The sequence below is a fragment of the Atractosteus spatula genome, chromosome 3, assembly GCF_055471065.1.
Source record: "Atractosteus spatula isolate fAtrSpa1 chromosome 3, fAtrSpa1.hap1, whole genome shotgun sequence".
NCBI lineage: Eukaryota > Metazoa > Chordata > Actinopteri > Semionotiformes > Lepisosteidae > Atractosteus > Atractosteus spatula.
The window spans coordinates 74406927-74479015 of NC_142708.1; positions in this window are offsets into that span (position 1 = coordinate 74406927).

The following is a 72089-nucleotide window of genomic DNA, read 5'->3' on the forward strand; positions in this document are numbered from 1 at the left end:
ATAGAAATTTGTGAGCCTGCCATACTGGTTTGTCAGCAGCTGAGCCCCCAAGGCAGAAAGCTCCTAAGATGGCATTCAAGGACACTGGAGTAGAAGGAGTACCACCAGTGTGCATTAGACCAGCCGTTTTCCTAATGGGGTTGCGTGAGGTAGTGTGAGGCCACCATCTTGGCTTAAATCTCAGGCCCAATGGAGGCCTCATATTAATTAGAAGAAAAAACTACAAAATGAGCCACAGCTGGTCTGACTGAGTGATTAGCACTCGAGGAAGTGGAAATCCACGAGAGGGAAGGAAGCTGTCTGGATAGGGTCTGAGTGGAATTAGCCACTCCCCTGGGTTAATTAAGAGGCTCATAAGGACGGCTGTGAGGAAAAGGGATTCACACTGTGTCCAGGTTCTGTCTAGCCTCTCCTTCCTGATAGGAACGAGAGAGAGGGGAGCTCTCATCAGCAAACAGTTGGGCTGGTTTCCAGGCAGGTGGACTCCACAAGCTAGGGATCCTTGAGAAAATACAGCTTAGTCTGTATACTGAAGGGTATCACAGCTGCTGGACAGGTGGGCTTCATGGTGGCTTGTTTGCCGGCTTGATGGGGCTGAAGTGTGGTGCTGAGGAACGGGGATTTCCAGCTGAACCAGGGCGGCGTCAGCACCTGGAAGAGCGGAGCATCGCTTGGACAGGGAGAGGTGTACCCTCTCCCCACAGCTGAGATGGGGTGAAAGGGGCTGGGGTGAGTCCTGAGTACTCCCTGGGTCTTACCATCAGCAGACAGAAGGGTGGTCTCTGCATATGAATTGAGAGAGAAAAGAACAAACTGGCTGCTGCTGTGTCAGGAATGCAAGTACTGGTAACAGAGAAAGAGAGTCTTTATTATCCACGAGGGGGCAATTTGTTTTACAGCAGCAGTGTTGGTGTACAGACAGAACAAAAACACAACAACAGCAGCAGCAATAACAATATACTGTACATACATGTTTGCATAGAAAATCAAGTGTTAAAAATCAAGTGTCAAGTTAGGATATGGCTACAGCTATGAATGAGAACTTAAATCTACCTGTTGGGTAGTCGGTAACTGCGTTCAGATGGGAGAGTTGGAATTCAAGATGAGATGAGATTGGAATTAAAGAGAAATGTCCCTGGCCACACCGGATCAGCTGGGAAAACTAGTGAGCAGAAGAGTTAGTGGTTGTTAGCAAATATCTGGTGCTTGGAGATAATCTAATTGAAGTCTCAAGTGCCTGACTGTGCTTAAATGAATGGACGCTGCAGAGTCAATCAGGTTGAATACTGATTAAAGAAGACTGAGAGTGAAAAGTTGATGAGAGCATCTAGTAAGTGTGATGACATGTGCAGAGCTTAGTGACTGATGAAGACTATGTGAGAAGAGTTAGTGAGAAGATCTTCTTTGCGTGTAGTGCTGAAAATTGCTTGCATGTCTTCATGCTTGTAAATAGAGCAGCATTCCCCAGAATATTATTGTGAGGGGTTTAAATTTCTCCCTAAATTGAGAAAAAAAGTCATTTTTAAGGGAATATAAATCACTAGTCTTTTCTAATACTGTATTCCATTTCCCCCAAAATGAAGCCAGGTGTGCGGGTTGACAGAGGTGTATAATTTGAGCGGCTGACACACAATCAGATGCCAGGCAATTCTGGGTGATTTAATAACAGCTGAGTTTCTGTTCTCCAGGAGGCAGCAAGGAATATGCTCAGGAGCAGCAGATAACAGACTGTAAAGTATGGATGGTGCCAGTCAGTTAGCATTGGAAAAAACGGCACATCACTCTGTTTCTGATGAAGGGCACTTAAGGACATTGGAAATGTTCAGCCCCAATGGGGAATCTAGGCATTAACTACATTATTGTGCCTAATCCTTTGCTGAAGCTTTTCAACAGTGCTTGATTGCTTAACCGGAATTTCCTTTCTGTATTTAGAGAGCTCAGCACTTATTGCAATGTTAATTTACGTACTTGCTTATATAATTTATGCTTCCATCGCTTCTGTACTGTAACCACCCCCTTAAATGTATATGATCATCATGGAGCCCCACTTCTACCCGTGCTCGAGTATTAATTATCGATTAGTTAATTGAGTGTTTGCAGGGGGTCTAACAGACTCAACTAGCTGACTGAGCAAGTGAATAGGCTTTTATCGAAAACTGCATTGACTTTAATTTGAAGTGATAATTACAGCCTTCACCAGGGGGAACCATCTGTGAGCTGTCATGGCTGTTGAGTTAATAAGAACTCTGCAAATTAATATTTGAAATTCTATGTCTTTGTGAGATTTGAAACCTATCCCTTTACAATAACTTTGGAGCATGGCAGTCCTTATCTAGGTTTACACTGGACCTTCCTGAAGTCTCAGAAGCTGCTGTCCCTTAAGGCATAAGAATATGCTGTCTCTAAGGGAAATTAACCTGTCTTAATAGTACATATGATTGTCTGGCAGGAAATTGCTTCTGACTATAATTGCACCTCCCCCCCTGGCCTACTGCTTCCTCAGTCGCAGAGAGGATATTACTCTGGTTTAATTTACCTTACAGAATGTTTTGTTGTTTAAAAGGTTCTTTCAACTATTAGTTACAGAAATCGACAATATGGTTGGAAACATTCCAACCAGTTCACCTCGTTAATAGCTTGTGTTTCGTAGGGATGTAAAGTATATAAAGAACACAGTTCCCTCTCCTCACTCACACGGGGTCTTTAGAACATTAGGGTTGCTATTCTGATGATTTTGTGGTGCAAACTGCCCCATGGAGCAATGTCATTTGATACAGACCGAGATGGGGCCATGGGGAACACCTTCCAGTGGGGTCGACTAAAGATCTTAGGGGTACCTTGTGCACCCCCTGGCCACCCTGGCAACGTTAGTGCCTCCTTGCGGTCACTGACGAAACTCATTGCTTCCCAAACTACAGCCTTTCCAGTTTGCTCCACTAATGTACTTCAGTGCACCTTAGAGTTCTGTATACAGTATATGCATACTGAATGTGATGAAGTCACCTGTTGTGATTCCATTAAAACTACAGAAATTGCTCAACAAAAACACAGAAAATACACATATTATTTTCCCATTGCACAGTGCCTTATTTAATAATGTTAAGAATGTTGAGTTTTTTTGAAGAGGAAGGTCTGTTCAGTGTTTTTCCCCGCAAGCAGGATTCTCTGCAAAATCCCACTGCAGCCTTTTAAACCGTCTTTTACAATCCATGCAGAGGAACAAGGCTATTTACAAGCCTGAGGTGGAAGATTGTACTGTTGAAATGTACTGCAGTGCCCTCACGTTGACTTTGGTGCTTGCCTTTTTGAAGAACAAGACAATACAACATAATTTAGCCAAAAAGTTGCATAATGCCAAGCTTATTGTGAAACTGCAGTTTACATAACTGTGGTACATGTATTTTCGCTCTCTTTTAAGCACATTAACAACTCGGCTAAGTGTGCTTCCTGAAGGAGGCTGTTCTACTAAACTTTTGCCCAACTTAATCAAATGAAATCATTGTGGGATTCTATGTTATTGTTTTACCATTTTCATTTCACATATTTGTTTACAAAGATGGTAAGAAATCCTCTTCTGCCAGTCTTAATAAATCACTCCTCTCTTTGTTTTAGGTCGGTTTTCGTGATGATCAGGGCCCAAGCTGGTGAAGTCATGAAGACAGTAAGGAGTGTTGCAGCACATTACTGTCAGTAGCCGCTTATCAACAGCCAGCAGTCCATCTGAGGGGACACACAGGCACAGACACGGACACTCACACCGGGGCCGGCTTGCAGAAGCCCACCTAGTGTAACCTAGTTAACCTAGTGTACCAGGAGGCACCTGTGGGAATCCCTGTGAGAGCAGGGAGAACATGCAAACTCCACACAGATGAATCCTGGAATTGACCCCAGTGCTGCAAGGCGGCAATATGAACCACTGTGCCACCGTGGCACCGAGTATTTAATAGAACATTGTTGAAAAATATATATATAACTTGCTTACCTGCTATAAATGTTATCCATTACTGTGCAGTTAAGAAGCTATTCTCATACGGAGCTCCGAAATAAAAAAACTTACCTTCAATTAAACCATTTTGTCACTGTTTTGTCACTACTCTTTTAGAACGATAGGCACCAGCGAATTAACAAATTTTGTTTTAAGAACTCTGCGATTTTCATGGTGGTGTGTGAAGAGCCACAAACCGTGTAAGATAGTGTTTTTAGGGTGGTACAGTATGTGAAGGTGTGTCGTATGGACGCTGTCTATTATTGGCTTGAGTGTATTTTTTATTGGTTGTATTGACTATTGGTTGTGTATTTGTATTGTGGGTTTTAATGGTATGAGCTCACCGTACCAAATTCCATGCTACTAGTTGTTATGGGAATGGAGTACTGAGCTTGAACTTGAGCTATGTCCGGTGTCTCATCTGGAGATGTGTGTGTTTTATCCTGGCAGGGCATTCTTTATTACGTGAATCGTTTTGCACTTGGTTGTGAGAGTAATGGCTAAATCAACGCAGAATGTATTGAGATTGGTTTCGCTTTGTGACACCTCTGACAAAGATCTCTCATTTTGACGGAATAGTAATCTGTAAATCTTAGAATAAACAAAAGCCACATGATGGTAAAAAGATGGATGTGGCGCAAGTGGGTGAGAGCAGATTGATTTTTTTCAGGATTACAGCACTCGGATGCGTGGGCATGAGTCATTCCCTTGGCACCAAATACATATTCCAATATAATCAGCTGTCAAATCCAAGGGGAGGAGGGGGAGGTGGAATCTCTCATCTCTGCTTAAAGCACTGGGAGAGATTGAGAGTCGCCAGGCTGCAAGACGGGGAGTCGTCTTTTCTCTGCAAGCTGAAAATTCTTGCTGCGTACTTGGGTTCCAGGTTCTGCAGGGCTGTGTTTTAAAGCAAAGGTTTTTATGCATGCAAGATGTGACACGGCTCATTCAGTTCTTTTTCGCTCGGAAGACATTTGGTGAGATGGTCACCTTAAAAAAAGTGTTTTTTTTAGATTAAAATCTTGTCTGTGCCAGTTATTGGCAGAGGTGGAGGAAATGCATGCAGTGTTCTTGTTCATGCACTAAAGGCCACCCCATTGGCATATTTCTCATTTTGCTTTTGTTCATCAAAGGAAAGCTGCTTGCTTCAGCATACATTCACAAAAAAATGGGGGTTTTGCTGCATCTGCCGCATACCTGTAAATATAACCATCATTTGGAGCAAGCAATTAAAAATAATCAATCACAAAATGAATGGCTGTTGACAAATAATTTGCTTTTTTTCTCTCTCTATGTGCACAGCTTGTAAAATATGGTAATGAAAGCCAATTGGTTGTAGAAGGCCTAATTGCAATTCTATTGGAATTGATTAATGATTTTTTTTACAAAGCCCAAATAAATTACTACATGATGACAAACAGCTTTCTGAAGCAACCTGTTTCTTTCATGGTGCCGGGGGCAGCAGAAGCAAAGATACGTCTTCCCCGTTCATAGGAGTCCACAGAGGATCTGTACAAGGCAACACAGAACTGTGTTTACAAAGCAGGCAGGTCCTGTGATGTACTGGGTATTGGTTTAATATCTTAAAATGCAGACATGCTGCTGGGTATTTACGCTGGCTGTATGTTCTGCAGCAGTCATGTTGCACTAAATCTGGCATGACACCTTTGGACTGAGCGAGGGGTTTTACCCTAATTGTCATTTTATTGACACCCTGGAGCTTGTGTGATGTTCAAAACACTGGGCTCTATCCATCTGAAGAAGCAGAGTCGGAGTGGTTCTATCTCCTCTGTGAGCTTCCGTTTGTACTTCAAGGGTGAGACATACTGTCCGTGTGGATCTCAGCTCCTGTCGTTTTGGTTGTCTCGGGGCTGGTGTGGTGATGACTGGTCGGCTTGTAGCACTGATAAATCATTACGCCAAATGTGACCGTGATTTGCATGGTTTGTAGACGAGTACATCAAAAGGTAATAGCTCTATTAGTGGAACTAATGAAGACGTAGAAAATCCCATATAAAGATTGTTACACATCGCAGGTTTCATAGCAGAGTGTGTATATAGTAGAGCTGAATGTCTTTTTTTAGGTTGATGAAAAAGTGAATAAGTCTCTTTCTTCAAAAAAGCCTTATTCAGTTACAGGCATCACAGAGAAATGGTATTCCAGAGTCTTATTTGATTCAACGTTTACTGTGAAATTCCCATGAAATAGAATGAAGCTAGCCTATACAGTAGGAACCTGAGGAAATTCAGTGAAATTCCTTTTCTTTTCCTGTGGTGTGCTGTATAGAACCACATCACAGCCAAGGGGAGAATAGCTTTCACATTTTATGCAGAACTACACTGTGATTAATTAGGTTTTCAATTCTGTTTTAATTAGGCTTTTGGTTTCATTTGCTGCTCTTCCTAAATTTACCGAGAGAGTTTGAAATACTTGACTCAGCATAATATGAAAAAACATACATTTTTCATACATTGTAATAAAATAGCCACATTATAAATCTTAATTCCCCCTGAACATCACTTCTTCCAACCAAACACACTCATGAACATGTGTTGTTTATTTTCTCTTCTCATAAATGTGTTACTGTATGTGTTTCCTTAATCGTTTGAAACATATGCATTTCTTTATATGAGACTGATGATATTAATGTTATTTTCTTAGTAACCTTGGCTGGACTTTATCTGTATGTTGAAAGTCCTAAAAAAGCCCTAAAAATGTAATGGGTTACTGATCTTCATCTGTACTGGATCCTACTGAAGGGAAGCCCTGTATTTTCCAGGCACTGTCTCCGAGAGCTCAGATGAGGCGCAGGCGATTTCACATTGTGAGGCCCCCTCATTGTTTGGGAAGAGGGGTAAAAAATATTTGAATATAAAGAATGGCATTTTGAAACTCCTAAAGAAAGGTAGATTCAACACTGAAAGGGAGACTTTTTTTAAAAGGAATGCACTTTAGTCGAGAATCACAGTAGGTGGTAAAAGTTCCACATTCGACTCCAGTCGAGAAACAAAGCCAGAGGGTTGAAGTGGAGAACCACGCACCCTTGGCTGAGGTGAGGCCCCCCTGTGAGGTGAGGCCCTGCTGCCCCCCTCCCGTAGGGCCTGCTTCAAATACAAAGTCTTGACTCCAACTAGGGAAGCCGTCAAAGTCACTGCATGGCTTGCTTTGCCATGTGTCCCCAGTTTGGGGTCTAAACCAGAGCTGTCTCTCCTCCTAGTCCTGCAGGGCTGCAGTCCAGCAGGTTTCCCAAAGTCTCTTTAAAACATTATCAGCTTAAGGACTGTTAAACTGGATGCGTTTTGCCACTAATTAGCGGAATCGGCAGTTAAGAACTCCGTCAGATTGAAAAACTGCAGACACCCGGTGCAGGTGCTGAGCCTTGCTTGGTAATGCACCTTTCGTCCAGGTCTCTCCTCCTCTCCTGTCCTCCTCTTGAGCTGCAAGCCCATAGGACTGTGTGCGGATGCCCCCACCCCAGCACTGGCAGTTCTCATTAGAAATGCTGAGCCTGTCTCTGGTGCTGATTAGTGTGACTCTCGGTTTAAGAAGGTGCGCTGACCTGCACCCATGAAATATTCATAAGCTTTAGGAATACAGCATCTGCCTGAGCATGGAGTCTAGGAGGAATGGGCCTTAAGAGGTGCCATTCAAGTTGGGCAGGAAATGAATGCACCACTGGCAACGAGACCAGCACGTCACTGCAGAAGTGCTCCAGCAGTATCAAGTTTTATTTGAGATCCTCGTAATGGACAGGTAAAAGCTTTTCACTCTGGTTTTCTTCTCACTTGTTGCTAACAACAACAGCCTCTGGATTTCTTGATCAGACAGTATCTCAAACAAGAACAGCCCGAGGCAGTGATCTTTTGTCTTTAGGAGTCACTGTAAAGTGTGTACGTACCTCACATACTCCACTGTGTTTGAGGGAGTTCTGAATAATTCATGGATTTCAGTGCTGGCAAGGCACTATTCTCTTTGTCATGTCAACCTAGGGCCAGGCATTCCATGATTGGTTAATTAGACTGGTTCCCAAGCAATGTTACAGTAGCTTCACAAAAGTGAAAAACAAGAAAGCGTTTGTAAAACAGACTAGGTATTTCTTTTTTTGTGTATAGTAAAAATGCTGAGCCTTCCATTAATTCACATTTTAGTGCAGTCTACCTTTTAACTTGTTGCTGCTTGAATACCAAATCTTCCACATATCAAAGGTTAACAGCATATTAAAATTTTAAGGGATTCCACATTCTCATTATATTTTTTTTCCCTGCATGGTTCATCCTTTGGCAAAACATCTATCTTCCTCATTTCTGGGAAGAATAAAAACTGCTTTCAAATAGAGTCCAGAATACAGAAACAAGGATCATGAATTGAAAACTTTCATTCGAATAGTTTCTTAGTGCAGGCTGACTAGTTTAGAAATAATATGTGTTCTGACCCCCTTTACTTGCTAATTTAACTAAAAACATTCACAGATCTACTTATTGTTATTATATTATATTATTGTCAAGTATAATTTTTGCCGTTTGTCCGTGCCTGAGATACTGTATGTGATTTCTGCTGCACACTTTTGGGATATTTTATTTTCCAACGAAAACATGGCTGATGGATGATAACCTTGGAGACAGCAACTAGGTACAGGGGTGAGAGGCTATTGACAAATCCTGAGAGATCAATTGCTAATACAGAATTCCTCATTTTGTTCTGCTCTGTTCCTGGCAGGCATGGACCAATTTGTTTTCAGCAAATTAAATAAGACGTATATGATTTATTGCCCCACTTCACAAATCAATGGATATGATTCCCGATAAGTTGTTTGTTATCAATCATTTGCTAAAATGCTGTCTTTCTAAAACAAATCTTCCAAAAACTGATTGAGAGCTGGGGAAGCCAGGCTCCTGATATTAAAAAGGAGAGATCTCTCTGCATTGCCTTTGGTAGCCCCCTTCTTTGCCCTTCATGGGATGAAACTGATGGATCAGACAGGTTTTGGCACCTCATTCCCCTCAATCTAGTTTCAGAAATATATCATTCACTGAGGGGAAAGCCTAAAGGGAATGATGGTGGATCTGGGCAGGTTTCCTTCAAATGCTGGTCTGATCACAAGGATGTCAGGAGAAGCTGCTTCTCATTTATTTATTGCTGTTTGAGACATTCGTGATTGCTGCAGTTTCCTTCTTTTATGGAGCTTGGCTGGTGTTTTTTACGTGTTCCTAACAACTGTCGAATCCGCCTCTTGGCCCCAATGAAGTGTTATATACTGTAGATGTAGTGCTACTACAGGGTTTTTCGAAAGGCATGTTATGCTGTGGTTATTAAATGGTCACATTTGAAAGCCGCAGTAGAATTGTCAAGTGTCATCTTGCAGGTAGTCATGAAATTCTGAAATCTGGCCCTTAGTGTAGTATATAAAGAACGCTCCTGAAATCATAAGCCAGTAATGCTGGTTCTTAAATTGTGGTTTTGCATAAAGAACTATAAGCAAAATATTTAGGCTGTACAGTAGGTAGATATTAACTGGAGTATAAGAGAGACGTTTTGAAGGAAACAGTTGTTTGCAGTTGTTCATACTCTTTATCACTTGAGTTAATTTGTTCCCTATTGTTCCATCTGTATTGTTTTTCCCTAGATGGTTCAACCTTCTACCTTCATTCTTCACCGAATGAGACACAATGCAGATCAGTGCTGTCTGTGGGATCTCAGTATACAGGGATACAAGATCTGCCATTTTGCCCCTTTCTTGCTGCAACATCACTATATTTAGTATGCACTATTTCCATAGGAACATTTTTTTTTTAAAAAAGGTGGTTAAAAACTATAACTTTCAACAGGTAAACTGACAGAAAAGCTGAATGCATAGACTGATGGAAACGAATGGTTGTTCTTAAAATTAAGGATTGCTTTCTTGGGTCCTCAGATTTTCAATATTCTGAAAATGAATAATAGACCTAATGTTCACGTTAAGGTGATTTTGGATATTGAATTTCATGAATGGTTTGCAAAGAATATAATAGTCAGAGAGCAAAAAAGAACATTTGGACCAGTAATTTTGTCTGAGTGATACTGTAGCTTGAAGAGTTAGGTTTTAGTTGCATTTCAGACAGCATTAGAAGTTACTTCTCGATAGCTGTGTAGTTAAAAACTGGTACTGGCTTCTATTTCTGTTATTTATGCGTAAAAAGAACATTGAACATCACTTTCATGAAACGGCTGGATTACTTTCATGAAACTATTTAGCTAGATGAGCTAAACAGTCTTCCTCTTGTTTGTATCCTTTTTTCATCTTCTAACATTTAGCTGGCAAAGCTGTTGAAGTCTAGTTAAATAACCAGATGCAAACAGCTAAGGAATGCTGAGCTTATGTATATACTGTGTATGCATTTCACAGAGTGCAGTACAGTATAGAATATCATTGTTCAAATGGACTTTTGTCCTGTCTGGAATTTGTCCTATCTCCTTCCTTACCACTGTTATTGTCTTTTGCATTTGCAGTAACCTCCTGGAGATTTTAGATCTTTTGTGACATTGAATCGCCAGTAGGTGCAGACTGCGTCATGTTTTTTGGTGCCGCGGTGTTGATGAAACACTCTGAAGGGTTTTTTTATTAGCCTGCATCTCACCCCGGTCATCCATCATGTCCAGTTGGCTTGACAGGCCTGTAATCGTGGTTCAAACAGTGAGCTTCCCGTCTGTTAAAGCACAGACAGTGCTGTACAGTACCTCTGCAGTGCTCCGCTCTCAAGCAGCTTGAGAAGCAGTGCCTGCAAGGCCATTGCTGGTGGGGCCACAGGTGACCTGTTTCTGTTCCCTCTCTGCTGCCACTTCATAAAAATGATTGATCCTGTCAATGCTGTGGAGTGGATTTCTTCTTTCTGGCGTCCATCTTTTCTCTCCGGTCTTTGTGGAAATGGCTTCGATAGCCCTGGCCTTTCTGTGATAATGAACCTCACTGCCTCCTCTTTTCGCTTTATGCTAGAGAATGATATTGATGTTTGAGAAGGGAGGTTTCCTAGGCTGACAGCTGTAATGCTGAATTTGAGACCTCATCAGTCAATGAAAATATTTAGCGCTGATCGCAGCCTGCATTTATAGCACCGTCCAAAGCAAGAGAGAATAGGGGTGGAAAGAAGAGAGACAAAACAAATATTGTCCTAGTTTGTGAGTCATAATTTTAAAGAAGTGAAATTGCAGAAAATACACCCTGTGGATCAAAGGAGTTGTGCGTTCAAGTGTTGTGTTTAATTGAATTCTCGTCTTAAACTGAGCAGTTACAGTAGTTATTTTCTGCTGCAGAGGTGCGGAAGAGCACGCACCAGTGAGCTCAACTCCAGGCTGCTGGGAGCCAGTCTGACAGGCGCAGGCAGGTCTCCAGTTCGGATCAGATGGGCTCGGCTTTGCGCTGCGAGCTGCCTGAAGCACACGAGGGGAGATAGGAACCTGCAGGAGGCTGATAACTACGCCTCGCCGGGGACTTTCTTCACGCAGTGCTCTCTGTGACGTCATTAGGACGCTTAGCCCCAAATCAAGCCAGAGAAGTGAAAAAACACACAATACCGGCTCTATCTGCAAATTCTGATGAGGTGGTATTTCTTAGTGTTAGCCATGGTAAAAGTTGTAGTAGTGGTAGTATCAGCAGTAGCTACCTTAACTGTAGTTACAGTAGTATTTATAAAAGTACCTTAAGTAACAATATTAGAGATACTGTAGCAGTTCCTGCAGTAACATTAGAGTATTGATAGCAGTACCTTCAGTGCCAGTATTAGCTTAGCGATAGCTACAGTAATAGTAATAGTAGCTACAGAAATAGTACTTACAGGAGTAATATCAGTAGGTACAGTATAATAATTACAATTAATAAGCAATTGTTGTAGATGAAGTACTCCTGATAATAATCAGATGTATATACTGTATGTATAGTAAGATTAACCAGGTGTGATATACAGTACAAATGAACTTTTTTTTATGTGTATGTGCTTGTTTGAAAGACAGAATTACTTCTACTGAGGTATGATCTGCAAGTCCCCCCAGAGCTTGCTTGAGCTTTAAATGCCAAGTTTTTTAAATTTAAATATAGCTTTCATGGGACAGATTGAAAACCTGGAGTATGAGGGTGTCACTGGGAGTTGCGGGTTTACAGAAACCCTTTTGGAAGGAAACTGAACTTCTGACCGCATAATGACAGGGGAAGTGAATGTAGTTAAAGATTCCTGTAGCAATTGAATATGATCAAGTGCATAAGAGATAGAACAAATATTAACTTGCAGTGAGAGAGCGCCCTGGTTATTACAAAATCAATGGCTCAGCAGCTGTAACCCGGGCAGACATCAATCTGCTTTGCATTTGTCTTAACGGGAATTCAGATAAAGTCATTTGCAAGTAAATTGCTAGGAGATTCATTAAAGTCCTTATCTGTAGCCTGGCCTGACAGCCTTAAGATTTAAGTAGCCACAGACAGGGGCGATGCTCTAGGAAGATGAAGGTGTGTGCAGAAGGGGGAGTGCAGATTAATTTATCTTAATTATATACATCAGCAAGAACTGGATTCACGAGGCCCTGAAGCAATTAAAAGCATTCAGACTGGTGTTCAGAGATTGTGTTTCCCTAGGTGTTGCGCTGCCTGTCTATGTACAGTACTTACTCACAAAGCCTGCAGCACAGCAGTTGTGTCATGGAAGCTTTACTGATGGAGGTCTTTTCTTCTGGATTTACATTACACTGCTATATGCAGTAAAAGAAGCAAACTTTTCTTTTAATAACATAGTTTCTCGGCCCAGCAGGAATAAGCCCTTATTCCTGTAGCTTTTCTTTATGCTCCAAATAGATGGTTTGTTTGCAGATACTGTACTTTGTGATTCTGAGAGCTCTCCATTGTGAAGTACAGAAAACAAGCAGACCACATCTCTCACAATCAGTCTCTCTGACAGACAGGGCTGTGCTGCAGTGCTGACTGAAAGGGCGTCCCTTGTCTCCGTCCCAGCTGTGTCTTTACACACTGCCTCAACTTGTCTTGTTATGAAAGCGAACCTACAGTACACTTCATTCCTCCCACTTAAATCACTCCCCTTCAGAGCAGTGTCTTCTAGCGTACACCTACTGTACCTCAGTACTCCAACACAGCTCTCCTCACTCTCCTCTCTGAGGTTCTCAAAAAAAGTATTGCCTTAGATGGACTCAGGGATAGCGCAGCTTCCAGCTGGCGAGAAGAGAACTCATTCACCTGCCACATGCCCTGTCAGCTCAAGGGAAACTGCATGTTCGCTCCGAAATAAACCCCAACCAGGAACCGTTAATTCCACTGTTTCTGGCCTCCGGTTTGGAGCAAGAAATCTGGAGCACAGTTCCCTCACATGAGCTTGCTAACAAATTTGACTCGACTCATTTGAGAAAAGAATTAACCACGGCTACCCTCTGGAGATATTACTGATAAACAGTAAATACATGTCCTACATATCCTGCACTCCCACCCACTCCCTTAGATTCCATTAGGAAAAACGAGCAGCAGAGAGAGATGAAATCGAACAAATTCTTAAAGTGTTTCTTTTTAACACAGCACTTTCTTTCAGGGAAATGAATGAATTCAAAAGGTGGTAGCACCTGTTTTTAAGTATGATTTGGTTTGGAATTGTTCTGTACTTTAAAATACACGTAAGGCATTCTATACAATACATCCCGTCTCACGATAAAGCCTGATAGGTCACCCCGGATATCACCCACAGTTATATTGTATACTAGGGTGCTCAAGAAATCTGTATACGCAGTGGTGAACATTGTTATTTCTATTGATGACACTCATTCATTTATACTTTTTCATGTCTCTCACTTCACTTTCATGAAAGTCATAATTTCAAAGTTACAGAAAACCTTTTACTTCCTTTTAGCCTTTTACAGCCTAAAACCTAACATATCCTAACATTTAGTTGTGCATGTGCTCTATTGAGTGTCAAAGACGCTCGGTACTTCTTTACTCTCTCTACAAAGCACCTATGAAACAGGAGATTTCTAATGTTCTTTGGACCCCACAAATACAGCGAATGCCAGCAGAGTTTAATCTATTCTCTGGTGGGTTCATCAGTCCTTGGGCTTGTCCCCTCTGCAGATGCCTCTGTTTGGGCCTTTGTGCATTGCAACAACCTCCAGCTCTTCCAGTCCACCCACGTACAGTACAGTTCTCCGCTTCGGCCTCTAGCCACAAGCTTGCTTTGTTTGGACAGAGAGATGCCTCATCGGCTAACACCTCCAAATGTCTGCAAGTAACAGCTGCACTTCAAAACAAAGACAGCAAGAATGATGGGAAATATTAAGGACCATGGGAAGTGAGGCATTCCCAGTCTTTATTTTCACAGTTTTTATAACTCTAATTTGCTGCCGGCAGATAACAGTGCTGGTTTAACTCAAAATGCATCAGGAAATGTGAAAGATGACTTCAAAGAGCCTTTTTTAACCAAATATCCCAGTTGTTTGTTTTGGAGTTCAAAGGAATCTTAGCTGCTTTTTGAAGCAATCTGTCCAGAAGACTATAATTGTAAACGGGTTTGAGAGCCCTGCTGTGCCCCCCAAAGTAAGGGGCAAGCCCCCACAAACACAGCTGTGGAAGCCCCCCAAAACACAGTGTGATTCCATTTAATCTCTCATCCAGTCAGACTTCAGAGTGTCCGTTTTTTCAATGAGGCAAATAACAGAAGCTTAATGCCGTTTGCTGGGTGTCTGAAGTGGTGTGAGAAAGATGTGCTCCCTGCCTTTAACACCGATGTAAATCCTCTTAGCTCAGGGCGCCTCCGGCATCCGAATGGCCAGTGTGTTTGTTATTTGCAGAGTACTGCTCAATTGCTGTTAAAGTGTTAAAGTGCTGTTTAAGTGCTTGTTTACCTTTCTGCCTCTTTCTTACTTTAATCATCAATAGGATCGAGGATTATGACTATTGAAAATCTCATTACAGCTGATAGCTTGGGTGACTCCCCCCCCCCCCCTTGTCTGGAAAAGAGCAGTTACACTTATCTCTAACCACCACCACCTCTGTTGGGATTAATTTTGTCTGAGAGATTTCTTTTTGTCCTTCAAAAAGATGCCCCCTGGCGCTGTTAATGGGACCTCATAATCACCCCAGCTGCTCCATTCCCTCCCAAACAGCTGGAAGGGAAGGCCCCCTTGCCTCAGCCTCAGTCAGTAGTGATTGGGAGCCTCTCCAGCTCATTGGATGTCTTTTTCACTTGGGCTGTGCACGACAACGTCAGAGCGTCCATCACAGCTGCTACCGCCCAACAGGCACAACATTCTCGGGTCTCGGTCTGCACTTCACACAGCCCCGGCAGATTCTGTCCGACGTCTCCTTGCTCCCTCGACTTCTGCGCCAAGCGCCTCCTCTGAGCTCAGTTCCCCCTCACTTCCCGTGAGAACGGGGGCTGTGCCAAGTTAGGTGCAATTCACAACATTCACTGTTGTGGTTATCTTAGCACGCTTAGTTCCAAACCATCAGCTGTTAAACACAAAATGGAGTACACTGAAGGATGGGAAGTACAGTTTAATTTCATCCTAACTTATTATATTATATTAGACATCCCCATCCTAATGGTGATAAGAGTGGTAATTGTAGTGGGTTCCTTCCATCAAATACACAAAACCCATCCTGTAACCTCATCAGCTGATAGCACTGTGCTTGAATATTTATCCACATTTAAGAAACGGGGACTGATCTTCAGTCTTGAACATCATGAGCAGAGGATTGTAAAGCCATTGTTTTTGCATCTGGGTAGCATTGCCAGGATGGGTCTTAATCTGTATGGGTGGTTAGTAGAAAAGATGGTTCATGGCTGTGTGTTTTTCCCAGGTTTGGTTATGGTAATTGTCTACTTGCAGACATCATGTTAAAATATTTTCACAACTCGCCAGCTTGGATCTGGACTAGCTCCTGTGCAAATGATGCTGACTTTCCAACAGATCTCAAGCTGATTCGAAAATCTTACTGCTGACATTCAAGGATCTGCATAGCAAGGCTCCTCAGTCTCCAGCTGTCTCCAGCGTTATATCTAATCCCCTGTTAACTCCCCTCCATGTGACCTTGGCTCAGCTCATTCTGGTTTGTTGTGTGCTCCCTCAGGGCATGAAAAGTCTGTGGGTGACTGGACCTTTTGTAGATATTCCCCAGAGCTCTGGAGCACCTTGCCAGCAGAAGTCAGAGAGTCAGCCAGATATGGAGTTTTTTTGTGATTGCTTTATCTACTGTATCAACATGTTTTCCTGTCTTTTAAAAGAGCTCTAAGGTGTATAAAATTCCCCTTTCTTATAATTAGGTATTGGGAAATGAACAAAAGGAATCAAGGATTGGGAACATGTGGCTTGCTTGTCCCTAGTATTTGATTAATTTGGCTAACCCTACCAACAGACTTCAGATGATTTGGCCTTCATGCTGAGTAATGCATCTTTTTAAGGGGTAGAATATTGAATCTGTCCAAAGAGGACTTCATCCTACTTTGTTTAGTTAATTGAGTTTCTGCGGCAGTAAGTATTATGAATTTTCTTTAACCCGGGGTTAAAGATGGCCTGTGAGAATGCCTGCCTGAATTTCCCCTCCAGTACCAGCGCCTGAGCATTTCACGGAGAAATGCAGGTGCACTGTTAAACCCAGCCTTCTGTCACTGCTTTTGATGTTTCCAAAGGATAAGCCTCATACGAAAAATTCAGCAGGAAAAAAGACTGTTCTGTTAATTATTCCACTGAGCCCTTTTCTGTGGAGCTGCACGATCCCTTGCCTTGCCTTTATTAAAGTGTGTGTGTGGGAGGGAGGATCTTTTCCTCAGTTCAGCAGTCTGAAGTCCATCCGGAGCAATGTGAAACAGGCATATACTGTACATAAACAGTCCTCCCTGGCTTTTTATTTTTAACTATTTTTAATATTTATAACAGTAGAGTAGAACATAAAATGGCATTAAATCACAATTACGTGCAATGTGAACGGTGCATTATTATTTGAAGATACGGGCATACATCTGCAAATCAAAACTTTGTTTGTTATATACATGTATTTTTAGGACGTTAGACTCCATTTAAGGGCATTTTTTACCTTGAAGCATGTGTACAATGAACAAAACTTGAATGAACTGTGATTAACGGTACAAAATGAAACCAGAAGGGCATTTTTAATTCAAGTGAGGTGAACGTTAAGGAAAATGGTTATTCCATGTTCCATCTTGGGGTCTGATGTACAGCACAGTGCTGCATTTCAGCCTTTAATCTGTATACAGTAGATTACTTTCTGTGCGGAGGGGTTTGTAAGTGGAAGATTCAGTCAAATGTTTTTTAGGAACCCATTTTCAGCTTTTCTCTGGCATCCCCCTTAAATTGACCAAACTGAGCAATATTGTTGTTTTTTTCATATAATCAGAATTGATGTAAATGGCAGAGATGTCAGAGCTTACTTACACGCAAAGGTTTCACTGTGAAACAGCAGACTGCGATTACAGAAATTGCTAGCTGTTGTTCTTGGTTATTCTTATTGTTTTGTCTTTACAAATAATGCATTATCATTATGCCAGATATTGTCAGCCTAACGACCCATTTCACACAAGGCCTGTAGTTACACTGAAAGAGAAGCCAATTAGCTAACTTAATTGCAAAATTCAACGCTAGGTTGCTCCAGCTACACAGGTTTAATTGCCGATAAGTTTTTGAGTGCGGCTTTCTGCTAAATAAGAACTGACTCCAGGAGTAACATGTGACTTCTGCTGTGGAATTCCTTTTCACTTAATTTTTTAACCAGATATATGCACTTACTGTAGGTTGCAAACACCTTAAAGTAAACTTTATGCCCAGAGAAGGATCTTGAATTGGATAGGGAGCGGATTTACTCCCTAGTAAAGTCACTATCAGGATAACATACACAGCATTTTAACAACCCCCAAGAAACAACCCTCTGTCCCTCACTGTGCACAGAACACAAGAACCATGAGACGATGACTACTTCTTGACTCAAAGAGAAATAACAATAATAATAATGGTAAAGATATAATTGAGACCAAGTTTAGAATAAATAACTTTCAATTATCATTTAGAAAGACACTGTAATGGGAAAAACGCTGCTATTGCTATAATTAAACTAACAGGTTAAGAGGAAGGCCAGAGATTGCATAACTATAAAAAGAAGAAAAGAGTTTTAGCATTGTGCAAAGATCAGGAGAAAAGGACACTGCTCAATTTCTCAGTTATTATTTTTCCTTTATTGGTGTTAAAATACTGCTGGATTACTGCTCCTGGCCCTCAGATAGCCAGGCTGCTCCAATAACAGCCATGCTCCACAGCAGGGAATCGGACAAAGAATAAATCTGTGATACACCAGCTACTCTGAATTATTTAAATTCATTTTCAGAAGGTGCTGGGGCTGGGCAGTGGGGAGAGTTTATTTCATCTTCTACAAAAAGGAAAATTAGCTGGGCCACGCTGGACCGCTGTAGGCAATTCTTGTTCACTGTAATGCTGTTGCTGGCTTTAATTCCTGCAGGTCTTAATTGGACTGAATTCCAAAGGAATTCACCTGTTGATTATGTAGAGTAGCTATAAAACCTGCAGGACTGGGGTCCTTGGGGATGAGAGTTGTACAACAGAGCTCTAGGTGCTTCATTAGCAGGAGCAGCATCAACCTACAGTATAGACTCATGGGACAGCACAGAGGAATAGTTACAAGACAGAGGTAAGTTCAAGCCCCCAGTGTGCATGCAGGTGTTGTACTCCTGAGGAGTGATATTTCAATTTTTATTACAATAAGCCTCCTCTCTGGAAGAGCAGGGTCAATGCTGATCTCTGTGCCACGCCCTCATCTAACCGGATCCCAACGAGAATGCGCCCTCACGCTAATTGCACTCCGGCCCTGAGCACTTCTTCCAAACAACACCGTTCCCATCAATCAACCAACCACGACACTCCACCTGTCACCACACCTTCCTCCTCCACCACCTCGATCGCTACTTCGGAGCCCCTACTTCGCCATCTTCTCAAAGTATTCAAGCCTTTTCGGATAAGAATTTCTGAACCCACCTTTGACCACGTCTCTGGCCTAGCCCTTTCGGATTGGAAACTGATAGTCTTTTTCAAATACGAACTCCGGATCTCGCTCTGGACCGCGTCTCTCGCCTAGCCCTCTCTCGGATCAGAAACTACTGGATCTTTTATCCTTTGTCCCCTTACCTCTGAGGTTCCGCATAGGGTCCAACCTCCCGGTTGGTCTTCCGGATATTCTTGACACTCTGTTGTGGGGGTGCCAAGGTGAATCTGCGATTAGGCTAGCCACTGTGTGCCTTCAACCCACGCTGTGCTGCAGAAACCATGATGAGGTCCAGCCAACCAGATAAGCTAATGCAGCTGGTCGCCGTGTTTGGATTGAGTGTTCAGAAATCATTTTCAGGTGTATTCATTTACTGTAGTTATTCCTTTAGCTACCAGGTACTGCAGGTCAATTGAGATCAAACTCTCGTTTTACCATGATGACCTGGAAAGGCGTGTGCAGAGCAGGGCATGCCCTGGAGCACTGGAGAGAGGTATCTGGCTCAGCAGTAGAACAGCAGGGCCCCACCCTAGGATTGAAGCCACGAGCCTTCAGCCCAGAGCACGGAGACCTGCTCCAACACATGCTGCTGCCTTCTGCAGCAGTTCACTGACAGCACAAAGGCACCAGCAGTGGAGAACATACATCTAGATATTAATTGGCATTATTTCTTTACACTAAATGTGCACACACGCACCCAGAGAGCCGATAATTTCCGTCAATAGCGGCGTTGTTAGACAGCTGAGGGTTTGATTTACTAATGCTTGGAGAGCCAGGGTTACTCCCACACACAGGGGGGATTCCGCTCAGAACCAGCTTGAGTCATCGGGGGGATTTGCACCAGAATGAAAAATTAAAGGCGCAGGAGGTCTTTGCTTTGCAATCAAACAACTTCTTTGCCTCCCCTATCCCTTCGCAGTGGGGGCTGCTGGAGAGCAAAACTGAATCTGAAATATCCTCACCTCTGGAAAAAAAAAGTAAAACACAGAGAGAGAGACTTTCCAGTCTGCTGAATGTAGGAGGATTGAAAAAAAAAATGAAACTGATCGCTCTGCTCATTCCAAGGGCCACAGCGGGGACCTGATTGCAGGTTGTTTTGCTACATTCAGATAAGTGTTCTCTTGCCTGCGTGATAGAAACTAATACTGATTGTAGAAAGGATTTACCTACTGCGTCTGTTACACTCAGCCCAAAAATAAAATTAATGAGCATTGGAATGAAAGACCTACAGCCTGGATACTGCTGCAATCTGTTTTGCAATTTCAAATGTTGTCTTAAATAGACCAGTGTTGTCAGTTCGTGAGATCGATATTAGAATTTGGTGTTTAAAGTGTCGACAGGCTGCAAATTCCTAATGCTTTTCTCCTATGGTTGTTTGTGTCAACAAGCAAACACCATGAAACTTAAAGGCCACAGGTTTTTGGCCATAGCTTGTTTTTGATTGTGTGTTGTACTGTATCTCTGTGTGTGGTGTTTGCTGTGTTGTTGCTGTACACAAAACAGAGTTATGTGTGATTGACTTAATGTACAATTACCTAGGATCCTCTTACAGTTGTACAGTGCAAATTACTACCCTTGGAGTGTCAGGCAGACAGACTTTGAGATTTCTGAGACCTTTTCTGTGACAGCAGGCTTGAACCTTCTTTACACAACTTGCTTGACCTAAAAAAATAATAAAAGTAATAATATCTTTGCATGAAAATTCCACTGCTTGCAGGCGTGCCAGAAACTCCCTTAAGATCTAATTGCATTGTTGTTGTGGCTCGCATAAGAGAAATGAGGGAACGGCAGTTAATTTCACTTGTGCTTTGCATTTATCATTACCTTCATAAGGAAAAGCACAGTGCATTAATTCCTTCCAAAAAAACCTCTCCCTTCCTTGAATGCTTCCTTAATAGCAAGCTCTTTGCTTTAGCCTTGGTGCAGGGCTGTCTTTGCTTCTGAAGATAAATCTCCCACTGTGCTCTCCTCTCCCTGCTCCCCATGGCTCCTCAATGTGGGTCACATTAAACAGCCAGGGAGGGAGACTGCCGGAGACGAAACTATGAAAATGTACAGTCTGTTCGTTAGGGCCAAGCTAGAAATCTTGAATATGTTGGTGAGCCGTTGAAATTGAGCTGCTTCACATGTAGCGTCTGCTTAATCAGTTGTCTCTGGCCTTGTCACTGTGACATCCTTGTACCTTGTACGCAGGTTACAATTTCAAGCAAACCAAAGCTTTTGAAGTGTTTTAAACTGTTTTCTAATATGTTTTTAAAAATGAATTATTCTGATTCACATAGAGACTCTTTTTTTTTACCTTTCCCACTTTGACCTGTCAGAGGACTTGCCATTCGGTAGAGGCTAGAGACAGTATTTAACAAATGCATCAGATTGAATTGGGGCGGCACAGTGGTGCAGTGGTTAGCATCGCTGAATCTCAGTGCCGGGGCCCTGGGATCAATTCCTGGGGTGCTATCTGCATGGAGTTTGTATGTTCTTCCCAAGTTCATGTGGGTTTCCTCCAGGTACTCCAGTTTCCTCCCACAGTCCAAAGACATGCTGGTAGGCTAACTGGCTTCTGGGAAAATTGGCCCATTCAAAATTGGTGTGAATGTGTGTGTATCTGTGTCTGTGTGTTTGCCATGTGATGGGCTGGCGTCCCTTCCAGGGTGTATCCGGCCTTAAACCCATTGCTTGCCAGGATAGGCTCTGGTTCTCCTGCAACCCTGTTTTGGATAAAGTGATTAGAAACTTGAGTCTCAATTCTAAATCAAGTGGGTTTGAGAGAAAACTGAAAAGCAGCGTCTGCAAGCCTGCCTGCCTGCCGTGAAGAAATTGTGCAATTTAAAATGCTGTGGGGGCGTGGCACCTCTGCCCTCACACTTGAAGGGAGACGTTTGGGTTACTGTGTGCTGACCATGTGTCACTAAGTCAGATACTGTACATTGTCTTTGCAGTTTAATTCTTCGGGGAGCTCTGCTGGCCTGCGGGACTGCCGTTTGGATTTCTCCTGGAGTCCGGAGGATGCTGCAGTCCGGCGGCTCCCTCATTGTCTGGCATCTCTCTGAATGTGCTTTCCTAGCATGGAGGCCTTTTGATCCCTTCGTTCTTCAGACGCGGCCCTTTACAATACCCTGGGAAATGAATGAGCTGAACACACTCTCTCCAGGGCTTGTGTAGGGAGGCTGATTTCACACCTACCTGTCTGTATTTTTGTTTTTTTTATGCAGTCGTTTTTTCAGGATTAAATCCCTAGATGTTTACAGTATGTGCACAGTTTAAAACAGTCCGTTTTGGATTTTCTGGATCTAAAATACGAGAACTGCCTCTGTGATGTAGCATCCTTTTCCACTGCAGGCAGTTTGGGTGACATGGTATCTTCAACACATACTAAGCCCTCATTGCAAAAGTTGGCATTTTCTTTATTATTTATTGTGTTTATCATCAGCGACAGGATAATGTGAGGTCACCCAAGAAGGCAGAGCTACTGGAGCTGTCTCTAGTCTTTTAATAATTACAGATAAATCACACCTTCAAACAAGCAAAACCAATAAAGTTACTCTGCCCCAGAGCATGAATAAAGATGATGTATGGGTCACTGTGAACCTGCAGTTGGCTTGCAGAAAAGAAGCTCATATGTGTGTATAAATAAAAAGAAAGTGCTTTAGGAATGACAGACTGGGGAAGTAGACTTGGTAATATTGAGAAGCACCTGAAGAGATAAGGAAAGGGGAAGTGAGCTGGTCTTTCATCCTCCTCTTTCCCACTATCCATTCCAGTGTGCTAATGCATACATTAAAATAAATATAAGAAATATCACATCCAGGTGGAATTCTCTTTCAGCGCTCGGAAGGTAGCCGACAGTGGTCTTCAGTGGAGAGACAGGGCAGACGCGCTTTATGGTCTGAGTAGGTTTTTGACTTTTTCTTCCTTTTTTTTGTTCATTTGATTTTCAGCTTGTTTTAGAGCGTTGGTTGTGTAAGAGGTTATGCACGGAAAGTAGATGCGGAATAAGGCTGAGTGGGAACCTTCGAGAGGGGTAATTTCTAACAGGAGTCAAAAATGTTTTTTTTTCCATTTTTTAATGGAGGTGCATAGAGGGTTTTCACATTTTTCACTTTTTGCAGTTTTGTCTCAGTGGCTCATAGTTGTAAATATATATATATTTCCCTATATGTACAGTAAATAGGGAACTATAGACATTGCTAATACCTTTTATTTAGTGTGCTGCTTGCTTCTACTACAGTACATCTGCTGTAGTCCCGGCCACCACACTGGCCACTGTAGAGATCTCTGGAATTTCGCCTTGTAGACGTGCCCTTGTCACAAGTCTGTCTACCAGTGTACTGAGCCCAATGAGCATTCTTCACTAAAAGAAAAGCCTTATTGTGTTTGTTCATCTTAAACCATCCAATAATCTTATTCTCAATTTGGTTTTGTCATTATAAGCATTCTAAATAGCAGAGTGCCCCTGTTTCCATCAGATCTAGGACTTACGTTTTCTACAATCCTTTAAAATCCTTTACAATGCTTCACAGAAGCACCCCTGCGCTGGAGTCCTGTCACTGCACTGCGCTGATCGAGAGACGCAGCTTCTCGATGTTTTGGGGTGACTTTTACAGGAGAAGGGTGGAGAGCTGCTGTCCCAGAGCCTCCTGTGGGACCTGTGTCCCATCTAAGAGCAAGCAAGAAAATGCTGACGCACTGCAGTCCTGTGGCTTGGTGCTGAGGGCTCATTTGTTTAGGTCTTGCTGTAATTTCTGCTGGACTACTTTAGACAAAAATGCAAGGAATCAACTAATTAGCTGGCTATTAAAAAATAAGGAAAAATAGTGTGTGCACTGCTTAATAACCTCACCTGATGGCACTAATTTAAAAAAATTGTACACTGATTATTTAATCAATTTGAGATTAAGCTTCTTTGACGAGGTTTAATAATCTTCACAGTGTGGATATTCACGTTTTTGCTGCAGCTGCTGGGCCACTGCCATAGGACTTTATATAAACAGACAACACCTGTCAGCAAAACACTCCATTCGCTGAGCATGAAATCTTATTAACTGCCTTACAAAAAAGACCGAAGGGGATAATAATAAGATCTTTTACAGGGGAAAAAAAATCAAAAGGAAAGAAAAACAAAATATTCAGCCTGACAAGCATCATGAAGCCAGCCAGGCTGTGGGGAAGTGCCTGGCTCGGACTGTCTTCAGCAAGTGCCCAGGGCGCAGTAGGCACGGTTCAGCGCCAGCGGGAGTGTGCCTGTGTCCGCCCCTCGGAGATCCGGGAGCGGGTGTCTTTCTCTTCTTCTCCGGAGGCCGGGGCTCAGCAACAGGCAGCGTCTCAAAGCAGCCGGGCCCTTGGGGAAGGGCTGAGGGCAATGGGGTTGGGCTGCAGTTTGCACACCTGGTCTGGTCTTCCCTGCTGCTACCAGAGGCCCAGTATGATCTGTTGGTGGGTATACTGTACTGTATGCCACCGCTTCTGTCATCTTCAGCCTTTGCCCACCCCATTGGGCCCCCACAGCATTCCTGCTATCATTTCTGACTTCCTGTGTCCCTCCAGTTTGATCTTGCTGTCTTGCTGGTGTCATCTGGCCTTCTTACAGGAAGGTCCTTTGCCAGGCCATCTTTTTCGCCTCTGAAGCTCCGTTCCAGTACTTCCTCGGCTCCGTAAGGACCTGGGCCTGTTTGGGCCCTTTTCCATTCGTTGCCCTCCGGCCTCTCCCAGTTATTTCCAAGCACGCATCTTCCCATTCCTCTCTGCGTCCGCTGTCGATTCTGTGTCAGTCTGCTCTCCAGGTGTTACAGCGAGCAGCACATGTACATTAACTTTTATAGATAAAGAGTTTCTGGTGTCTCTGCAGGTTTCGACTGCTAAAATGTTTGTATATGTAAATGTTGAAGCATAAGTTCTTACTGTACACACTTCGGGAAGATACATGATTTTTATTTACTTTTTTTCTTTTCAGGCAAACAGAGAGATGTAAGATACAGATGAAATTACAAATTATTTAATGCAACTGCTGCTTCAGTTCCATCCTGTGGCCAGTTTATAGTGTTTAATTGACTTGCCTTTTTACTTTAAAAGATGCTGCAATGCTATATTTGGAGTTGTAATGAATCGGCATTTAAAATAATGAAACTACCTAGGACTAGTAACGTTTACAACCTCCAATTTACATAAAAAAGAGATTAAGTTTCAACATATGCGCTGAGCCACTTTGCTGTCATTGTCTGCAATTCAGAACGAGGCAGCAAATTTTCTGATGATGCAAAAAGCAGCCCTATTACATTGTAAAATGCTTTAGCCCAAGCAAATGTTGCAACTATATTAATAGTAAAAAAAATTATTAAAGCAACACATACAAGGCAACATGTTTTTTAGATACTTTTAAAGTATTGCAAAAAAGAGCAACCTGCCAACCAACTAAAACCCCTAATAATTAACATTGTTAGGAGACGGTTTTTCTCATTTGCTCACAGTGACTAGTGAGCAGGAAGGGCTGTTTTCAAAGCGGTTTCTCATCTGCCTGCGACAACAAGGTGAACATACTGTACAGGTCTTTTACAAAGTTTCACGATTTAACACGTAATTCGAAATTGGTTAAAACTGTGAGATGCCATCAATTAATTTAGTTTGGTACGGAGATTTACTAACCGGTCTGAGAAATGGGGACAGCAGTTCTCCTATAGTGGGAACATTTAGGCCTCATCAGGCCATCGAACGGGGCGCGACTGGCCAAGGCTGTGCTTTCTGTGCTTTCTACTCACACTGTGCCCGTGTTGAATTGCACACCACCTTGATTTCCAGGGGCACGCTGGCAGGAGCTGCCTGCCATGTGCTCTGCCTGTCCTTCCTGTGAAAGTGCAGCTGCTGTGAGGCGGAGCCGTCCTGTTCGCCTTTCTGGCAACTTGATCGAGCACCCCCAGGCAAGGCCAGAGCAGCTCCCGCTCTGCACTGCTCTGCTCTGCTGGCTTAGACGCGTCACGCAGATCAGTCTCTCCTTGCACTGCTGTGTTCTTTCAAGTTTGTGTACTTTGGATTATACAGTATACGATCGAAAAATATTTATAGAAACATTTCCTTGCAATTACTGCATCTTACGGCCTCTAATCCTCCAGAGTACATTGCCCATAGGTACAGTATGGCCTCATACTGTATAATGAACAGTGTGTCTGCAAAGTCACAATGTCACCCACGGGGTAAGATGTATGTTTTTTTTTACTAAATAGACAGCTGGTCTAAAATAGACAGGTTCTTTAAATCAAAAGTTGATTCTGTCTTTTCATAGAAAGCATTTCCCGAGAGTCGGTCTGATACCAATCTTTTATCACACGTACTGTACAAAATCCAATTCCTCTTTTCTGCAGCGGGATGTTTTGCCCCTGTTTCAGTAGCAGGGCATCGCGGAGCCAGCCTTTAACCTTGTGTTAAATTAAGTGCAGACTCTGGTACAGCGTATCCTGGCGCACGTTACAAAGTACAGGAACTGCAAAGGATCGCGTAGATGTTCACCTCTTGAGAGTCACTCGAGATGCTGCTGATCTCTTCATGAAAAATGAATCTCATTGTTCACGACGAAAGAAGGAAGTAGTTTGTGCAGCTCTGTCCGCGTTAAATCCATCAGCCCTGCACCGTACAGCATTTCACTCAGGCGGTGTCTGTCCTGCCCCACTTAATCATTATGGACATCCTTAGTTTTTTTTTTATTGTTATCACGTTTGGTCATCTATCCGGAGATAAATATTTTTAAGAGCCAGCAGAAGTCGCAATCTATAACGGGAGACGTGAATATTAATTAGCCATGGCCATTTCACTAGAAACGCTCTAAGGATACTTTTAATTCTGCTTTGCTTACAGTACATTAAGACAAGCCGCCACAGACAGCTGATTCACCATTACGAACGTGGTATAGATCAGTGGTTCCTAGCCCCGGCCCTGAGGGATCACTGTGTCTGCTGGGTTTCATTCCAGCTGAATTCTCAATCACTCACGATGCTAATTGCTGCCTTTAATTGATCTGCTTGCTTGTTTGGACTTCCAGTTTACTTGTTTCTCATCCTGTCCCGAGTTTCAATATCCCCTGCTGTCGCTGTTGTGTTTTAAACACCTGCAGCATAAATAACTTTAAGCAGCTCAACTCATTTACACGCACGTTTCTGCCCGAATAGCTCTTACCAGGTGATCTACTCGTGATGAACAAGGTCTCGGTCACTCCCAGCTCCGAAGATCATCATCTGTTTTTCTTCTGCAGAGGTGCAGCCGGTTACAGTTCGGGCAGCTCTGAATCTCACAAATTGGAATGGGGTTGATACAGTAACTATGACTTTCCCATTCAGCGTTTTTGAGAGCTTAATGCACCATATCAAACGATTTTAATCAGTTGGTGAGCTGGAGCCACAATTCTGGTATAGATTTATATATTTCCAGTGACGAATATGATTAAGGGTTAATGTTATCCTCATGAGAAAAAAATGTATTTACAAACAAGCAGCACTTGCTACGAAGTATGAAAGCACAATTTGAAGTCGATATAAACTGTTATAACACTATGACACAATTATTTAGTGTAATGAAACAGACGTGGATAATTAATATGCACGTATCCCACGAGCCACTGCAACTTCTGCGGCCATTGCAATTGGTCCTAAAATGTGACAGAATCCCTTTTTAGAACAGGGTGGACCCAGGAGAGCTCAGTTTTGCATCAGGTGCAATGACCTGTCTTCGGTAAACGGCATAAAAGGTACAGTAAGAAGCATCGTCTGTTAAACAGAACGGTTTCGACAACTGTTATGAAATATCTTATCCATGAGTGCTGTACAGTACATGCATATTCAATGAGGTCAGGTTTTCTGAGGGATATACTGTACATCACGATGCTTTTAATTATTCACTTCTTCTTTCAGATCTTCATTACTGGTGTCCGTTGCGACAGCCCACACAGCAGCAGCACACACAAGACAGCATATTCTGCCGGCAGCAGAAACTATGCACTTGGATGTACAGGTGGTCAGGGGGGTCTCGCTTTGCCTGAGCCCCTGCCCGCCCCCCCCTCGCCCCAGGGGGGAAAGGGCCGGTGTTTAACCCAGCCGCCTCCCTCCGTCACAAAGCGCCGGGCCAGGTCCTCCGCCGGATTGCCTGGCGTCTGAGACCCGCGATTACCAAACCGCTCACTGGGGAGGGACAAACGGTGCAGGGAAGGATTGCGAGGTGAAAGGGGCAGCGCGAAGCAATTTCATTTTTATTAAAACTGCTTCTGCAGCTTGCGCTTGGTGTGCACAGGGCCTCTTCCATTTAGAAACACGTCAGCACAGCAAGATTTTCGATTCGCTGTGAGGGTTTTATTTATTTTCTTGCCGTTTTAAAGACCGGCTGCACATGAAGTTTGCAGAAAGGTGGGGGAGAATACGGTTGCTCTTGCGGTTAGCAGGACTGGTGGTGTTTTGCTGTTTCACCTCTTTGGGGAAAAAAAAAAAACAGCCGTGCAGCTTGTGCAGGTGTGAAACAGTTCTAAAGGTAGCGGCAAATACGTCTGGAAAAAAAAAAACGGGACTAGAATTATTTGATGTTGTTTTGGACTTCTGGTCTCTTTCCCTCTTGAAACCCGCTGGTTTTCCCGCGAACCATCTGCTTTATGCATTTGTTTATCTCATTGTTGAACCTGAGACACCTCATCGTGTTTTCAGAACAACAGTGTCATTTACTAACGTACAGTACATGTAGTGTACTCTCAAAAAGCCGAGGGCCTTTGGAACAATACTTCCCTGTACATGCAGTGTCTGGATAAGTACTGCAGAACTTTGCAGAAGTAATGAAGAATTTTGGCCGTGCCTCTTTACTTGGAGCATGTCAGTAAAATTAAATAACTGTCAGCTGAAGAAACCTTCATTATTTAGCATTCTGCTCACATCTTCTCTCCTGATTAAGACTCAGTATCTCTCCCATATACACTATGTGGCACACAGTAGTTTGAAAAGGCATTTTAGTAATGTTCTGCAGAATATTCTCTATCTGGATTAAATGATTGAGGATCATGATGTTCCTGCCCTGCAGTGTCCATGGTTAAAAGCTGCCAGTTATGTTTTTTAGTTATATCTAGCTAAGCACAGGTGATGTCTAGGTAGTTTTTTGCATGAATCAGTCCTTAGACTCTAAAACTGAATTATTTTGTCTGGCAATTTTTAGTTGTTGTGCAAGTCTGTGGAGTTTTACTATACACAGATAATGAGTTAATTTTATTCTATCTCCTTAGGAGCACCTTGTGAACATGCACTCAGCTATTCATTGAGTTGCCTTCTTATAGATACCATGTATATTAAAGTTCTATCCTGTACATGCATGAACCTAATCAATAGCCTTTAAGGCAAATTTTTATTTTTAACAGATTTTGTGGAAATATTATTGGATGCATGTAAAGATGACTGACTCCATTTGATTATTTGGTAGCTGGTGAGCTTTTCAGGCCACTTCACAAAAACAATTAGAAGGGTGTTGCATACTGTTTTGTTTAATATTAGCCCTCAGCTGAGTTTAGCTAAATTAGAATGCAGATGGCCAGATAGAAACATGATTTTGTGGCTCCTCAGAAAAGTAATTTTGATCACTGTTATTCTGTACATAATGATTCAATGCCCCTTGACTTAAAGCAAGGTTGTTTATTTTACTTTATTTTTTGTTAGCCACCCTCACTAAATTCCACTCAATCTGTAAAATATTCTGCCACTGAGACTGAATCACTCCCCCGCACTTGGCTGTAGAGTTATGAACGGCGTGCAGCACCGAAGAAAACAGTCATGTTCCAAATGAATAGCGGGCCATGAATTCTAAGGAGTATAATGTCGCTGAATTACTTTATTCATTTGTGTAGTTTTCCAGGACGTGAATAGGCTCAGCCTACACTTGTTGAAGCCCCTTCAAAAAGCCTTTGCCTTTCAGTAGCTCCGCTTCAGACTCAAGGTCAGCAGCATTTCAAATGGCTTTTAAGAGACAGGGCTTTGCTGTATGTGTGTTGGTGAACACGTTTCGTTTTTAGATATGATTTCCACCCTCCCTGCAGGAAGATAACAATGATTGAGAAGTTTGTGATTTTTCTGACAGGTGCCCATCCACCCAGCATCATTAAGCTCTGATGTCTCTGGTGGTTGCAAAGGTACCTTATTACAAAGTTAGGCCTGTGAAACTATAAATCACCCTTAGAATTTGAATACCGTTCACTACACCGAGCATGAAAAAATATCATTGATTTATTTTTGCATGTATTGCTTGACAAAAGGGAGGCATGGTGGCACAGTGGTTAGCATTGCTGCCTCTCTATGATGGGACCTTGGGTTCAGTTCTAAATCTGGGGTGCTATCTACATGGAGTTTGTATGTTCTCACTGTGTTGTCGCTTTGTGGGTTTCCTCCAGGTGCTCCAGCCCCACAGTCCAACGACACCCTGGTAGGTTAATTGGCTTCTGGGAAAAATTGGCCCTGGTTTAAACGTGTGTCTGTGAAGGACTGGCATCCCATTCCCACTAGTATATCCTGCCTTGCGCCTGTTGCTTGCCACGACAGACTCTGACTCCCCTGAAACTCTGTGCTGGGTAGAGCAGTTAGAAACGCAGTTAGCAATTACTGTAGGATGGATGTTTTAGAAAAATAAAGTATACAGATTATAGGTAATGAACAAAATCCCACCAGATAGCATACTGTCATATCTGATTGAATACATTTGTGATTTTGTTGCTGTTAGAACAAAAAGTTTATTTGGATGTACTGTATATTTACAGGATATATACTGTACTGTAAAATGATAAATTACTGCATTGAAATGTATCCTATGGGAAGTACTATTAATTCAGTAAAATGTAAACGCGATGTTTAGAATGAGTGTGAAGGTGGGTTCTCATAGGACAAAGAGGGGGGTCTTTTATTTTGTTTATTATAGTGAGCATTTTTTGGAGGGACCGGTGGTGCAGTGGTTAGCATTGCTGCCTGGCAGCACTGGGTCTCTGGGATAAATTCCTGTCCTGGGTTGCTGTCTGCGTGGAGTTTGTACGCTCACCCCATGTCTGAGTGGGTTTCCCCTGGGTGCTCCAGTTTCTTCCCACAGTCCAAAGACATATTGGTAGGCTAATTGACTTCTGGGATGTCAGTGAGTATGTCCTGCAATGGACTGGCATCTCTTTCAAGGCTGACGACCTGGAATTGGATGATAGTGTGCATTTGCCCAGAAGAAGATGGAAATCATAGACATCAGACCTGCTATTCACATGCTTTAACAAAACAGTTATCATAAAGTCCTGCTGCTTTTCATGAGTCCCAAAAGAAATAGAACCATGTTTTTTTCATGAAGTGTGTGATGAGTATAATATGAAGAAAAATAACTTCTGCCATGTTGTAGTGATTCCGTATGTTTTGAATATACTTTTGTGTACCTGATGATTTCAGAAGCGTCACGTATCACCGCTGGGGCTTTCACACCAGGATGTTATAAATCTTCCTTTCTGTGCTTGCTGTTGACAGGTCTGCTTGTGCATTATATAGGCAGAGACCACATCAGGGCCCAGACATAATACAATGCATTGTGCTCTAAAGTATTATAATTTAAAAATATTTTGCCAGGAGCCATGGGGATAATCAAATCACCTCCTCTTCCAGTAGTTGACTAAACAGGTTTGTGGAAAAGGGTAATTGCATTCAAATGGTCTTCACATACAACTCCAGTGAGGCCAGTGCACATTTGTAGACATTTCCACTTTATTATTCAGAGCTGAAATCTCTCCTTCTGCTTTTGCAGCCTTGTTTCTCTGCAACACGTTTTGCATTTGAGAGATTGGCTTTCCCTCCTTTGGTTTGCTGAGAATACGGAGGCGGGGCTGCTGCTGACTTATTGTTTCCGCTCCAGGATGGGAGATACTCCATTTAGCCTGTGTGATGTAACTCAGTACCTTGTCCTAGAGACACTGACCGCCCCTATCTGATCTTCTGAGGTGAATCTGACAGCCCTATGAAGTATATGGAGAGCCAGCACAATGCACAACAAAAATACACAAATCAAATACAGTAAGAATTAATAAGAGTTGAAGTAGGCAGCTGCGTCAACTTGTTCCTTTGCAACAATTAATAAAATATGCAGTTTGACGTCTTATGAAGCTGAGGCTGTTGGAAAAGGATTCAGTGCTTGTCTCCGTACATACTTGCAGTGGCAGGTCGATTTTCCAGTGATATTAGAGTTCATCATTCTGGTTCACAATGTACAGTTGGGTTCTTCAAAGTGGGTCACAGAGTTAGGAGATGAACTATACCTGTTGGTCTTTCTCTAACATCTAGAGATCTGCAACTTGATGAAGATGTAGGCTTACAAAAACAACCTTGTCTTTACTTTCTGCTTTGGAAAAATGTAACCCTCAATAGGAATGAAAAACATACTGTATATTTGAAAAAAGAGCACGTAGCCTGTGAATTATTTTTATGCTTGTGAATTAATGATCATGAATGGGGGTGAAATGCCTAGCTAGCTACCTGTGCCTACAGTAGCTCATTCTAGAATTCTTTTTCCATTTGTCAGACAGAGCACGGTTGCTTGGAAACTGGTCAGCTGTCCATTGTGATGTCATATCTGCCATTCTTATGGTGGTGAGCTGGGGTCATGAACTCAGTTTTGTTTGGACCACTATTTGTTTTCACTTTAAGAGATTTGCAGACCTCGGATGTCTGCACACAACCATTTGTTCTCCCAAGCAGTATTCGGAAAAGTTTTTTTTTAACTGATGGGTTTTGCATACTCTATGCCACCCATACATTAATTCAGAAGTATCCCCTAAGGGATTTTTATTAATGATGTTATTGCCCTAGAGTCAGATAGGCAACTTTTTTAGTGTTTTTTTCTTTTTATGGTCTCGGATGGTTATCGTTCTTGTGTCCCATTCATATTTTACTTCGCACCCCTCTGTGTATAAAAGTCTAGAGCTTGCTGTCTGACATATAACAGCTGACCTAGATTCCAGCCATATACAATACATCACAGCCTCACAGCCCAATAGAAACTGACTGAAGAGTCTGCCACCCAGAATTATAAAGGGACTTGCACAGAGGAAAAAGAACATGATCATCCAAGCATCAGTTTAGCCTGACATAAATAATTCATTGTAAGCTGTGCTGTACCTCAAAAACGCAAACAGCCAGTCAGTCATTTGTAGACGTACAGTATAAAGCTGTCTTTACTGGCTGTTTTTGTTTTTCTGTAGCTATTGAAGAGTCAGTCTGGGAGATGTAATAAAATAATCCCTCTTTTACGGTTTCAAGGCAAAGATTTGTGGAAGTCTGACAAAATTATCTGGACTCACAGCTGCACTGAAGAGGTCAAATAAAAGATGAGCAATGAATGAAGCAGAGAGAGCTATATGCTGGTATTCTTTGCCCCAGTGCGTTCATTGTAGCAGAAGCTTGTGACAGTTCATTGTGCTGTCTTGTGTCTGTCAGGCTGTTAAGCTCCTCTGGTGTGTGGAGTATTTCTGAATCTTTTTTCACACTTTGTCTCGCAGTCCACAAGAGAAGCCACATGTCTCTTCTCATTCCTCATTTCTGCTGATGTCTTCACACACAGAGCGGAGTGTACCGTTGCCTAAATTTCAGCACTGTTTTTCCCAGATGTGCAGACTTAACAGCTCCACTAAGCCATTTGCAATAGCTCCTCCTGTTTGGCTGACGATAGACAATCTGTTCTTACAAGTCATCTGATGCAAGTGGTCCAGGGTTTGACAGGAGATCTAGTGTGAAATCAGACCAGAATAAGTTTTGTCAACCTGCTTGTTTAGTGCTAAGGAAAGATAAGGCAGCTCAGTCATAACTTTCCAAAGATTCTCGAACATAAACGGTAAAGTATGAAATACATGAACAGTTGGGGTTAGTTGCAGACTTTGGTTCTGCCACAGAGACTGAGATCACAGGAGACATGGGAAGACTACTGTACATATCCTCCAAAATGAACTCATCAGGCCATCTGTTGAGATTCACACTGCTAACCCCACCCCCCAGTAACTGCAGGAAAGCCTCACTCTTCATGAATGTCTTTCACATTTGGCAATGTGCTTAGAAACATCTTGCTTGAAAAATTCACACTTACTTTTTTTCCCCAAAGAAACTTTTTACTTTTTAATTTGAAAGGAAAACGTGTTACTCCCATGAGGCTTAACGATATAGGCAATCTGGATGTGGACTTGGCTTTGTTAATCAGTTGCCTGTTATGAACAAGCTATGTCAGGGTTATCCTGTGTAAGGTAATAGCTTAAAAAAAGCCTTAATTAGCGTTGACTGAGCTCAGCATGAATAAAACATGAGGTGCTGGCGAGTTTGACTTATTCCTGGTGACACTGAGCAAGTCTCCAAACGATTTCTTCACATGCTTACCAAACCTGATTAATAATGCTGAAAGGCAGCAAAACACATCTACTCATTCTGCAAGTGGTGGTGTGTAATTGATTCCTTTTTTTAAGAACCCGAATTGCATGTGTAAAAACATTTTTTGTGTGTTCTTATTGGTCGGTATATTTATGGATTAATTCTTTTATATAAAGGTTTTGGCAGCTATACTGTAAATGATATCCACCACATTTATAGATCATAGGTGAATAATAAGAATTCCTTACACTTATTGTTTATTACACTATTCTGTACAACTTCACTCAAAGGGCTTTACAGGTAATAAGAACTCACTTTCACCAATGTGTAGCCCCACCTGGATGATACAATGGCTGCCAGAGAGCACACAGTACACTCACTGTACATCATCTATCAGCTGGGAGGAGGACAGAGTGATGAAGTCGCTTCATAATTGGGGATTATTAGGAGGCCATGATTGGTAAAAACCATGAAAGAAAGTTGGCCAGGACACCAGAGTAACACCCCTACTCTTCGAGAAACACCCTGGGATTTTTAATGACCACGGCGAGTCAGCACCTCGGTTTTACATCTCATCTGAAGGACGGCGCCTCTTGACCACACAGACCACAGGGTGAGCGCCCCCTGCTGGCCCCACTAATGCCACTTCCAGCAGCAACGTTAGTTTTTCCCAAGAGGTCTCCCATCCAGGCCCACACCTGCTGAACTTCAGTGGGCTGTCAGTTATGCGTTGCAGGGTGATATGGCTGCTGTCTTAATTGGACATTAGTTAATTAATTGGCTTTAGGCCTCTTGTGTAGGAGGCTGCAGTGAGGACTGATACTGACATGTCAAACGAGGCAAATGGCAGCAGTGAAACTATTTTAGACCAAAAAGATTACTTCATATGACTTTTAGGTTAAATTTCACTGAAAACTGTATTGTTATTTTTCAATTGTATGCAATGAAATAGCAGGTGATGCATAAAATGTTCTTGTTGCATTGAGCTCGGAGTAAGGGAGTGACAGCTGAAGAGTTCAACTGCACTCCTCAAATCGAAGAAGCACAGGTGACTGCAGGTCACCTTGTATTGTTCTAGGTTTTGTTTGCTTTTCGGACAGATCCTGTGAGCGGCATTAGAAATGTCTTTCATTCGACTGCAGGTTTTGCAATTTAGATCAGAGGGAATGAAATGTATGCAGATGTTTATAACCATGTGTATTAACTCGGCACTGGAATCGGCATCTAAAAGCAACCGGCAATTCTTCCATTTGTGCAGAGATGCATTAAATATGAATTGAGCGGTGTTTATATACTACGTGTCATTTTCTTTAGGGGCAAACCAAACGTAATGCTTGAGTTGATATATTGCCGTCCATTTCAAGCATTCTTCTTTTAGAGAAAGGTACTATTATTATTATTATACAGAAATGTTCAAATGCTGCAGTTAGCCAGCAGATTCATTTTGATGATTTAAAATCTAATGCTTTCCCATTTTTATCGTAACTTAAGTCAGCATGTCTCCAATAAATACCCTTAGTGAGAGGAATAGGAGCACAATCTCATTTTTCCTTATATGCTGTAGAAGACCTGTGGCACACTGCACAGAATATGAAAATGAAATCCTGTATCACACTATTTTGTGTTTTAGCTGAACATTGATCATTTGCTACTTTATTCTCGGAGTGTGTCGTTTCATGCTAATGAAATAATGCTGTAAGGCACATACATGCGTGTATTTCTTTACTATCACATGGATACAAAACAAATACCAAGGTGTATCTCGTTTATTTTGACGTGTGTTCTTTTTCACTAAAGCTTTGCTTTAGATTATATATGTAGAGCTGAGGTAAAGGAGTCCTTGCTATTATTTCGATGTATCTTTTTGGTATTCAGGTATTTGATTTAAGACATTAACTCATGCACTGTGAGTTATTCCTTCTGTAGACTTTCAAGCACATCACCACACACACATGCTGTGAAAACAAATAAATGCAGGCAGATCATACAGTATTTATGCATTTATTTTTGGAGTAGCCATCATTAAAATTTGAACCGTTCGTTAGTCATAGGCTATAGAATAAAATGTGCATTGAAAACTTGAAGTCAGTACATATAATTTTATATAACATAAAACCTTGAGCTTTCCATGATGATGGGTTACAGAATTTGTTATAGCACTGTCTTCGTTTTACAAATAAAGCTGTACAAACGAAAGATACAAATGTAGGACTTACAAAACATGGTTGCAGTTCCCTTCTAAATCTCAAAAGCAAATCTTGCAGTATAATTATTTGTTACTTGCCTATAGCTGAATCTACATACTGTAACTACTTAAAACGAGTCATAGATAAACAATGGGTCTGATTAGCTTACAAGTAACACGAGCTACTCAGCAACAAAGACTAATTGCTCACTACTAATAAACAAGAAGTACTCATGCTGTATGTATGTACATACACATGAGTCAGCCCCAGGTGCTATAGTAGATGATAACAACTTTCTGAAAAAGAGGAGAGTATTTCTGTACTGTTAAAACAGGCTTAAAAGCAGACACATTAATTTCAAGTGAACAAATACTTGTGCATAAACAAAACGGGGTCATCTGGATCATGCGAGAAAACATTTTTCTTCAACTCAGAATGTAAATTGTTTTAATGCGTTGTTTACTGAGCAAATTACTACTTGTTATTTAGATAATTATCATTAACAGATAAGACGACGAAACAGGTACTGGGGAATTAATATCACATACAATTATTGACTTGAATGACTTGATATTACCAGATTAACCAATGAATCAAAATGAGAAATTGAATTCCTGTTTGATTATTACAGTGTTTTGTCAACATACCACTAATTTATCGACATGTAAATGAGTATCTATGATCAAGGGGATTTCATTACAGTATTTCAGCTGCTCTCACCTCAAGCAATAACTGTGGCAATTGATCTGTTGCTGTGAAATGCAGTTCAATTACTTTCTCCATGTGTTGTTTATTTTCTCAGTCTAGGTTATTATAATAATAAAATGGAGCGCTTTTGTATCATTCTGGATGTTAATTTTGAGGGTATAATTTTTAATCGAACCCTCTCTCCCCCTTATCTCCCTAGCAAGTTGACATATTTGCAGTTGGAAAACCCTGCCTCGTTTGAAGCTGTGTTATCAGAAGCCAGGCACGCACAGCGACAGAACAACTTGAAACAAAACTGCAAGGATTAGCAAAATGGGTTCCTTTATTCAGATGAGACAATATTTGTTCTCTTTCTCTTTCTCTCTCTCCTGTCCTCTCTTTCTGTGTTTAACTTGAAACTTGGGTAATTGCAAAAAGAGAAGCCTCTTTCCTAAAATATTTATGATTTTCTAAATCAGGTCTTGTTAATTATTCAGAATTTACATAAGACACAGCTCTGGAAGGCTTTGTGAGGATTCTGAAGTCTGCTTTGAGAGTACAGCCACCTCAATGTTAGAAATGTCCATGAGTCTTATTGTTATGTTGGCACAGAACTGCACTGTGTATGTGGGGAGAGTAGAATGATTACAAGTGCATAATCCTGTACTGTTTATTTATTCAGTTTTTAATACAAGGACTGTGTATTTTAAGGTTTTTTTTCTCTATTATCATTTAATCATAAGCTTTAAGTTTCATACCGCAGCAATGTGTGACATGCTCTTAAAATACATTATCCTTACCTGCAGACAGAATAAGATAGAGTGAGAGAAAATATCCATTACAGCTGGCATAGAAAATTTTAGAAACATACAGAAAGTCTTCAGAAAAGCTTGTCGCCATGAAAAGCACTCATCTTAGAGCCATGTTTAATGCGTCTTGGCCTTCTTTCCCGCTAGTATGGTACATTTTTCAAAACCTCTGGGAATTTTTTCTGTACTGTATTTCATTAGCTTAATTCAATGTCTTTAAATTGGCGGTATGCCATGCCATCTTGAAATGCCGGGTTGCACATTGTTTGCAAATATGAACCTCATATTGTGGTTAAGAGCATTGTCACTTGGTCCTTTTCCACTCGTTTATACAGTATAGGTTTGCGTGTGCAGTTAAATACTGTTACCACTTGAGGACTTAGTGATATGCATACTATATACTGTACGTGCACACAACACACGGTTTAAAGCAGTGCACCCCTTCAGTGCCTCATTCCTTTTAAAGCAGAATGCCTCAGAAAACCAAAGGAGGCAGTTTGTTTTCTGGGATCGTGCGGATCTGTCCTTCTTTGTGTCAAGGATCTCCTTCTTGTTTCTCACGTTATTGGATGTGAGTCACATACTGGATTGCTGCGAGCTAGGTCCCGAAGAGATGAGGTGGGGGGTGTCTTGTGCTCACTTATTAGTGCTCAAGAGCTCAGTAGTCTCTCTCGGAGGAGGACAGACGAGCAGGTGAAGGCGGATGCAGTGCAGCAGTAGCTTGAATGAATGGACAGAGTCATTGTGATAACAGGCAATTAGGTTTATTAGGTGGTGTGTAAATACGGAACAGTCGATTAAACTGAAAGATATATCCCTGTTCCAATGAGTCTTAGCCACTCATTTAGATCTGTGCCTGATGCGTAGTTGTTATTTTAGTATGTCTCAGCTTCAAAGTCACATTTGTTAATGAGCATGCTTAACAACAACAAATCTGTGTAAATGTCCCCATCAGTGAGATGGAAGCAAACATCATGTGGCTGTGAAACTGTGGCAACCCATTAGGACTAATGGCGTTTGCCTTTTCTGCAATAGCGAGGCTGCAGCAAGAATCTGCCTTTCGACAAAAATAACTCAATGTGTAGCACCCAACAACCTCATCAACAGCTGCTGCAAAAGCAATAATGTCCAGCTTGTTAGGGATTTGGAAAGCTCTTCATATTGCCTGCCATGCAGAGTGTAGTTAGTGTAGGTTATAGAATTTTGTAGTGTTGGAGTACATTTTGGTCCAAAACTAAAGTAATATTCGGTGCATGTGTGCTCAGAACAACACGGTAAACACTCCTGGACTGAAACGTTGAGGTCTCTGTGAGCTGGAACCGTGTCTGTGACTTCCTTCGCTAGGTATGATTTTCTGTGGATATTTCTATTTTGGTTTTTCCATGTATTGGATAGACTGTGCCATTCACTTTTATATGATCCCAAGATGAATTTCACTAGTTTCTGTAAAGTGTAATATCTCATTTAGAAAGTTATCAGTTGGCTTGTCTGCACAATGCATGTACAGTACAGTAAGAAGAGAACATTGACTTTATTTCACATGCATCTGCCTCTGCAGCTGTGGAATCTGTGACATGGTGAAATCTAATTAACTCTGCCATTTCTGCTTTCTTAATCCTTATACTCAGGTTACTGTAGATCAGATCTGGAGAAATCCAAATTTTGGTACCGTCCGTTCAAGTGCAGGGGTGCCTAGTTTTGGTCTTGGAACAGTTGCTGTGTCTGCAGATTTTCTGTGGTGCTTCAAAGCACCAACAACTGAAGAGTTGGGAGAAGCTGTTAAAACTATTCCCATTCATCCTGTAATTAACTAATTAAGATCATTAGAATGAAAACAAGCAGACACACTGGACCTCCATAAGACCTCAAGAAAGGTTACAAGACTATTAGTCTATTCAAGACAAAAAAGGTTCAGTTGTTTCAGCATTAGTTCCTCAAATTCCTCCTCTCCAATTCGAGAGCAAGAGTTTTTCCATATGTCCTTCTCTTCACAAGATCTTACTTTTCTGTGGCCTGTAAGTCATTTTCATAACAGTCATGTTTCAGAAGATACAGTTTCCTTCTCCCCAAACACCTGACGGATAAGACATAGGGGTTTTAGTCATTTCTGTCTGAGAAAGACAGTGTATCCCAATTTAAGTGCTGAACACAAACCATAGCTCATGGATGTGTAAGAAAACAGTCCAGTCATTACTTGGGTGATGTGATACTAACTGTATATAATATTTTATATTAATATTTATATTGCTGTCCTTTAAATAGAATAACTGAGAAGGTTGGATAATTTAAAGGAACAATTTATGGTCCACACAGAAAATCTGATCATCATACCATCAACATTATTCCCAACTGTACTGTACAGTGTAAGTAATGACAGTGAAGCAAGCTCTGTCAGCTTGTCTGATCCAATAGCAATAAATGCTCTGTACCGTGTTTTTGTGAATTCACTGTTTGGCATCCTTCTGATGTGCACATTTCCCAAACAGCCGTACATAACCGAGTGAGAGTTATTAAAATAAATGGTCTCAGTTGAATTGCAAGGTTACTATCTCTCCTAACGACACACGTGGTTGTTTTGCCTCAGTTCAGGTATTGATTACAGTGCTGTTGGCTGTGGTGATGCTGTGTGAATCTTGTAATGTGTAGGTCTAATTTATTAGTTCGGTTAGTGTCAGCAGCTTTTGGATGTTCTCGGTTTCCTCTAAAGTTTGTTTCTGTGTTTTCTTTTCTGCAACGTAAGTAGTTTATCGGTGTTGTTCTTTTTGCCTGTTTAATGAAATTCAATGTGTGACAACATTATTTTCTTTTTAATTATTGATGATACATTTCTTTTTCGTTTGCTGGATGTTTCTTTACTCTTTTCGTTTGAATAAATGTCTTGACATACATCAAACATACTGTACTTCCTGAAAGTTATTTTTTTATTTTGCCCCTTGATGACTTTCCTTTCCCACCGGCAATTACTACAGCTACGTACTGTATGTAGTGCCTGTTGAATGGCATACATTTAGAAAAAGCTGGGGCTTTCAGCGGTATGTTGCAAAAAAATGTATAACATGTAAAAGAATGAGTAAATCACTTAAACGCTGAGAAAAGGAATAAGGTGCCATTGTAGTCATTATCAAATTATTTCTTTGACAATCCACTTAATGAAATCCCATATGTTCTTGTAAACTGAGTGGTGTACTATTGAGACATACAGTACCACAAAGATTAATTGTGCACTATCAGTGTCAAATTCTAATGTTCATAGCATAATGTTTTATTATTTTTCTCCTCCTTGGCATTTATGCAATGATCAGATGTCTCTGTGAAATCCGTCCGAGGAGCTGCTACATTAATCCCAATGAAAAACAGCAGTCTTGTGCTGTGAGATAATACCACGTCACGCGGGACGCATTCAAATACAATGTAATTGTGCTGAAGATATGTTAAAGCACCCCTTTGATCATCTCACTCTTCAGATAAAAATAGAGCCAGATCGAGCGATTTCTTTGAGGATAAATGGCCGCTTTGAAGTTTTAAAAGCAGCTGCCGACAGTTTCCTTGACAAATTTAACCATTTTTAAACTTGCCACAGAAGTGGGAGCATGAAGAAGAATCCCATCGCTTCCTGTGCCTTCAGGTTAACCTCGCAGCACTGCTGCCCAGCGCCAAGGCTCAGTGCCCTGTGCTCCAGTGTCTCTAAAGCGGCAGAGAGCAGAGATAAGATCAACCGTCTTGTCTGGGATTCCCGGTCTCGGGGGCTTGGGCTGGTGGTCGAGGTGTCTGAGACACGTGCGAATGGGGAATTGCTCCAAGTAAGCCTCATCTGAAATGGATTAACCCCTGTTCTCAGGTTTAAAGTTGTACATGGTTGAAAATACCCAGCAATCCCTTGTGATCCCTTGTTGATCCCTTGAGAGGCAGAGCCGGGGTCCTAGATAATGTCTTGGACACTTTAGACCCTTTAAATGAGTGGGGTTATTGGTCTCCTGTTTCTCTGCAGTATCATTCCCCTCTTTCCTTGTAACAGTTTTGGAAAAGGCTTTATGGGTTTCATTATTATGTATACTTCCTTCTAAACAAAGAACACATTTTAGTTTCTTATTTTTGCTTTTTTATTTAGTTTTACATTGCCCACAAGCTGTAAAAGGTTTACCCCTCGTTTAAATAGCATGCATCGAAGTTAATTTCACAGTAAGTTAAACAAAGCAAGCATCTAAAATTCCACTCATAAATGTGGCAGCCTTCTATGCACCCATCACATTGCAGCCTGCGAGCAGCCTGGGGGTGGAAATGACAGTAATGTGTTGACATTGTCTCTTGGTTCTTCTTTGGCCAGAACAGAGCAGTGGAATTTCTAGCATCAGTTTATGGTTTCCTGGTTCACAGGCTTGGGCTACAAGCTTACGTACTGTCCACCCTATGTTACTGTTGGAGGCTATTTTAAAGCTGCTTATTGGAATCGTTAAGGTATTGATAAAGAATTACACATGGTTTCTGCAAAGGCACTCTTCCCTGATAAGAGAAGGTCATTCTGACTTTGCTGTATAGTATAGTAGAGCATATACGAAGTTAAAAACCATCAGTACCTGTTTACTGTCTGTACAAATGGACAAAATATTTTTTATTAGAATAACTACTGTATTTAGCTGATACTTTTATCCAATCACCATATTGTACAATAGTACCGATTTATACAGCTGTGTATTCTTTGGGTAAATTACTTTGTTCAAGGGTCCAGAACCCCACACGCTGCTCCACACTGCTGCCCTGAATCACGTCCGTCTCTCTCCTTGAGAAAGTGCATGTTGAGTTTGCGTATAGCAGTGGACTGATTTCATTATCTCTCTCCACAGAAGAACAAGGATATTGCCGAAGCACTGAAAAAACAGTGACTGTAGTCCAGAAAGATGAGCAATACTTTGCTTTCTTTCTTCTGACATGTCCTTTTGCATATTTGAGTTCTGGGATCCTTTCCCTGAAATTAGTCTTGTTTTCTAAGTGATACAGTCCATTTTCTCATTTATTGAACACTCAGTTGCTCTTGGAAGTGGAGCGTTATTCATTCAAGCGTTCACGTTAACATCCGGGATAGCATGCATGCGTTTCTCAACATCCTTTCTTTAGTATGCTCCCCTCCCTTTCGTCACTGGCCTTGCAGCAGCTAGGATGCCTTGTCCTTATGGCCAGGCTGCCAGAACTGTGTCTCACATCCTTTGTATCAACCTGTACTCAGGACAGACTGAAGCTATTGAATGTCAGCATGTTGTTATCTCGAAGCACAGGGTGGGAATGTAAAGAGGTTGTGTCCTTCCTATTTGGTAAGTAGCTCTAGGTCATTTGTGTAGTATTTAACAAACAGCAGAGCCCTGTTTCTTCATTGCGCTGATAGATGTCTCCTTGGACAGCAGTTACCTTGGCAGGGAGTCTAGGAGTCTCTGTGCACAAAACAGCCCAGACTCCAGCCATAATTGTCATGATTAATCCGTCAGTGTCTGACATCTGTCTGTACATGAGTCTGAATCTATATCTAACCTGTCTTTCAGCGCTCATTCATCTACATATCAGTGTATCAGTGTTTCTCTTTGTCTTGTTTGAGCTCAATAAGTCTGTAGTAGTGATCAATCCTCATCGCTCTCCCAGGCTTCCTGTATGCCTTTCAGTCTGTAGCTTTTTTTTTTAAAGATAATGGTACATAGTCTTACATTGACCATATTTATAATTTTGAATTGCTTTCTTCTGGTGTCACAGATGTAGTCTTAATAAAAAGAGGTAATTTGTTGCTTTTGTTGACATCAACTCACCCCCAATTATCTAAATGACTTTATTTTTCCTTTAGCGCCGCTGCCATTAAGTTGCTTTTATTTTAATTCTGAAGTGTGATTATACACAGGGAAGAGGAAAGCCATTAAACATTTTAATTGAACAGATTTTGTTTTTTCCCATTTTGTAGCGTGCATCTGTCATGAAATTCTTTTCAATGAAATATGCACAAAGAACAGGGTGTGCTGTTCATAAAGAGTAAAAAAAAAAAGACTGGAAAAAATGCACACTCTGAAAATGTCAAAGAATGTCTTCTTCATTTCCCTTGTAACTTATGGCTAGTCAGAATGTGTTTGTGTGCGTTTGCTATTTGTTGTGGGACTTACAACACTACTGATCACCAATGTTAAAAGGCACAGCCCAGAGCCCTGTTTCTAGGCTCTTGTCCCTACAGTTATGTAGCTAAGACCTAGCCAGTTACTGCAGAAATTCACTTTTGGATGCTGCATTGTAAATATTTAACTCACTGCACAGGTTTGCTGTACTGTATATGTTTATACAATAATGTATTATTGAGGTTTTCTTGACTTTTGCGGTGACCTTTTATTGTTTTAACAGTGCTATTACCCTAGGCTGTAGGTATATCAGGGTAATAGCAACATGGTAAGCTTCAATCATAACTGATTGACAGTAGGAATATTGGTCTGCAGCAATTACAAACAAAAAAACCTGAAGACCTCCCAGAGCACATCACTGAAGGCAAGCGTGCGGGACAAGAGAAAAGAGTTCTCGCAGGTGTAGAACATTATCAGCTTGTAATCAATCCGCTTCAGACAGACACAGGAGCTGCTGCCATTAGATAAACCAGCTTTTGACTTGCAAGATTAACTGGGAACGCTAAAAAGCACGAGAGCATGTCAACACAAAAGGTCACCGACCGCGCGGCTCTCTGGCGGGCTTCTGACCGCTCAGGCAGAACAAAAATAAAAAGGCTGCAATTACATGAAATTATTCATTTTTTTTCGCTGCAGCAGGCAGCAGTAGCTGTTAAAGCACAGCTACATGGCTACATGGGCTCCAGCTGCCATTGCCAACATGCTCCCCTGTAAAACGACTTGAAATTCAAATGACAGGTTGGGGCTCGAAAAGGGGTGTGGATTGCAAGTAATGAGTTTGTTTAAAGCTCAGCTGAGATCAAGCAGGCTCTGAGTGAGCCTGCTTTTTCCAATGCTAACCCTGTTGTCGTTTCTGCTCTTTTTCAGGACTGGGCCCACATGTCTTTCTCAAACCCTCAGATTCAGGCTTTTAGAAATCAGGTCCAGCGGTTCCCTTTTGAATCTCTCCCAGCGAATGCCCCTTCTTTTCTGGAGTGTTCAGGAAAGCCGGGGAGGCAGTGAGCTGGGCTAGCTTCTGAATGGAAAGGAAACTCTTCCTGGCTCAAGGCTTGGAACAGCCAGACGATTTCGGCATGGACGGCTCAGGAATACCAAGAGACCACCCACCTTGAAGACTCTGGTTGGTATTCCCGCCACGCTTCTGGGGAAAAGTGATTTGATGGCTGTGAGGGGACCTGTTACAGAGGTGACTGTCGGATCACAAAGAGCAGTGTAGTCATTGTGCTTTTATGGCGATTTTACTCTCCTCCATTGTACGCTGTCCTCCTGACACCTCCTAATTTATCACACCCGCCTCGTCCCTCTCAGTCCCACAAGACCAATTTCTCCTTGTCGTCTTTCGTCCTTTCGTCTTCACACATCGGGTTACATCTTGTTTTATCTTTAGATGTTCTTACTTGTTATTTAATCAGAGCAATTTATTCCACACTCCTTACACCCCCCCCCCCCTTTCCCCACCAACTTCGCAGAGATGTGAAGACTGGAGAACCTCAGTGATGGAAGTCTCCGGGTACTAACTGGTTGTGAAGCTGTCGCTGTGATAAATTTCTGAATTACTGTAACCGTCACAATGCTGAAAAGATTAATTAAATCATTTCCAGGATTCTATATCTTGATTTTTGACAGAAACCTGTTACCTGTTAACGGAATGGATCATTTCCATCCGTTCCATGTTCTGTTAGTGCAGAGGTGTGCTGCCTGGTATCCAGCTATAGTCCATATACAGGTAGTCATTGAGGTTTGACACGGCAGGCGAACAGAAGTCTTTTACAAGTAGGGAGCTGCGTCAGTATGCCTAGGTTGTAAAGGAACAAGAAAAGGTTTATTCCATGCTGAATAGAAAAGAAACACAATGTTACAGCTGTGGAGCCTTCTCTGGGTGTCAAGATGTCTTTTACCCTACCAAAACACAGCTAAAAGATATGGCAACTGTTTTCAAGATGATTATTCGTTCAGTGGTTACGTCTATAAATCATGTTTATTTACAAGCAGCAATGATTTTGCAGTGTTTTGCAATGCTTTTCCTTTTAGCCCTGCTTTATTGTAACCAGTATTGTTCTGGCAGAACAGTTATTGTTCTGGCAATGTAACCAGAACAGATTACCCGCTCCTGTCTGTGAGCTGAGATGAATACTTGTACTGAAACAGTATTTTCTTTTCCTGACTGACGAAAATGTGACTTTAGTTTCATCATTCATATTTGTCGCCTAACTGAAACATTTGTCAAGTATTTTTTCAGTTTGTGTTCTGGAATACCCTGTCTGAGAGTTTTGCTGCATGCATTACTTTAAATAAGGAAGATAAAAAAGAGCTTTGATGCTAATTGCTTAGTATAAAATGTGCTGTAAACAGAAAAATCTTCACTTTCCACGCCATCAGTGACAGCAGGGCTGTAGAAAATACAGCATCGTTTGCTCGACTTTTGAAATCTTTTACTATCGCAACTCCTTTCTATTGAGTTTAATGTGTTGAGATAAAAGGTTTTGAAGATTTAGGTAATGCTGACCCCCTCCTCATCCCACCAAGGGTGGCAAAATTAGAGCTATTCTGAAGTTAATAATGTTTTCAAAACATCTAAATGAAAGAATATAATTGCACCTTTTTTACTGTCACTTTCCAGGCTGTTGGGTCTTCTGCAAAGCCCCCACACGATGTCAGGGGACCCACTGGAGATCCAGACCCCTGACCCTATACACATCAGCAAAGCCTGCTCCCCTCAGATGCTAACATGTCATCTTCTGGACAGAGGTATAGAGTGTTTCTCTGTGTTCCCCATCACGCCTTCGGTACCAAGACAGCAATCGCTCCCTCTGACCGCTCCTCCTGAACAGTAAACCCAGCCCGCCTGCTGTCGGAGCCACCCCGGAGGGCTCGCATGTAGAATTGCAGCCTGTCTGTTTGACTGAGACTGATACTATGATTTGCTGTACATTTATTGTATGATTCGTGGTGTCAATCAGCCCGTGTCAATCAAACTTTCAAAATTGCTGTGATTGTTCTCGGCAAAAGGTGGTAGATGACATGACAGCTGCTGTAAACTGCCATGTTTCTTTCCCTTTAAAGACTAGCAGCCTGACCTCCCAAGGTTTTCCTCTGATGCCAAGTATTTTTTTTCTATCGGACGTGAATCAAGTTTCCAAAACGGTGAAAGTGAAGGAAAAAAAAACAGTGATTTCCTCCTTGTCTTGAACTGATTCCTCACTCTTTAGCCTGTACTGTATACTGTCTGTGCGCAAAACTGTTTTAGACTGGCTGATGCAAATTCAGAGCAATAAAGACAGAACGCATAAGCAGTAGATTCCTCAGCTCAAAAGGACAGGGTAGGGTTCAAACATCACCCGGTATAGTCAAGCTCACAGCTTTGACGTCAGACGGGGTGTGAGCTAACACTTCTCTGCATCTGTGTCAATACCCTCTGCAGTTAGTGTACTCCTCACCCCCTGCCAGTTTTCAAAACAAGATCAAGTGTTGTTAGACTGAACTTTGTTTTTGGTGGGTTTCATTAATCGCATTACAAGCAGTTGGACATGAACACTTTACTTGCCGAAGGAAGCCTTGAAAATTGCGAGAAGGGGAATTGAAATGATATTTGTTCAGCAGGAATAACTTTTGAGATATGAAATGTTACCCTGTATATGCACTTGGCTTCATCACTTACTAAGTTGTGTTTTCACACCCAGACAGAGGTGAGAACCTAATTAATAAAGAATTTATGACTTTTGTAAGTTTTAATGAGCTCATTGTGGCTCAGCTGTCAGTGTTCCTGCTGCTGTGTTTGGAATATTGAGTTCTGCGCTGTCACCATTGTGTTGTTTTTAATGGCATAACCCAGCAAAAAATATTCCCTGTATCAGAATTCAAGTTTTCCCCAAATGTCTGCTGTCACACAATCAGCATCGGCAACGTCCTCAGTAGTAAGTCATTCAAATCTGGACATACACACTCACTGTGACTGTGACTAAACCAGTGGACTGACTATCCGAATTGCATGTTAAATCCTTTAAGCTCTGCCTCCAGTTAAGTCAAACAAAGCTCTTTCCTTTGCTGTACTTGGATTGCCTTTATATTATGTGTGGCTTCTGATTTGTGTTCCCCTTACTGCAGCCTAGATGCTATGATTTTAATTGGGTTTCTACATCTGAAACTTCTACACTGCACAGCAGTAATTTTCCAGGGTCTAGTAATTCCCACAATTAGTGCAGAAGGTAAACAAGATATCAGTTTGCAGGATGAATCTTATTTAGAAGGAATAAGCGAAGGGGTTTGATGGTTTCTGTGCTGCGTCAGTCCCAACGTGACCTGGCAAATCAGCAGGAAAGCAATTTATAAAAAGAGAGGAAGAAATATCTCTTGGTGTTTGTGCGGTGACTACAGTATGCTCAAAGTAAACATAAAGATCTCGTAGTCTCGTAGCAAACTAGACACATTCTTACCAGCAGATATGTACAGGGTTTGGAGAGGGAAGATGCAGTAACATATTGGTTGAAAGTTCTTTGTTAAAGGTGAGCAGTGCAGTCAATGACAGACTAATAACTAAGCTTAACAGCTTAGGTTAAAACTGAGCACCTCTGCAGAAATGTGAAGAGGAGGAATCTGGATTTGAGACTTCAAAACTCTTTATTATTTCAAGAACATTCCTCAAAGGCATAGCAGTCACTCTGGCAGTGGGTTAACACAGAGAAGTTCATATTGCTACAGCTTGTTTTTACTGGCCTTTTTCAGGTTTGTGTAGAGCACACTTTCCACGGTAATGGCCTTGCACAATGAAATCAACCCCTCACATTTGAGAAATATACAGTAACTAATGCCATTCATCGTTCATGTGAATCATCTGTACTTTGAAAATGGTCACTTTTGTGAAAGAACATATTTGGTTCTATCAGAGCTGTCTCGGCCTCTTACCAGGCTGTGTCCTAACTCGGGCTGAATGGTGGTTTTGTTCTCCTTTTAATTTAGCTAACGGCTCAAATTTGCTGTGTGTGATTTTTTTTTTTTCCGTGAAGTACGTGTCTCCCGGCTACAGTCACTTTCCTCTTAATCTGACAGTGATCTGACAGGAAATTTGAACTTGGAAGGTCTCTGACAGTGTGAGCTGCATCCAGAGCTTGAAAATAATAAAAAAAAAACAGGATCTCAAACAACAATGACAGTGGCAGCACAGTAAATAAACATGATGTATTGGAGCAGTTCACGGAAAACCAGAGACCATTCAGATCTCTTCTGGGGACGTGCAAATGAGGATTTTCATGTGTAAACAGAAATCATCAGCCATGGGCATTGGATTCCCTGATTTTTTAATGTCTTTATTGCACTAAGTAAAATAACAGATTAACAGCAAGAAATAAACCTACAGTAGCAGTCGTGCTCCTGTAGTAGATACAGAGCAGTGCTGGTGACAAATATCAAAACAGTAGCGATATTTTCATTTATTTCCTTTTCCATTTAAAATCCTTTTACAAAAGAGAGATACAGACAGAGATGGGCAAGTATGCATTTTCTGGTTTAGTCAAAGTTCTGGGTCCGTCAGTGTCAACGTTGCCGTAAAATGTAGAAAGAATTATTGATTTGCTGTGGTACAGTAGAAGGGAACCTAGTATAAGCTTCAGGTTGAATGTCTGTTCTTTCCTCTTGGGCATTTGTTACCTAGCTTTATGCATGAGAACAAAAGCATTAAAAGAAAACACCAAACATCTTCTGCCCCCCTGCCTAAATTAGACGGTAGTGAAAATTCTGACTCAGTACCTTATTCCAGCATAACCTCTGGGACCTGGCTTCTGTGGTGAAACAGTGTGTTTGCAGCATTGTTAGTCTGTTTTATGCTTTTGGCTCTCTCAGTCCTGGAAAACACTGCCTTAAGGAAGCAAAGGACAGCCAGCGAAGCAGTTCAACCCAATGGGATACAGACCCCTGCGTGAGAAAAGAGTCAAGAGGAGAGAGTACTTGTCGGAGTGAAAGCTCTCTCTCTCACTCACATTTGTGTTCCTGGCCTGACAGGGGAGGCAGGGGCTCGGGCTGCAGTCAGGCTGCCACACTGTCACTCTGGTCCAGGATTAAGGTCCTTTAAGAGATAATGGGCTGTTGGAAAATAGATGAAACGTCCCCCGCAGTGGAATTCTCAGCAAGCAGATTTCAATTTACAATATCATGACATTTCCAAAATTTATGCAAAATAAAAATTGCTTGGGAAAAAAAAGTCCCTCTGAGCACCATCATGAAACGTGCCTCTCATGGCATTTCAAAAGCATGGAATCTCTTTCCAGAATATCACCAGGAAATGGAGGTTTATTTCAAAGTAGCTTATTTTAATTGGGAAAGTTTCCACGTTTTCAATCATTGTCTCCATACTTTAAGACTTAACATCTAATGCTGTGTTGCATATTTCAATCACTTCATTACCCTAGCTTGCTATTTTTCAGGGAACTGTCATTTTTTGTAAAGTTGATGTCTGTGTATGTCTACTGTGTTTATGCTGTAATGACTTCTATAAGTAAATCTATACAGACATGTTTAAAAAATTTGTGCCTTTTTACATTGTAGCCAAAGGCTGTAAGACATTATATCAAACAAATGACAAGCATGTTAGAATTAACTGTTCTTTAGAAAGTACATATCGGGAGTGCACAATCCCTTTAATGAGATGGATTGAATAGCGTTCTGCAGAATACTGTATGTCCCTCCACAAGGGGATTTTAGGAAGTCTTTTCACTAGTGATCCTAGAACAGTCACTGTTTCCAACAATTCACTGTGCAGTCAGTGTTTTTGTCTTGTCCTGTGAGCATCAGACACAGATGCGAGTAGGTTCCTGCCATATTCTTTCACTGGCTATGGTTTTGAGAACTCTGCTATAAAATAGTCTGTTATTTCTGTCTTATTATCACTACAGTGTTATTATAGAGACCATAGTGACAGAGACAGAGACATTGCCAAAATATTGATTGGAGTGGTGGCTCTGTGGCTAAGGATCTGCGCCTGTGGCTGGAAGGTTGCCGGTTCAAATCCTGTGGCTGGCAGAGGAATCCTACTCCGTTGGGCCCCTGAGCAAGGCCCTTAACCCCAACTGCTCCAGGGGTGCTGTACAATGGCTGACCCTGCGCTCTGACCCCTAGCTTCTCTCTCTGTCTGTGTGTCTGTGTCTCATGGAGAGCAAGCTGGGGTATGCGAAAAGACAAATTCCTAATGCAAGAAATTGTATAGGGCTAATAAAGTGATGTATGTATGTACTGCCAGCCTTTCACTGGAGACAACATTTTAAAAAGCAGAGCATTCAGACTTGCCATTGAAAAACAAGTCTGTACTGGTGTTGTTCATTAAATGTGATGGACTTCTATAAAGTTTAATTCCAGCTTGGAATTCCTTCTGTGTAGAGTTTGCATGTTTGCTTGGGTTCTTTTCTAGGAGTGTCCATTTCCTCCCACCTCCCAAAGACATGCTAATTAGATAATTGGTTAATTGGCCCTAAATTTTCTCCGTGTGTCCCTGACGTCCCAGCATTTTGCCCAGACCTTCTGGGAAAAGCTTCAAGCCTGCTGTGACCGTATTCAGGGTCACATATCACATATCACAGATCAGACATTCTGATAATGGGTAGAACCGAGTGAAACCGTCCGAGTGGAGTGTGAAATCTTCCACTTTGTGATCTCCTCACCTCCTGTCCAGTGTCTCAACAGGGACAGGGGTCCCTGGATCCTTTGCTGGAGACCAAAGATGTTAGTGGCCCTCATCTGCCAGAGTCGGTGTGATTGTCATCTTGCAGAACGAGACATATGTTCTGATTTACATTTCTATGAAGTGGCTTGACTTGGCAATTTGAAAACATTGGAAGAGACATGCACATTTTCTTATCTTGGCATTTCCTCTAAAGAACAGACAGGTCCGACAGAATACATCAGGAAAATCCTGCGATTGATTAAGCTTCTTTTTTTAACAACACAGACATTATCCATGGACTTCATTTTTGATCACAATGCCCTGGCCATGACAAAGAAAAAGACCTTTTCATTTTGTTGGCAGTGAGCAAATGAAAACAGGAGGAAAGTGACATAGCCTGTAATGTCTTGGTCACTGCAGTTTTTATTTACTGTATATTAACATTGGCAGCACATAACATCATCAACAGAGACATGGAATAAGAATCATAGAACTACACAAAAACACTGACCCAGTAAGAGAACTTATCCTGAATTAACCATTAAAGAAAGAGTTAATTCTTTTGTTGTTTTGATGAATAAAGCTTAACATCTGTGTGCTGGGTTTGAGCTGCATGGAAATCAACTTGATAGAACAAAACCTAACAATGCCAAATTCATTATGCCTTATAATCAGGAAATGTGGATGGGGAAATGCTTCAGAAAACAAGAGATTGTATATTAATGTATTTAGATTTTTTTTAAATAATATTTCAGAGGCCAAGTTAAACTATTGATTTCTCTCAAGCTCTTTATTCTGTACAGACCTTTGTTTTCCTGTTTTGAAGTTTTGAAGTTTTGCACGCAAAAGCATCAGAATGAATTAGGCAGTCTCCAATTACTGTTAATAATGTTGCTTTTGTACAGTAGCTTCAAAATTTGCCGTGATCATTATGTTTCTAGTGTGAAATATGAAATACTTTTGCAGTACAATTAGGTTACCATAATTTCAGTCTTAAAAAAGTATATTTTACAAGAGCAGTTCAATATTTTTTTAGCAGACACCCCTAATGTGACATTATATAAAATTGCTAAATAGCTATTTCTTATTGTGCGTGGTGTGCAGAAGTCTTTTGTTGCATGTGGTGTATTTCAACTGGGAGTTAGTCCCATGATTCCTGAAGCCTTTGAGTAAGTAGCAGTTCGGCCTTTACCTCACTGTGTTGTGCTGTAGGAAAGGAGACTGGTATTTATAATTATGTCCTCACATGGTGATCATGCATCTGCTGTATTGCTGAATTTCATGCAGAGCTGTATCATATCTCCAGAAACATCTGTGTACATGGGGCACAGGGCCTCCTAACACAGATATTCAGAATCCCAGCGTCAGCCAAGTGTCTTTTTCAACTGAACGTTAGACTGAACACTACATTCTCACAGTACTAATCGTTTACAATCATTCCTTTGTTGTTTGATATTATCTTTGGACCCGTCATATTTAATTAACTTTTTTGGAGCAAAAAAACAAAACAGTTAAATGGTATAATTAGTTGAATGGTTAATTCAGTTAGGGACTCAATTAAGCAACTAGGAGCCCAGCTGGATTAAAAACGGCAGTGCACTGACCCCAACATTAGGGATGTTCTATAATAATTTGATAGGGTGGTATGATATCCAGCAACTCATGACTTTGCTCATTTGGGTAAAAGGGAAAATGAGCCAGTACATAAAGACAGAAGGTAGCGCGGAATTGGGGGGTATTTTAATCTTGTGTCCTCCTTAAAATTGGCCGGATCACACATGCCCGGACTGCTTGGATTAGGAGTGATGGCTGTGGTGTATTATATCCCAACCTGCAGAGGATCAGACCAAAAGGCCAATTACTTTGGCCTTAATCAAACTGACAGGCAAAATCCTTCTTTTTCTTTTTTATCACACTCTGTTTTTCTTATTTCCTTGCAAAGGGCTTCAGCCCAAACCTCTCCCCGCGCTGGACAGGAATCAGTCAGTCCTCAGTGTCAAGAAAGCAGCAGGCTGACAGTCAGTACACTGAAATAAGGAGGTGGGAGGAACTTGTTTGCTCGCTGTGCTGTTATTTTTTCACTGATAGTATTCAGACTGACAGCTGCACTCTCCTAGCATATTGGATTAGAGTCCGTGTGCCTTGTTTCCTGTGGTGACTGGCTTTGTCATGAAGGGGAGGTCTACAACAACATGTCTGCTTTCATAGGACTCAAGTCTGCCATGTGCCTCTACATGTTTGCCACCTCTGGTTCAACAAAAGTTGTTTTGATTTAGGATAAATCTTTCCTTTCTAACACACCGAGCCTCTTTTTTTCTTCTGACTTCATGCTTGGTAATTATCCCGTTTCTGATTTCAGAATCTCCAATCTGCTTTAGCACCTCTGGTAAGACTGAGGGGAACATACTGTATCTATAACTCAATAATTACAGTATAAGAGTGGCCTTGAAAATCCTTGGGGAGATTGTTTGCAGTGATATAGGGTCATCCTGAAGAAAGGCTGATGATATGAGACAGTGTGACATTTTTTTGTCTCCAATCTAATGTCGCACTGTCACTGTTCGAAACACTGTTTTGAACAAAAGGTATTTTAGTAGTTTTGTTTTTCTGTAGCCCTTGGTTTTCCAACTGTGAAAGCATGACCGGACGTATGGCACAAGCCCTGAGAACCATTCACATCAGACGAATCCCTCTTGCCATCATGGGTCAACTACAAAAGTACCATATTTACCATGGTAAATCATTAGGGTCTAAAGCAACCAGACTGGACTGCAAATGCCAAAGTCCTGGCAAGAAAGGAGTGTGGTGAGTCCTGTCTCAGGGTTTACTTTACCTGGAGACCAGTTTTGGTTTAGCAGACTGAAGGTTCTGTACAATTGCACACACAGTTGACTTCTTTCTAAACTATTGCTGAATTAGAAAGCAGTCTATTTAATTAAAAGAACTCTTGTCATTAAAGGGCTGAGGAGTACTTATATATTAGTTTTCAATTATCTCAAATCACCTTATTTGGATCAAACCCATCTCTCTAGCTTTAATAGAACTGATAGGCAAAATCCTTCTTTTCTCTTTTTACTTCTCTCTGTTTTTCTTATTTCGTTGCAATGAGTTTCAGCCCAAACCTCTCTCTACGCTGGACAGGGAGCAGTCAGTAGTAGAGTAGTTCATTGCCATATGTACACATACAATGGAATTTGTAATCACGCTGATCTCTCGGGACATACACAGTACAACAGACAACACCAATACAATATAGACATCAAGGACAATAAATAAGTTGTGGAAAAATAAATAAATATGTAGTAGTGAGACCACAATCTGGTAGACTGTGTAAAAAATAGTGCAGATGTGTATGAAGGCACTGCAGTTAGCTGTTGAAGATGTGTACTGCAGTGGGATAGAAGCTGTTCTTGAGTCTAGCGGTCCTTGCTTTAATAGTGTGGTACTGATTGCTAGAGGGTAGGGGTAGGGGGTAGGGGGTTCAAAAGCAGAGGGCTGACTGTTGTTCACACCGTTGACTTTGTAAAGGTAAGAGTGTGTAGTGGATTTGGGTGATGTGATGAGCTCTACAGACTGGTTTCAGGGCCTGCTTTTCGGTAATTGAAGAAAGCCTGAATTAGCAGACCTTAGGACTGTACTCACCAGATACATCTTTAATTAAGTCTGAAGTTGGATCATTCTGTGTCTTATGTGAGCAGGAGAAAAGTAAAGTCCTCTCTAAATGTCATTCCCAGTTCAATTTACAGAATTCTGGACGCAGTGAGGCTAATGTAGTATTTGTGACAAACTGTATTAGGAAAACAATAGTTTGATATTTCAGCTGACCTGCCACTAGAAGCCACTGCAAAGCTTAGAATGCTTGTAAATAGCCACAGTGGGGATTAATTGTATAATTATTAGTTAATTGGTGAAGGGGGTAGGATTTGACATTTTCACATGGGTATAATTAAGTCAGATTGGTATATAAAATGTTTAATGGGGGGGCAGTGGTGGTTGGGTTCTTGAAGAATAAGACAACTATATGTGTGGGTATGTGAGTATTTTGCCTGAATAAAGACTCTGGTTCTTCATTCTTTTTGCTATTTTGAGTTTTCATGTGCTCAGGCCCTGTGAGCCACCTTATTTAGATTGAGGCCTGTCACATAGTACCATTGAAGATACAGTACCTCCTGTGCAGTGAATCCATTAGGTGGGTTATTGATGACTTTATTCTTCCTGTTTGAGTACTAATGTCTTCACTGTAGTGATTCCAAATTAGGTATTGAATGAAAATTCCAAGTTAGGTGGACATATTTTATTTTATAGAAAAAAGAAGATGCATGGCTGCAATATATCAATGGCTGAAGCTGAATACCTATGTCTTCAGCTGTCCCTGAGCTCTGCAGCATGGAATACTCTGTGTGAAGCCAAGACTTGCAGTGTTTATATAAGGGCATTCAATCTTCCTCTCTCCCTGTCTCTTTTAATTTGGTTATGGCACAGCCCTGTATTAAGCATGTGGGCAGAGGTGAAAGTAATGTTCTGTAACTCTCATCTAATTCCAAAAAATGCCATTTCAACATGCTGCCAATGAAAGCAATACATCACTCTAATTGTTGGATATTAAAGCATTCTTTAGAAAATAGAAAGGTTCTTTTGTAAGCATTGTTGAAACCCAGTGGGGGAAGAAGGTATAGAAGAAAAGAAAAACTGCTTTCTAGTGTTGCCAGCTTCCAGGCTCTTGAGAATTGCTGCCAGCTGAGCTCCTGAAAAGCTGATGTCAACAGAAAATGGTGGTTCACTCCTAACAGCCTGGTTAAACAGCACTACCAGCAGAACATCTTGGCACAGTGCAATCATTTCTGTGATCATGGACTCCCATGCTGGATGTTAGATGGCATACTGTGTGATAAGGTACACTAGCACGTCAGATTGTGTTTTAGCAGTCTACTTTGTGATGTAGGTAGGCCATGGATATCCATGGATATATTGTCTGGCCGATCCAAGTAAGGTGATTAGAGATCATTGAAGACTAATATATAAGTACTCTTCAGTCATCAATGACCAGTGTTCTATTTACTTAATCGATTACTTGCTAAATCAGCCAGCAGCTATATCGCCCTTAAACTCACTACTGGCAACCCAGGAAAGCTCAGCAGGTGTGAGCCTGGCCAGTACCTGGATGGGAGACCTCCTCGGAAAGCTAAGGTTGCTGCTGGAAGAGGTATTAGAGGGGTCAATAGGGGGCGCTCACCCTGCAGTCTGTGTGGGTTTAATGCCCCAGTATAGTGACGGGGACACTATACTGTAAAAGGGCCCTGTTTTTCAGATGAGACGTAAAACTGAGGTCCTAGCTCTCTGTGGTCATTAAAAATCCCAGGGCGTTTTTCAAAAAGAGTAGAGGTGTAATCCTGACGTCCTGGACAAATTTCCCATCATGGCCTCCTAATAATCCCCATCTCTGAACTGGCTTCATCACTCTGTTCTCCTCCCCACTGAGAGCTGGTATGTGGGGTGTGTACTGGCGCATCATCCAGGTGGGGCTGCACGCTGGTGGTGGTGGAGGGGATCCCCATTTACCTGTAAAGCACTTCAAGTTTCCAGAAATGCACTACAGATGTATAATTATTAAGTCATCAATAGTTTAAAATGGCTATAAGATGACCTACTGTATATGGGACCAACTGGAATGGAGCTCTAAATTTGGAAATCTCTGGAGTAGACTATAGACTAGAAACTAGAAACACCCTAGAATAAGAGAAGATAGGAATAATGTATTTAACAGTAATAATCCACTGAACAATGACTAACCAGTGTTCATTAAGGTATTTTAAAAGAAATGTGTGTCATGAGAAATATGAGCTGTGGTACACAGTGGTGATTGTGGGTCCAAAACAAAAGTTGTCTTGGAAAACATGTCATAAACAAGTCAGGGCTTAATTGCTATTCTTTCTGAAGTTACAATGAAGAACACAATCTTTTTGTCTGATATGATAAGAAGCCGAAAGCTCCTTTCGAACACCTTCTGTAGCTTATTCTTAAAACCTGATTGCCAGTGAGGAATCCGAACACAGTGCTTGTAGGCACCATTAGATGACAAACTGCTGTCACAATCATCTGTCATCTGTCATCAGAATCATCTGTCACAATGTCTTTGCAGATGATTCAGCGTCTTGTGTTCTCTGTTAGAGTTTACACTGTATTTTCTATCTGTAACATTTTTAATCAGAAGCTGGGGAGAGATTAGACTAAGGCCTGGATAAAATCAGAAATTCAGCCCACCTAACTGTCAGGTCCGCAGGTCCGCATTCACATTTGATTCAAGACTTAAATGTGAGTTATACTGTATATCTTCCAAGAAGGCAATTATTCTGATAAAAACAAGTAAGAAACTGTCACATACAGATATCCACAGTAACTGGAGAACATAACTTATAACTGGATTTAAGGAGTTGTGTGTTTCCCATTGACTAGCAATGGTGTTTTTAAGTGTGTATAAATTATAGCATGAGATTCAAAAGTTAGATGTAGTGTTTCACTTTTACACTGATTTTGCCTCTGAGAACGTTAGTCGAGCTGTGACATGTTATATGATGAAGATGCCACAAGCGCTTGTGTAATGGTCAGCTCAGAGGTCACGCTGAGAAGATAAACACATGATAAGGCCACAGGAGGAATTGTGCTGTCAGGACATTTGTCAGAGCTGTGGAATAAAGAATGGAGAGAGAACTCCTAGAAGACAGCACCATCTCAGGTTATTTGAAAGACTAGGGCAGCCAACCTTTTGTACTGGGAGTCAGATGGAACTTGAGCATGAAGTTTAAAAAGTATATGAGAACCTCAAAGAAACAGAAGTGTTCTTTACTTCCAGAATGCTACTGATCATATCCGTTTTTGGCCATTTTGCATTGTATCTGGGCGGCACAGACACATAAATAGCAGTACTGTATAATCAGAAGTTGTGTATACATGGTCGAAATGTTCCATATAGCACAGAGTGTGCCTTAGTGTGGTGCTCACGAATCCCAAAAGTTAAATCCCAGGCCTACTAAGTGAAGAGTTTCAAACAAGGAGCTTTTTTTATACATGGCATGACCATTGCCACACAGAAGGAACTGGCAGGCAGAGCAATTAGAAGAAAAGAGCTGCCAGATTGCGGTCTGGTTCACAGAATAACTCCTCCTTGTCTCCTGGAACATCCCGCACACTACCAGAAATCCAATTAAAATATTGCACTGTGACCCCTGCTGGTCCCTCCACAGTGCTGAGCTGAGCGGTTGGGCAGTTACACCAAGTAGAAACTACGGAAGAGTGCAGGGCTGCTGATAGCTGGCTTTCTATACTATGCAACTAAATCTATGCAACTGCAGCTCATCTGGGATTTGGAAAAGCCCATTATCTTAAGGCGGCAACTGTACAGTACAGAAATGAAATAGATTGGAAACAGAGGCACAGCACCGATACTGTTCTTGTTCAAGTGGTTCTGTCTTGCCACCATTGTGTTTTAACAATACTTCGTTAAGAGCCATTTGTTCCAATAAAGCGATTACAAAACGATTCCTTCCACTCTACTTTCCATCAAGCCGGAATACTCCTTTGTTGAAGTCTTAAAACTGGGATCTGTGAGTCGGGGAATGTGCGGAGAGGCGTGGTCTTATGGATTTGCCCGACGGTGTTTGTGAGCAGCTGGAATCCTGTTGAATGTTGTACTTGTCACGTTAAGCAATGTTATGTGTTTATATTCAGCACAAGGGTGGAAAAGCAATTTTCATTCACGGAGCCGGATATCATTTCCTCTGGTTCACCTTGTCTTTTGGCATTACTTTGCAGCGCAGAGCCATCCTGCAAATAGTCTTTTATCTTATTGAGTTTCCGCAGGGACCTGTTCCCTCACCTGACCTGCTGGGAACAGAATAAAAATCAAATGAGACCTTTGATAGCAAAACAAAAGAATATTGAAAGTTGGCACCCAGAAAACAAATATATCCTGTCTTAGCAGCACAGTACTCCTGTTTTCTCACAAACCCAATTATAACAGTATAATAGAAAGAGTGTAGTATATTCCTGCTTATGAGTTGGAGTACAAGACATATTTCAGGCGAGGTGCTTGCTGCGACTCCAAGATTAAAGTTTCTATTTGCATTGAACTGAATGGTGGCCATTCTGGTGTACAGATAAACTATCTCCAGTTAACTTGAATTTTTACTAAGAGGGGTTGTGGCTGTTCAGATAACTCTTCTGTGCTATCGTTCTACATTGAATAAGAGCTTACTGTTTTGTGCACAGCTCAAGGAATAAATTGAATACCCATCCTTATTTAATTTAACTTACTTTCTCTCTTTCACTCCTTGCAAGGAATTGCTTTGTATTTTCAGGATGCAAGATCTGTGTGGGGGCAGTGTAGTGTAGTGGGTCAGCCTCTGGACTCTTAAATGGTGGGTTCTGGGGTCCAGTCCCTGCTGGTGGCATCACTGTTGTGTCCTTGAGAGAGGCACTTTATGCCAGCTGCTACAATTTGCCCAGCTGTAGAAATGGTCCTATGATGGACTGGCGTCCTACTCTGGGAGGGAATCGAGTGCTCTCTTTCAACTTAATGCTACAGAAATCGCAATAAATTCAGGCCTGATGAGCCTCTGTTCTGGACTTGGCCTTTTTTTGACTGTACAGGTTGATGAGACCAGATCCCCTCACGGATGGGATCCCCTCAAGTCTTGCTTGAGACTTAAGTGGAGTGTGGAGCTGTCCAACCTGTGGTGCTGAAACAGTTTGTAAAGGATCTGGTTTAGGGCTTTTTGAGGAGAACCAGACTTCTCCCCAGATGTTTGGATCTTGGTGGGATTTTCATGCAGCATGTACTTGAACCTAAGCTTTTACTCTTGATAACACACTTCAGTTCAGTTTTGAGAAGAGAAGAAAGAGAGCTATTTTTTTTTACAATATTAAGCTCTTGATGAATTAAGTCAAGGCTGGAAGTAGCTCCAAGGTTCATCCATAGCCAATTTCAATCAAAGTGCTTCTTAATCATATTATTTACTACATTTGTGTTTTGTGGTGAAGATTAATGTATAAATTGGCTCATCGGGGTTATTTTTGTAAGATTCTTCCTTCCTGTTTGTTTAAAATATCTTCCTTCTGTTGTCATACTGTAAATACAACAGCACCAACTGGGAGAAAAGCTAAAAATAAAATTACTATTAAGCCAAATAATTGCTTCATATAGATACTCAACTAAGAAGAATGCAGTTTTAATTATTGCACATCAAAGTACAGGGTTGTTTACAAAGTATGTAATAGAGAAAAACATCTCCCAATTAGAAAAACGCTCTTATACAGTAATCCTTGGATTCGGTGTACAGTATGCTGGCTGGAACAATGTCTTGCTTGAGACTTAAGTGGAGTGTGGAGCTGTCCAACCTGTGGTGCTGAAACAGTTTGTAAAGGATCTGGTTTAGGGCTTTTTGAGGAGAACCAGACTTCTCCCCAGATGTTTGGATCTTGGTGGGATTTTCATGCAGCATGTAAAGGCTGCAGTTTCCCTGGAAATGAATTAGATTAAAAAATGGAGGCTCTCTTTTACACAAAGAGATACAGGGTCTGGGGAAAGCTAGCACTGAGCCCTTCGCTCAGGAATTCTGCAGATATTATTTTGGAAACAGTGAGCTATATGCAACCAAGCACTCAAAATGACCTAATGACTCTCGTTTTGAACCCTTGTCTTGCTCTTTTGTTTTCAGCCTGCCTCTTATAAAATGCCGCTACCATGGGTTTGTCAGCCATCCCTTTGACTTTCACTAACTTTAGAAATATGAAATTGAATTTTTTAAGCTCGCTATAATGGAGCTGAAGCACTAGATGGTGGAGAGCCTCTGCAATGTCATGCATCTTCCAAATTCAATTTCGCGGTGTAACAGCAAGGTGAGGGAGTGATAAATATCCTCCGTTATAAATATTTCAATTTGTTGAGTGCCGATGTGGATTCTGAATGAATTTAATCAACTTGTTCTAACAGCATTTTACCACATCTTCAGTGTGGGACAGCTAGTATGAGTGGCATAGTCACACATTCACCAGTCATGGGTTCAAATGCATTTGCAGATGCTGTTCTCTTTTTGGTGATTCTTTTTTTAATTCAGAAAAAAATAAACATAATACAATATCAGAACATAAAAAATAGTTCACACCATCCATGCAGTTCACCCAGGGTTGGTAATTTGTTGATCATCTTGAAGATGTTTAAGGATTGTCTTCCCCCAGTCATCAAGGTGAGTGACTCAGTCAAACTCACCCATCCACATTCTTCTGAACAACTACAAAGATGTCATCTTTGAGTTTGAGAAGATCACAAATGACTTAGTACAGGTTTGACCCCGATGAAAAGGCAGAAAGGAATACAATCTTCCTACCTGTATTTGGACAGTGGTAGCAAATGCATTTGGAACTGAGCTTGCTGAACTCATACACTGTGTGTCACGCCCTGTACACCTAGAGGGCACTCTACTTCTGTCCTGTTCCTAGTTCCCTGTAATTATTCATGTCTTTCCAGTGTGTCTTGTTGTGTAGCCTATTTACTTCCTGTGTCTGCTCTGCTCCTCACTCAGCATTGAGGTTCGGATGTCCTGAGACCCGCCTAGCACCAGGTCGCTCCTCCTGTCCGTGGCCTGAGGGCATAGGTTTCTATACGGCATTTCCTGAACAGCTGAGCCCGGCTAACCCCCGTCCCGCCGCTACGCAGATCACTGAAGAGATTCTCTCTGAGGTCCTTTTTTGGTGGGTGAGGAGAATGTGAAATGTGCAGAGAGTTGTCCTGAGCTATTCTTGCTGTAGCAAAGGGGCGCTTTGGGTTGATTCTACTTGCTTGTGCATTGCTAGAAAGGACAAATGGCACTAAAGGCACTAAAGATTCGCTTCCAGTTGAGCTCCGTATCAGTCAATAACTTAATCTGCTGAATCCTGGCTGTTTGTTTCCAGTCAGGGCCTGTCGATGTCTGCCCAGGTTAGACTGCAGACCTGAGTGGATTCTGCAGTGCTTTAAGTACCCGTTAACCAAGAATTACTGCACACTGCTGGCAATTCCCAGGTGCTCAGTGAGAGACACTGGCTGTGGCAGGCCAGGCTGGAGTGCTCTTTGAAGGAATTTGTCGATAATTACCGTTTAATTACTGACGCAGTCCATTCCCCCAACAGGGAAGCGAGGAAAATCAAATCAAACGGGCTCTGCTAGATGTTGATATGTGTCAAATTAAGTCCTCAAGGTGACCAATTTGGAAAGCCTGAAAGCCTTTTGAAGAGGAGCTTCGGTCGATAGAGAGTATGAAAGTCACTGCCTGCGTCAATAGGGCACCGAAACGGCTGCAGATCTCAAGGCTCAAAAGAGAGGAAGCAGGGCAGGGCAGAGATGTAATGAAATTACTCAATTCCTGTGATCTAACCTACCCACTGATGGCATAAAGATCGATGCTTTTCTTTTCTTCTTTGGCTGGGAATGGGTTTAAACTCCTAATACTTTTTTTCCTCTCTCTCTTCTCCTCTCCCCTTTCAAGAAGGAAATGTATGTAGTTTGCTCAAGAGCAGCTGTGTGCTTAAACTCGCAAAGACCTGAACTTCAAATGGCTTGTGAAACCAAAATACGGGCTCTTTCACACCATGGAAACACTGTCTTTAAGACAGCAATTAAGACAGATTGTTAGTGTGGAAGCCCAACCCACCATGAAGAATGATTAAGAGCAAACCACTTGTTTGTTAGAAATCCTTCTGAATGAAAATCAATTGAAATTGTGATTTGCATCCGCAAAAGAAAAAAACCTCCCACAACCTTTGTCCTTCTGTTTCATTTTCAATGTCTTTTTTCTTTTTTGCTGGCGTAAAGCAGATGTTGGAGGTACAATCCAGCTTTAATTAAAAATACATTTCTGTTATTGCCTTTACATGGGAAGTATTGTTTCTGTAGCGTTACCGCGCCAGCAGAAGAGGCAATTTGCTTCTCAGGTTCAAAGTTCAAATGTTGTTTTTTTCAGAAAATTTCCAGATCTCTTGCACATCTGCAGAGAACGTGGTGCTGAATAGAGGCTGTAAAGGGAAGTTCACTGCCCTCGCTCCTAGATGACCTTATCTGCCAGTTTCTTCTTTTCGAATTTCTGTTGTTGTTTGAAATTTACAATAACAGCAACAACAATAAAACTGTCCTCCTCAGCTTCTGAAAGCACCTCTTGTTCCATTCCATTCTCCTGCTTTCTTCTTATATAAATTGTTTGTTTGAGAACCCTTCCATTTGTCTTTGCAGGATGCTACAAAATCTACTGCTTCGCAGGGCATTTCTTCCTGTGCCATGAGAAATCGGCCTGCTGCTGAGGCTGTCTGGGCGAGCTTGTTTTCACTCGGATTCCTGGAACCTCACAGCTGGTCTGCGTGCTAATCAGAGCCCTGATTCAAGTGTTGAGTGCGGATTTGTGAAGACAAAAGGCTTTCTTCAGGGCAGAGAGTGGCCCCTTGTCCAGAAATAGGCACTAGTATTCAGCTTCCTCGAGGAGGTGAGAGGAGGGGAATTATTCCTTTTTTTCTGCGCTAGGCAGTGATCGATTCTTTCCCTGCTCTCTCAGCGCTGACACAGAAGAATGTCAGACACATGGCACTGGTCTGCAGTGACAAGTATTTTGAGAGCTGCGCTCTATTATATACTGTACTTTTTTCTTACTTTTATGTTTTGTTTTCTTGCACAGGAGCTTGTTTCTTTCCTTGATGTTTTGATTCTTCTTTTTTCCCCGGCTGTCTGTTTGTCCGTTGCTGACCAGTGTGGCTGTTTAAGACAGAGGAGCAGGCTCAGCAGTGCAGGATTCGGTGTTGCCCCAAAGCTCTCTCTTTAGCGTAGTCAACACAAGTTCTTGCCCCAGTATTTCCTGGTCTGTGGCAAAGCCGTGTAAATGACCAAACACAATAACTTCAGTGGGAGTACACACTTTGTTTTTATCAAGAAAGCTTGAGCAGAAAAAGAACATAAGAACATAAGAAAGGTTACAAATGAGAGGAGGCCATGCAGCCCATGTTGTCCGTTTAGTAGTTAGTAATTAATAGATACAAGTGTCTATTAAGCTGTTGCTTGAAGAAAATCAGGATATTGGCTTCAGCAACCTGGGTGAGTAGTTTGTTCCCCAATACCACAACCCCTTGTGTAATAAGGTGCCTGAGTTTTAAATGCACGTCAAATGAGGCTTTTGAATACCTCTATTGGGTCCTTCCATGGTATTCTCTGTCCGGGACTAAAGAGGTTCAGTTATGCGAATGTACTGTATTCCCAGAATGTCCCAGAATGTATCTAGAAGGAAATCTCTGGACTGATTCCAGAGCAGCAAAAAAAATTCTATGACATGTTGACGAAATTGTACACAATATTCTTAGCAAGGCCTTACTAGTGCATTATACAGGTTTAATATACTGTATCATCCCTTCATTTAAGATCTTTTTAATGATGTATCCTAAAATCTTAATAGCCTTTTCAATTGTTCCTCCACAAGCAAAAAAAAAAAGGTGCAAGTTCTGTAACAAGCTTTCTCACTTTGTTTCTGCTTGTTATGGAACTTACTGCATACCTGCTTTCTGCTTAGATTGCTTTTTTTCTTTTACTTACAGGTTGTAAATATGAAACAAATGAGCAATGCACAGAGCATTGGCTCTCCAGTGAAGAGACTTGATTTAGGAGGGTTTTTTTCTTTTTCTCTCTACCGTAGGAACATAAAATTTGAGAACTTCCAGCATCTTTTCATATAGATGCCTGTGGCACCCAGGACATTGTTTCCAGCCTACCTGGGACTCTTGCAGGCAGTCCTGATAGTCTTTGGCTTGTCAGCATTCGTCCCCTTCAAATCAGATTATCCCATGTGGGGGACTGAAAAGCACAGTCGAAACATTGCAGGGCATATTACTGTCTGCCATGACCTTTACTTGTGTTGATGGCTGTTAAGTCTAGGTCTTAACTGCATGTGACTCAATGGGACCGGAGCGTCCAGGTTGAAGGAGGGGAACACGGTTACACTGATGAGTGCCACACACTGCGGATCATGTGTCTGCTCTGCAGTGCTCTGTGAGTGGCCCGCGGCTGCTTTGTCGTCCTCATCTCTGCTACTGTCACAGAAGCAAATCACTGGAGTGTTCACGTCAAAATGAAGCTGACCTTACACGTAAACCAAATCTGCAACACATGAGTTTTTCGGAAGAGTTACTGTGTACTCCGTGTCATGCACACCCATCTTGGTAGCTGACGCGAGCAGTAGAAGTCATCATTTTGATTCGGGGATGAATATTTTTCATGTTTTTCCAGCACCTAAGTTCAATTGTAAAAAAAAGTCAGTGCTTTATTTGGATTGTTTTTTGAAACACCATAGTCTACAGACTTGAAGAATAAGGTGTTCAGTGGCAGAGAATGACTGCTGTCCTTTTATTTAGGATGGGATATTTGTAATTATCGTTAAGATAAAAAACAGTGCGTCAAGCTTTGCACCTACACTGACAATCGGATAATAGGATAGCATTTGAATTGTGGCACTTCAGATTTAATTATAAAGGTGGTCTCTTATTTCCTTACCATTAGGCAAGTGCCGTGACAGGAAACCCATTAATGGGTGTGAAGATTGCGATTATTTACTTTGGACAGTTTTTCAGATGGTTTCTGCTTTGTGCTTTGTAAGCTAATGTAGCTTGGTTATACTAGCACATGATAAACTGGAGTGTCACTGAGTGTTTAATTCACTAACAATATTTTTCACACTAACTGCTGTGCTCGTAAGCTTTTGTAATACTAAAGAAAGTCTGCCTTCCTGTCTGTCTACCTATGCGTCTTTATCCCTCACTGTCACTTGTGTTTTTCCATTTCTACACGTATAGTTTTACGTCTGAGATGAGAAAGATGATAAAGGGATTGGTGAAAAAATAAAACCGGTGTTGGTTCATTGCATTAGCAAAGCATTGAAATATCATAGCAGGTAACCTTGCTCTTTATCCATTTTTTCTTTTTTCTCTCTGTATCCCCAGAATACACACAAAGTGGCTTTTTAAAAAATTGATTCACCACATTTTCACTTTGCCCCTTAAATTGGAAGCTGGGTATCCCCTGGCATGCTCAGTGCTGTGTGTTCAGCAAGGAAGCCCGAAACCTCCCAATAACAAACTCTGCTACAGCGTGGTGGTTTTGTTAAAATATTCAACATCTGCGAGACCACAAGCACACATCCAGCTGCCAGTGTGTCGTGATAAATAATGAAACAGCATGCTTCTGTTGCCCTGTTAACTTGCTCACTGTGTTCCTCCGTTTGAAGGTAACGTGTTCCAGTCTTTTTACAGCGGTAGCGGTGCGGTTGCTTGGCGGCTTGGTGTCTTCTGGGCAACAGGCCCAGCTGATAGACGACCCCTGAGGAAACAAATAGGTGTGTTTTTTTTCTTTCGGAAAAGGAAGCCTCCATCTTTTCCCTCCTCCCTTTGTTGAACCCACCCCAGCTCCCTGATCAAACTCTCGGCGCACTTTGTTTTGGCCCAAAAATGCAGAACAGAGCCAAGAAACCACTCTGAACACCTGAAGCAAAGTGAAATAATTGTATTGACATTTACCACAATAGGCTGTGCAGATACAGTGGCATTTAGCAGTAAATGAAAGAGGGCACGGGGACCAGCAGAGTACCTTGTTACTTCATTTTTTTTGTTAATGCAGCATATGAGACACGAGCTAGTACGATGACCTGCTCCATTAAGCAAATAGGTCTTTTTCAATCTAAGTCTCCTGTTAACTAAAGGAAGGAAAGCTGCTGTAAAGAACTGAGGCACAGGACCAGAAAAAGACCTAAAGGTGTCACACACATCACTCAAGAAAGAGATAGGACTTGGGTTAAAAACAGGTTGCTACAGAAGCATGAATGAGAAACATGACTGTTGTTTCAAGACAGGATTAAAATCAGGATGTGAAAAAAGAAAGAGGCTTTGATTGCGTGTCATTTGTGGTATTTTCACTGGTTTTGTCACAAAAGGCGCACAAAAAAAATGGCTATAGCTCTTTTGGGTGGGAACTCGATGAACTCAGCGATGTGGTTGTGCCCAGAGGTCTGCCTAGTTAGTATTGTTCCAACAGATAAACCTCTTCCGTGCTGCAGTGTCTGACCACTCTCTCGTTTGTCACAGATCCTGTAATGAATGAGCCTGAAACCCAGTCACGAGTGCAGGCAATATCTTTTTTTGGATTAAGAGCAAAATCAATACCGAGCAAGATCTCTTGACACCAAGAATCTCAAGGGACGAGTATGGTCTGGGGAGCTTAGCCTTGAGTGTCTGTTGAATCATTCACAGGTCTGAATGATATCAATAATGACAAGCAGAACCTCAAAGGTTTTTTTTTCCTGCGTTTTGTTTTGCATTCCTAAAGCCCTTCATATCATGCTCTTGCTGTGCAGCTTGTCGCGCCTTGCGAGTAGGTTTAACTGGGGAGAGGAGGAAGCCTGATGTGTTTCACTTCAGACATGGGGAGATCGGCATCCCTCTTGTGTGGTTAAACTGTACTAAATGTTCTAAACCAGATTTTTTGAAGAGGAGAAAAAAGACACATTAGAAGGTAATTGTGTACTGCGAATTACCATCAGTGGGAGCTGTCAGTGAAAATGATTTCTCTGTAGCTTTTTTCAAGAAATTAGGCCATTATTCAACAGCCTTGTCCCAAACTCCCCAGCCACCCCCCTCCATCCCAAAATAACTATGCAATTTGTTGATCCACCAAAAGCCAAATCATGCATTCTGATATCTGTATTTCAGCACAGAGAAAACAGTAAATATCCCTGTTTGTGTTGCATGTAACAGCAGTAAGTGCTACTTGAATTAAAAATCTGCACTATTGTGATTAAGCTTGCAGGTGGGTGGGTGTGTTTGTATTAGGATTGGTAGAGTCTGACCTATATGAAAGCATTTGTCATATGGGTGAGACTTTTTTATTTTTTTTGCATAGCAACTTCAGGTCATCTCAAGTATTCCGCTACAAAGATGTGTTTCTATTTTTTCAAGATTCTTCAAATCTTGCATTGAGTGTTTCACTATGTAATTATGTATATAGATATATCTCCCAAGCTTTGGGAAGTCAGCATCACTCCACACTTTGCCGCTACAGTTTTCAGAGTCCCATCAAGGAAACCGTGTTTTGATCAGATCGCAGTTCGGCATTTTCTTGCTTGTGAGGGGTGCCTGCGTGACTTCGATCCGTTAATGTAAAAGTGAATTCCAAAATCATTTACTTAAAAAAAAAAAATAACTTTTTGGTATCATTCTTACATCGTTGCCGCCTTTAATGAAAAATCCTAAATTTCAGCTGATTTGCGACGCGGCAGGGGCAGGTTGCCTTGGCAACCAGCAGCGGAGAGGAGAAGCTGTCGGCGCGATCGTGCAGAAGAGTCGCGGGAATGTGTGGCTGTCAGTCTGCTGCGCGCAGCTTCTATGACAACCGAAATGTTCCATTTGGCTCTTGGGTGTGGATAGAGTGCTCTCTGTGCAGAAGGCTTTTGTAATTGACATCGACGCAGCGATGTCCCAGCTCTGAATGATTACGCCCATGTGCATTTCTTAATCAATTCAGGAGTTTCGAGCTGCATGTTCATGAGGGGAGTTGGTGGGCAGCAGGCAGCACTGTGCCAGGGCTGAAGGCACCAGTAGCTAATAGCAGAGTTCAGTTGTCTTATCTGCGCTGATTGAACGAGCCTTTTCAGTGCATGGAAAATGGAAAATTGGCCATAAATGAGGTAATTGGGCCCCGTATTAAGCCAGCCTCATTGTGTGATTGCATGAGTTTTATTGGCCGCAGCAGTGTTTAAATTAATTCGGCTTCTTGAAACGGCAGAATTGCCAACAGATGAAAGGGCTGAATGAATCACAGGCGATGTCATAAAAGCACACCTTGTGATTTTCTGTAGACCTAGCTGCACTACATATTCAGGAGTGTAAATGACTTAGTCATCCTATGAAAGGAATGTGAGCCATCAGAATTAAAAAAAAAGAAATATCCAGGAAGGGTAACAGCTGGGTTGGGTGGTTTGTATGTTTATAAGGCATTTTGTCTTTTTTTGGGGGGGGGGGGTTTAAGACAAAGCCAGATTTAGGCCTGAGGGTGATATCCTATTACACTGACATTAGAGAAGGCTGATACTGTTATTCTGAATGTGAACAGCTTTCAAAGCATCGTGTTCTTTCTTTGTCTGCCTGTACTTATGGGTACATCAGCTGTGTCGTTGCAGCTATTGAACAAAGTGGGATTTTCAGAGTGAAAGGTGAAGGTGGTGAGATAATAGAAAATGAATTTTATGTCCCTTTTTGTTTTTCGGGAGCTTTAATGATGCCTCAGTACAAATAGATAGTCCCAGTCCTTGAAACAACTCCCACTGTTCTCCACAGAAAGAAAAAGCTCTCCTGAACTCTAAAGAGACTGAAGGCAGAACAGGTTTAACTAACCCTTACTTCAAAGCACAGGCGCACGCTTAATCAGAAAGCCTTTTAATTCTGCCCCCTCCCATGTGCCTTCGATAATAGGCCTTGTGATTGTCGTGAGGAGCAAAAGAGGAGACAAAATACTCTTTTCTTTTTTCATGAGGTGGAGCCTCTGCACGGCAGCACAGGATTCACAGGCTGTTTTAATGTGTGGGAGAAGCAAAGTGGAAAAAATACTGGCCAGGAGAAGAGACTGGCTCAGTCACGGACCCTTCAGTCGTGCAACTGATGCACTGGTGTGTCCTGCTTCTTGGCTCATCTCAGAGACAGAGTCTCTCAGAGCATCCCATCATTCCAGCCATCCCAACCGCCCCGGCCACAAAGTCAGGATCCCAACCATCCCAGCCACAAACTGTTCTCCCCCCTGAGCTCTGGCAAGCAGTACTGTGACATTAAAGCCCAGACCACTAGGCTTAAGAACAGCTTCCACACCACTGCAGTGCCCATCCGTAACAGCTAACTGCAGTGCCTAGGACCTCAGTGCACCTCTGCACTATGCACTTTTCTCACGGGCTACCATGTTTTTTTACAGTATCGCATATATATTGTTCTCTACAACATATTTATTGTTCTGATTGTTATTGTTTATTATGTTTGTAGTGTACTGTCTACATAGTGTGGTATCATCTGTCGTACTGTGATTGTCCCGAGAGATCTGCGCAAATTCGAATTCTACTGTGGCAATAAACTCCTCTACTCTACTTTCTAGAGCTGTGGAAGCGCTGGGTGCTGCACTACAATAAAGGCAGTGTCAGTTCGCTGAGGGCCTCCCAGTCACTGAAAACCTGCTGCACTGCCCTCAAACCGCAGGGAAAAGAACATGTTTCTTCTTTTTGGCTCTTTGTTGTCTTGGGTTTTCTGCTTTGCTTCATTCTGTTATCCCTGATCCCTGGGATAGCCCCCTTGGGGTAACATGGTCTCTACTCACGGCGTTCCGGACACTGTGGTAGGAAGGTGGGATTGCTACATAACGAGCTGCTGTAGTGGTGCTGATCCAAGTGACTGTGCACCAGGGTGGGAGCAACAATCTCACCGCGTGACCCAGCACAGAGCCCAGCCATGTTAATGAGTAGACTCTGAATATAGATCATTGATCTGCAAGAGCAATGCAGTAGTAAAGCGTATGAACATTTGTAAGGACAGCAGTATCTCAGCAGTATAGACTGGCCTAGTGCTTTGCGGACACTCACCAATTTATAGCAGAACTGCTCTGGACACTTCCACTGCTTTGGGGTGATGATTTTTATATGTCTCTGTAGAATGTGACTTGGCTCAAAATGGCATGCAGTAGGAGTTGGGACTTTTTTTTCGTGTGCTCCCTATGGCATGTGTTGAAAATGCTGGCAGCGCTGCAGTAAGTAAACACCCCTCATTTTCCGCTGGCGTTAGCAATGGCTCCAGACATAATGAAACCGAGTGAATGAATGAGGTAGAGGTTTCAGGCTTTCCCCAGCTAGCTCTCTGGGTCATGGCAGACCTTTATAATGCGTGGTGCAAAATCAGAAGAATTTGTACTTTCAAGCCCTCTTGTTTTGTGTTCTCGGCTCTGTCCTGGTCTTTTCATTATTGTGTCATAATGCCTGGCTAAGCTGGTATGTGGGTAGACTGTATGTGAATGCTATTAACAGGGGATTAGAGTCATGATTTTCTGCTGTTTTCTTTAATGGGATTATTTGAGTTTCATACTTAACGGCAAACGAGGTCTGTCAACCAGAACATAATTGCTGCCCAAAATCCTCTAATTCTACAAAGGATATCCA